At 39.2% G+C, this 72,089-nt stretch overlaps 2 protein-coding genes across 8 annotated transcripts; one reads left to right on the plus strand and one right to left on the minus strand.

The window, feature by feature from the left end:
- Positions 1-1,225: 1,225 nt before the first annotated feature.
- Positions 1,226-44,632, plus strand: RBL2 (RB transcriptional corepressor like 2). Of its 2 annotated transcripts, none has more exons than XM_024747372.1 (22): positions 1,226-1,468; positions 3,779-3,909; positions 6,127-6,327; positions 9,539-9,603; positions 13,114-13,242; positions 14,752-14,912; positions 15,005-15,069; positions 16,027-16,213; positions 22,907-23,073; positions 25,245-25,354; positions 26,069-26,172; positions 27,265-27,402; positions 28,874-29,038; positions 29,557-29,668; positions 32,254-32,523; positions 32,723-33,003; positions 33,104-33,280; positions 37,943-38,014; positions 38,809-38,914; positions 39,882-40,087; positions 40,699-40,863; positions 43,202-44,632. In XM_024747372.1, the coding sequence occupies exons 1-22, from the start codon at positions 1,226-1,228 to the stop codon at positions 43,370-43,372; spliced, it is 3,426 nt and encodes a 1,141-aa protein (XP_024603140.1). In that variant the 3' UTR covers positions 43,373-44,632. The 2 variants fall into 2 exon arrangements, with proteins under 2 accessions (XP_024603140.1, XP_024603141.1); XM_024747373.1 differs by having other exon boundaries at positions 1,331-1,468; positions 6,149-6,327.
- A 60-nt stretch (positions 44,633-44,692) lies between these two features.
- On the minus strand, positions 44,693-53,982 carry AKTIP (AKT interacting protein). 6 transcript variants are annotated; one of them, XM_024747379.1, is made up of 10 exons: positions 53,875-53,982; positions 51,371-51,484; positions 50,002-50,207; positions 47,723-47,787; positions 47,538-47,638; positions 46,933-47,021; positions 46,756-46,854; positions 46,556-46,663; positions 45,695-45,755; positions 44,693-45,524 (listed from the first exon to the last, which is right to left on the minus strand). In XM_024747379.1, the coding sequence occupies exons 2-10, from the start codon at positions 51,410-51,412 to the stop codon at positions 45,417-45,419; spliced, it is 879 nt and encodes a 292-aa protein (XP_024603147.1). In that variant the 5' UTR covers positions 51,413-51,484; positions 53,875-53,982; the 3' UTR covers positions 44,693-45,416. The 6 variants fall into 6 exon arrangements, with proteins under 6 accessions (XP_024603147.1, XP_024603142.1, XP_024603145.1 ...); XM_024747374.1 differs by having other exon boundaries at positions 44,693-45,527; XM_024747377.1 differs by having other exon boundaries at positions 44,693-45,527; positions 53,871-53,975.
- Positions 53,983-72,089: the final 18,107 nt, after the last annotated feature.

Raw genomic sequence — 72,089 nt, forward strand, 5'->3', positions numbered from 1 at the left:
ACCAACTGTATATCCTACAAATCAAGAGTGTCTTTCTCAATGACCTGAAAGCCATTCCTTTGATATGTAATCATCAGGAAGTACAGAGTCTCTGACTCCCAGTCTCTGTGGCAGGATACAATCCTAACTTCAACAAATTGATAACTAGCAGGTCCACTTGGCCTAATCACATATATAGTCACCAACCCTCTGTAACTTGTTGCTTGAGCTCTGCTCCCTCCCCATCTCTACTCTTTCCTTTTCCCTTTAAATCCCCAATTATCTCTGCACAATTCAGAACGGAGTCCAGCACTTTCCCCTACTGTCAGGAATGACTGCATAAAATGTTTTCATCCCTTTCACTGATGTCTAGCTTTGTTTATCTTTGACAACAGGCTTCTCTAAGTGACCTGGGCTTCCTCACAGTATGGTGGCTGGGTTCAAAGGATCAATGAAGACAGAAAATGACCCCATAGCAAACCAGAAATGCCTTAGGGCTCCTCGTGCATGAAAACGTTTTATACCATACCCCTTTAAGAAATCAAAGACGACTGGAAACAAAGTGATTCATACAAATTTGAAAAGAGAAAGCAAAATGAAAATAAAAATAAAGGAAATGTAAATTTAATCCAATTGGGTGACTTAGAGTAGGACAAATATGTCACTTATAGTGAATGTAAATTCACCCTATGGGGAAAAAAAGAATTACTACTTAAAAAAAAAAATCCAATAATTATTTGAAAGTCGCAAATGAAATTAAAACATAGGAAAGAACTAGAATTAGGAATGACGCCGAAATTTGAATTTAGGCAGACGGGCCCTTACTATTATCTTTATTTTTTAGATAAGGACACGCAGGTGATGAGCGTTATTTCTGGGGACACTTTGGACACTAAACCTTCACATGTCAACGTTTCTTGGATGTTTTCCCTTCAGTACAGCCCTGCTGAATGGTCTCCCGATGAGGAGGTACTTGAAACGGAGAGAAGTCGCTTTTATTTCCACCCGAGGGAGACGACGCGAGATGATTTTTCTACATATGAGTTTTGATCCCCGTGGGCCCCCGGCCTGGACTACATTTCCCATCAACCCGTGCTCGGAACTACGGGCACCGATGTGTGGTCCAGCGCCGTTGGCCGCGGCGCAGTCGGCAATCAGTCGGCCGACTGGCGGGCGCTTCGCGGTTTGAATGGCTGGGGGCCCAGGCCCTCGGCTCACCTGAGGCCCCGCCGCCCAGGTGTGCGCTATGCCGTCGGGAGGCAACCAATCGCCGCCGCCGCCCCCCCCTCCCCTTCCGGCGGCGGCGGCCTCAGATGAGGAGGAGGAGGAGGATGCTGAGGCGGAGGACGCAGCGCAGTCGGCCCGGTCGCCGGCCCCTCAGACCCAACAGCGGTTCGACGAGCTGTGCAGCCGCCTGAACATGGACGAGGCGGCTCGGGCCGAGGCCTGGGACAGCTACAGGAGCATGAGCGAGAGCTACACGCTGGAGGTGCGCCCGGGGGGAGGAGACCAGCGGCTTTCCGGGCCTTGTGGTCCCGCCCCGCCTCCGGGAATGGGGCCCCTTGTCTCCCCGGCTCGGGCGCCCCGCGGTTGGGGGGTAGGGGGGACCCCTCCGCCCCTGCCGGCCCCGGCTCTTTGGGCTCCCAGCCTGGAGCGGGGAGGGAATCCTCTTTGCGAACCTTCGTCCTGGAAACCTGGCTTTTGAAAAGCTCTGTAGCGGCCCTGAAAGTGAACTCTGTCTCGCTGCTCTTCCCCCTCCGGTTCCGAAGCGGGAACAGCCCTTGCCCTAAAGTAGCACCGCGAGGCTGAGGTCGTGCTGCGGTCCGATTACAAAAACAAGCACCTTGTTGGCAGGATGAACAGGTGTAGTTGTCAAGACCATACGCAGAAGGGGGTGGGGTGGGGCGGGGGCTTGCCTGCATTAGCTCTGAAATTAACCCGATGTTAGCGCCTGCGTTTCTTCAGTTCTTTTTGAACTGTACCAAATTGCCTTTGTCCAGGCCATTGCCTCCATTTGAGTAAAAGCGTTACGTTTCGAGCTGTGTTTATGTATGTGTGAACAAAGACGAATTTTTCCCCTGCGCAAAATGAAACGGGCTTTCTGCCCGCCTGGATAAAGACACGCATTTGTCTCTAGGAAGTCAGGACTGCGACGACCTTGAGGACCTATTGGTCACTCCAGACATTGCCCAGGACTCTTATAGTCGCTGCGATCTAGGCATGTTTTGTCCCTTTCTTCCGACGGGGCTTGCAGCGGAGAAAATGGCCATTCTAGCCAGTGAGGCTCAACCCTGTAGGCACCTCCCCTTTATGGGCCAATGGGAAGTGACACGGAAGTCTGCATTGTTTATCCGCTGTTTGACTGCCTGTGTGAGTGGTATTTAAACTGCAGGCCGTACGATTTTAAGTTGTTGAATAGTTTGTGGAAAGAGTAGGGCAAATAGGCTCAGAATGGGAAGGCCTAACCGAGGTGTTATTTAGCTATAAGAGGGTGTTTTTGCCTGTGTGGCACTCACTAAGGTTATTATTTTTTTATTCTTGCATTAATAGAATTTTAATTCAGTTCCTTATTCCCATTTTTACATCTGCAGCGGGGCGGGGTTGGGGGGGAAGCTAGTAATATACTGGCTTTGGAACCTGACAGACCTAGGTGACTTTGGGCAATTTACTTACCCATTCCAAACTCAATTTTATGGTATGTTACTTTGAGATATTTGTACCTACCTTACAAAGCTGTTCTGATGGTTAAATAAGGTAACGTGGAGTTTCTGGAGCATGAAGCACTCATATGGATAGCGCTTTGGAGTTTACAAAGCTCTTTCACATGCTTTGGTGATCTGGCTGAATAGGCCATGTTCTTGTTTCTTTCCTAGTGGTTCCTGTAGGCAGGCAAAGAGAAGGACTCTTTTTTGGTGATGGGCATAAGTGCCTCCAAATAAGCTCTTATTTTACCCTCAGGATAACCCTGTAAATTCGATAGAAAAAGCATTATTTCAACTCACAGCGGTTAAGTTGTGTGAAGCCCAGGGTTATATAAGCAAGTGACAAATAATAGATGGTTAGCAAATTATTTTTAAAAATAACTGTTTGATTTCTCAGTTTTTTAAAGACTTCGATCTCAGATTCTTAGCTCAGTTTACCCAATAAGTGAATGATATTCATTCATTTCCCAAATATTTTTTGATCACCTGTTCATGGCCAGACACTGTTACGTAGGTGCTGGGGATAGAGCAAGGCACAAAACATAAAATCCCTGCCCTTGTGGAACTAGTAGTCAGGTATGCTGTAAAATAATGTCGGGTGTCAGTCTCGTGGAAGTGTACCCTGGAAAATAAAGCTTGTATGATATTTAATATAGAACAGTGGTTATAGAATTTTATCTTTTGATTTCTTGTATTTTCTCAATTCTCACGGTCCTCAGGTAAGAAAATTGAGCCTCTACAATTGTTAAGTAATTTGCCCAAGGTGATCTACTCCCATGCTGGGACTTCCACGGTGTATGTCCTGAGAGAGAGCACCAGGTGGAATCTGTATTGCCTTTTATGATCTTGAAAGTTACATAGCATCACTTTCACCTGTGGTACTGGTTGAGACAGTTCAAAGTGAGAGAACACAGACTTCAACCTCTCCGTGGAAGAATGTCAGTGTCACATTATACGAAGAGCATTTGGGACAGGGACATCATTGAAAATGCAATTTCCCACAAACATATAAATAACACTTTGAATTTAAATGAGTTTTTTCATACTGAAATATATATAGTTCATTAGCTAAAAATCAATTTTCTTTTCTTTTTCAGGGAAATGATCTTCATTGGTTAGCATGTGCCTTATATGTGGCTTGCAGAAAATCTGTGCCAACTGTAAGCAAAGGGACAGTTGAAGGAAACTATGTATCTTTAACTAGAATCCTGAGATGTTCAGAGCAGAGGTAACTATGTCAGAGTTTGTAGAGTGTGACTAATATAAAAGCATAGTGACAGTAGGAATTTCTCTTTATCATTTTCCAAGCATTTGTACCTATGGAGTGCTAAATTTAGAAGTTAGGTCATGGTTTTTCTTTACCACATCTAAGTTAGTGTCCATTATATTTTATTTCTTTGGTGAAAAATAATTAAATTTTAATGTATTTGGTACTTGTATGAAGCATTTACTATTAGGTTATCATTACATTTAATTACATTAAGATAATCAATTACATTTTCATTCCTACTAGGTTAATAGTACACAATGACTTATCATTGTGTAATATTGGGAGAACTCTAAGTAAAGATACTCTAAATTGAAAAAGTAAATATTATATGGTATTAAACTGAGAACTACATGTACTGGACTTGTATCTAAAGAGGAGGCAGAAATTGCTTTTTCTATCTGTTGTGTAATGGAATTGATTACATTTGTTATTTGTGCCATTTGGGTTAATTTTCTCTTGGCTTATTAAAGATTGGTGGAAAAAGGATGTTTGGCATTTTGGAGGAAGTGCCACTGTCAAAATTTATGGACCTAGTGGTTTAAAAAAAAATCACTTACTATTAAAATAACAAGAAATGTAATCTTTTAGCTGGAGTCTATTTATTAACCTTGAACTCCATCCTGAGTTATATTTAGACCTAAGAACAAGAGGCAGTGTGTAAAGAGTTGAACACCTGGGCTGTAAACCCGTAGAAGTGGGCTTAAATAAGGTGCAAAATATAACCATTACAAAGAAGAAAAGTGGGGTCAGACTCATCCAGTTAAATGACAGACAAGGGACTTTAGAAGCAAAGGTCAAATTATGGAATCATCATTATAAACTCTAGTAAACTAAGCTTACCTAATATTTTAATGCAAGTAATATCTCAGACTTCAGTTTTATTTCCAATTCGAAAGCTCAATTTTTATTTTAAAATTTTTACCTATGGGTTCAGATTATTTACTTCTCTGCAGCAATGGACTAAATGAATTAAAAAGAAAGAGCAGATTGGGAGAAGATATTTACAGTGTAACAAAAGATCAGTATCCAGAATTACATAAAGGACTACTAACAAATAGTTAAATAATTGACAAATAGCTACTAAAAAATTAGGCCTTCACAAAGGCCTAAACTCACATAGCTAATACATGTAGGCAAAGATGTTCAGTCTCACAAGTAATCAAGGAAGTTCGAAGTAAAAATAAGGTAATATTTCATTCTCATCAGATTGGGGAAATTTGGAGTCTCATGACACCAAGTCTGGTCATTATGTAGGGAAATAGGAACTCTGTATTGCTGGTGTACATTGGAGAGAGTATAAATTGGCACAGTCACTCTAGTGGGAAATTTGGCAGTATCTAGTAAAGTTGAAGATGCATATTCTCTGACTCAGCAGTTCTGCTCCTCAGGGTAGTTCTTAAAGAAACTTCAGCATACAAGTACAGAAATGTGTTCATTACAGCATTTTTGTTATAGTGAGAAATTAGAAACCTCAATTTCCATTGGTTGGGGAATGAACGCAAAACATGGTAGTTCATATGAAGGAATATTTTTAGCAATTAAAAATTAGATCTACACGTAGCAACATTAATCTCATAAACATATTGAATGAAGAAACAAGTTGTAGAATGCTACTTACAGTATGATACCATGTATATAAAATTTTAAAACCACACATACAAAAGATACTACTAAACTGTTCATGGGTACATATATAATCACATAGTAAGTGTAAAAACTCGGATGGGAAGACTCAGACTATACAGTGGAGCTTATCTTTGGGGAAGAAGAGTCCAAAGGGAACTGGCTGTTTCTGTAGAATCTGAAGCAGACATGGCAAAATGTATTTGATATGTTTATATTTGTTAAATCTGGCAATTGTTACATGAATGTTGGTTATGTTCTCTGGTTAACTACTTATTTTCCACTTCTTTTGTATTGATATGTATTTCATACTTTTTTTAAACTTTTAGGTAATCTCAGGAAAAGAGATTAGGGAAATTAGATTTGGAAGATGAGAGAAATAAACCAATCTGTGAGATTAGCCAGAGAGGCATGAGTTGTGATTTTATATCACTGTCTAAAAGTAATATAATTTAATGAGTTAATTTCAATTTACTTTTAATTATCTAATTTGTATATTTTACCCTGTGTTAATTACAAAAAAAAAATCTCATTTTTTATTTTTAATATCAGCTTAATTGAATTTTTTCACAAGATGAAGAAATGGGAAGACATGGCAAACCTACCCGCACAGTTCAGAGAACGGACTGAGAGATTAGAAAGAAACTTCACTGTTTCTGCTGTAATCTTTAAGAAATATGAACCCATTTTTCAGGACATTTTTAAATATCCTCAAGAGGAGCAGCCTCGTCAACAAAGAGGAAGAAAACAGCGGTATGTTTCTGTATTTGTTAAGCAGGAATACACATTTGTCTGTACTACAGTTTTGATCCCTTAGTTTGTGTCCCTCAGTTTATTTTGCTGGTCTTAAGAAACAAATGTGATTTCATAAGTAATCTTTTTTTCCAATAATAATTTCTTGCTTTTCATTGTATGTTAGCTCTGAAGAGTTTGGCTTCTTTCACGTTGCAAAATGTGTGGAATCTCTGTTTCTATAAACTTTCCCTGTTCATTTAAGCAACCGAAAATGCAAAAATCAGACCTTAGATACTCTCACCAGTTAGCAATCTTGGGTATAGTATTTGACTACTTAATTTTCTATTATCGACGATATTGACTATTTCTATTATTTTCTACATATTATAATACATATAGACTATTTCTTTATTTGACTTTTATGTCAAACTGAATAGTAAAGAAATCCCCCTGAAAAGGCTTCTCTATGTATTTTGATGTTTACAACCAGTGAAAAGTAGAGAAACTGGATTGGGGGGAGAATAGTGGAACTGAAAACTGAAATTATTGTGAAATTCTGCTTCTGACTGTGTCTGCAAATCTGTAAACTTATTCTGGCTCGATGTTTTCCATCTTTCCTGGTAGATAAGGGCAATTATGGGATACAAATTCTCTACTTTTATCACGAAAGTTTTTTTCATAAAGTAGAAATGAAAATTTGTTCTTAAAATAGAACTAGAAAAATGTTGACAAGAAAAGTAGGGGAAAAGAAGTTATTGTAATTGAATGAATAATGTTTGCTTCTCTTTCAATATAAAAATGTTCCCAAACTGTGAAGGATGTTTACAGTAAGTGAGCAGCTTAAAAAAATAAAACAATGTTCATTTTTATATACTTGACCCCACTGATACGGAAGCAGCTGGTCTAGTTTGCTTGCAGTTTTAGGGAATTGTCTATTTATAATTAAGTATTCTAAAGTTTGGATAGAAGCTTGTTTCTGAGTCTAAGTGAGGCTGATATGATCATTTATAGAAAGATATAGAATATCTTCTTTCTGTGAAGTGTTGTAAAAATGATTTCAGATTGTATTTGCTTTGATATTTATTAGGGTGTATGGACTACTTAATTCTAATTCAGAAAATTCTAATAAGTTTATCTAAAAATTTTACATCTATATCACCCTGTATACTTTTTATTAGTACTTTTGGCTAATATTAGTAATAGTAATGTATACCATTTACTGAGTATTTATTATGGGGCAGGGACTCTTCTAAGACTTAAGCATGTATTACTTCAGTTAATCATTACGATGGCTTTATGAGGTTGATACTGTTGTTACAGGTGGGGGGAAACAAGCCTTTGAGAGGTTCAGTAATTTGGCCAAGGTCACACAGTAAGTGTGGAGCTCTTATTGAAACTTAAGTAGTCTGCCTGCAGAGCCCGTGTATTTCACCACGACTCAGTACTGCATCTCACACACTGGTCTTTGAAAAATTCTCACTGAGTATTTATTGAGAGCTTACTGTATGTAGGATACAAATGTTAAAAAAAAAAATAAAACCAAAACCCAGAGTCACTGTCTTTTGAGAGCTTACAGTAAGTATAGTCAGGGAGAGGCATGTATAAGTGCAAAAGATAATAGAAATGTAGGACTTTTGAGGCAAAAATAAGCCACTCTGTATAAGACAGTTAGGTAAGGTTCCATGGAGTAAGCAGAAATAGGACTGGAAGGATGGGTAGGATTTTGACAGGTGAATTTGGAGATACAGGTAGCCTTCTATGCAGAGGATGAAGAACGAAGACACCAAAGCAGCAAAGTAGGAGGAAATTTGGCTGAGTAGGTTAAGTTTGTTCTAGAGTTCTAGAGCCAGTTTTTGGAGTGGCTTGAGTGTTGTTTTTTTCTTCCAGTTTTATTGTGGTATAATTAACATGCAGCACTATATATATTTCAGGTGTACAGCATAATGATCTGACTTACATACATCATGAAATGATGACCGCAGTAAGTTTAGTGAACAGCCATCATCTCACTTAGAAATACAAAACTAAATAGAAAAAAAATGTTTCTTTGTGATCACAACTCTTAAGATTTATTCTCTTAACTTTCATATATAACATACAGCAGTGTTAATTATATTTATGTTGTACATTACATCGCTAGGACTTATTTATCTTATAACTGTAAGTTAGCATGGCTTCTAAAATGTTTGACTTTTATCTTGCTAGGTATCAAAACTAGGTAGTTTATCACATGCCTATGGTGGGGAGCCTACTTTTTAAAGCAGGGCAAAGACGTTTAATCCTTGCCATCGACTGGTGAATTAAATACAGTATTATACCCAAGTAGAATGATCTTTTAGCAGATGGAGAGACTAAGGCACATGGAGAGCAAGTGTACTTAGCTAATGACAGTGCGGGAACTAAACCCCAGTCTTCAGATTCTTCTCTTCAAAGCACCTTGGTAGAATAAGGCTATTGGGATATGGAGCCAACAGATGTCTTACCTAAACATTGGCAGAGGATTTGGTAGAAAAGCCAAGTTTAAAACAGGTCTGAAACTCCCTGTAGCAGACATCTTAGCAAATATAACAGGTACACTTTTATTTTCCCCCTTCCTCCTCCCTGCAACAGGTACTCCTAATGATAGAAATATAAGGAATTATGGGGAGCCCCGAATTTACATTAAAAAGTCCTTTTGTGGGACTTCCCTGGCGGTCCATTGGTTAAGACTCCGAGCTCCCACTGCAGGGGGCACGGGTTCGGTCCGTAGTCGGGGTAAGATCCCGCATGCCATGCAGCACAGCCAAAAAAAAAAAATCCATTTGTGACTTGATATATAATCTGGAATGTCTTTAGGGAGGGAGGGTTTACATTTCATCAACTATGGTGGAGGGGAAAAAAAGTTGGAGGAATATCTGCCTGCATACATGGGTCTTAAAGCAGCATTAGCCTTGCTGATGTCATCAGAAGGACTATTGTTACTCGTTTTATTTTCTACCTTACTTATCTTGACCTGCAAAAGCTTTTACACTTCTTCAGAATTTTCTTCTAAGATGAGTGCTTTCCCTCGCTCCCAGATATTCCCTTACCAGTATTTGGTTGGAGCAGAACTTCTTGCACATTTTCCATGTGAAATGAATCTGCTGTCACTCCCTCTGACTGTGGGTTTTGTTTCTCACCTAGTTTACAGTCATTTGTCATGTCTTTTTCTGATTCTTCTGTTATCTCATGACTTTTTTCTCCCCCAAAGGCGACAGCCCTGTACCGTGTCTGAAGTTTTCCATTTTTGTTGGGTGCTTTTTATATATGCAAAAGGTAAGGAAAGAGCGATATTTATTTAAATATTAGTTTATTTAAAAGTTCAGGTACTACTATTGTCAACCTATAATGTGTATCAGGAAAAGATTCTCACTGAAAAATTTCTCAAGGATTTTAGTCCCAGGTTCTTTTTTAAGTATTGCCTTTTCATAAGAGTCTTTTGAAATTCTTTACAGTATCCCAAACTTCCTTCATTAAATGGAAATTCCTTCGTTTTGTTCTTACACAACATTTTTTCCAAAGCACATTATCTCTGAATTATGGACTGAAACACATTAGTGTGTCTGTGCTTATATCTTGGGCTGTATTTTTCACAAGACATGTCTTATTTAATTGAGTGGGACTGATCATTCTCAGAGTAGTTCAGATTACTTTTTACATCTTGTTCAGGTAAATATGCTTGATCAAATACCTTTAGATACAATTTATTTTCTCTACCTCCTCTTCTCACTTAACCTGTCCAAGGTCTGCATTCAGTGAAATACATTTTTATTCTTATTATTGTCCTCTCTGTATTTTTTTTAAATCAGGAATGAATTGACTATCACTAAGTTTATTGAAATGAAATATAAAATATGTGTAAAATTTATGCAGCTTATTCCTAGGCGTAGTGTCTTTTTTTTTTTTTTTAAGTTGAGGTATAGTTGTTTTACAATGTTGTGTTAGTTTCTACTGTACAGCGAAGTGGAGTTCCCTGTGCTATACAGCATGTTCTTACCTCTCTGTATTTCTATGTAGAAATGATTCTTACTAATATATAGAAGAGCAGAAAGTACAGTTACACAGCTTTTTCTATAGATTATATAGAATGCCTTTGCCATTAAGATATCCCAATAAAATGCAAGGTTAAAATCAAAGAATTATTAGAGCTGGCAGGTGTTTCATAAATATAAGAGGTTCTCATTATTAGATCAATTTGTCCAACTTATTTAAAAAGTCAGTAACTGAGGCCCAGAAACTAACTGCTAGAAACAGAGCTAGGATTTGAATCCACATCTCCTAGCTCTTGGTTTCATGCCACATGTGTAGGCCCTCTAGCAGGAATGTGTCACTCCCTTGGTGTCAGTTCAATTTGTCTGACTGTAGCTGGTCCTTTCTAGCTAGTTAGGTTAGAACTTATCCTTCCTTCCCTGAGTTGCATGCTTTATTGAAAAGAAAAATCTTTCTTTTGTCAAAAATAAGGTCTTGGTTATTTTTGCTTTCCATCACACTGGATGTTTCTTTAGCAGAGATGAAGGTGGTGTGATCAGTGGCATGAAATTTAGAAAGACTTAAGAGCATATAAACTGTTTTCATGATGGTTGGAACATTTGCTACCACTTGGCTTACTGTGGCTGGTGTTATGATATTAGTCTTGACAGTAGATTGTGGGCAGGTATATCTGACTTCTAGGATTTATATCTGTTTTATGTCTTATGACATGTATACTTGGAGGTAAGTATTTGGTACTATATAAATTATTGGAAGAGAAGTGTATTGTCTTTATTTAGGTTTTGGTCTCACTTGATCAACTGGGGTGGCATAGCTTTTGTCTCTACAATTAACTCAGTGGTTGAGTTTTACCTTACTGTTATTAATTCCGATATAATTATTTGGTCTAAAGAGCCTTTGTCTACCCACGATCCAGCACTATGATCGTTTATGATTCACTAGGATCTTTTCCAATAGAGTAGTTTAGTTGGTTTCATTCAGTTCTTGATTTAGTTATTTGGGGGACGGTGTACTCTTATAGACACCTTTTTCATCACTTTGTCTGCAACAGTGGGCATCCCAGATTATCTCATTCCTGATAAACAAGATAACTTTTGCCTGTTATCTTTGTTGACTTCCAATGGCAAGTACACACCAGTGACAAGTTTGGGCTTGTTGTCATGAAGGGCTTTGTGGACTGAAGACTGTTAGGTGCCACTTCCTGTTTTACATGTTATCCCAAGTCTTCAGTCAGATTATCTTTGTTGATTGAAAGATAAAATATCTCACGAAGTGAGATTTATTTCTAAAGTCAGGATTTGAAATGTAGAGTATGTCATGATGGGAGAGTCGTGGAGTTTAGGTTCTGATCTTTAGGGGCATTTCAGATTTTTGTTAGAAGTCACTGTGCTGCCAGTTATTTCCTTCCATGGCAGGTACAACACCAGCGACAAGTTTAGGCTTGTCAGTGTGTAGGGCTTTGTAGCTTGAAACTGGTAGGTACCACTTCCTGTTTTACATCTGAGGAATTGAGTATGTTTTAATATTAAGCATCTTTTTTGTGAAACCATGCAAGTTAGTTTGGTTATATCAATGCAAAGTTTAGCCTATTAATTATCATTTGTCTTTTTGGCAGCAGAAAACTATTTTTTCTCTTTAATCCATTTAAATTGATTTGTTGAAATATTTCCATCTATTAAAAAAAAAAAAAAAGAATTGCTTATCCTGCTACGCTGAGGTAAGTGGTAACTTTCTTTAGAGGAAAGGAGAGAAAACAGCCTGAAACAGAGTAGTGTGAGTGTGTGTGTGTATGCATTTGGGTAGTCATTTAGTGTGAAAATGTCAAGGTTTAGAAATAATTCTTCAGATGTATGTTAGCTATTTAAGTTGAATTCATCTGATGTTATAAGAGTGTAAAATCAATATGAAGCATATATATGCAGTGTTTAATGCTTAAAGATACAAAAAAATCTAGAAATATTCCTTAATTTCTAAGAATAATAAAACTGTTTTAACTGCCTATAAAAACTGTTTTCAATGTTAGAGTTAAACCAGAACTACAGAAATGACATGTTTCTTTAGGTTTAGGTTTTGGTTTATTTTTTTGTTACCAAGCATCAACAATTATTCCTGGGATACTAGCTCTAGAACTGAAATATCTTTTATTGTGGTCCTGTTGCGTTAATTTATATGAGCTTGTATTACTACATCAAAAAGTATTTAAAATATTACCGTTAGGAGTCTGATTATAGTTTCTGGTCTTTTTAAAATACATACATGAAAAAATAATTATATTAATCATTTTTTCAGCTTTTCCCATCTAAGCATTTCTACCAGTTTTCTTGACAGATAAATATTTTCATACCAAACAGTTTCTTACAGCTTGAGATAATTTATGAAATTGTTTGTGTTCAGAATTTTCAAAAGAAAAACCAAGTATGATAAAATTTTGATCAGCTATTAGGCATTTAATAAATGCTTATTTAATGAATATTAATGAATGGCATTTATAGTAAAGTTTTGGTTTTTCTTAAACTCTTTTTTAAAAAATACTTATTTTTAAAATTTATTTATTTGGTTGTGCCAGGTCTTAGTTGTGGCCGGCGGGCTTCTTAGTCTTACTCTTATCTATCTAGTTTAATAAATTTCTAAGAGTTTAATATTTCAAACTGTAAATTTGCCAAAACACTTTCTGTAGCTCTTGAGTCAGCTTTGTACAGTGTTGTATAATGTCATTTTAACTAAAGGAAGAAATTATTTTAAAAATATTGTGAAGTTGATGCAAATTTAACTCTATAATTGTTTATAATCCTGTAGGTAATTTCCCCATGATTAGTGATGATCTGGTTAATTCTTATCATCTTCTGCTGTGTGCTTTGGACTTAGTTTATGGAAATGCCCTTCAATGTTCCAATCGTAAAGAACTCGTGAACCCTAATTTTAAAGGTAAGTTTGTAAATCAAAGACTGTCAGACAACTCACATTTCTACATTGTGTTTACTGTTGGGAGTTGTACACATACTACGGCTTTCCTAGCACCAGAGAACATAAATGCTTTTCAAAGCTTCATCACCAGAGTACTTACAACTAGGAGTTGAGCTATCTGTAAAAATATTTATGGAAAAAGAAATTGCAAATATCACAAAGTTTAAAGTCTTAGATGGCAACTTTAGAAGTTTCTGAAATATATATTCAACAAGAAGAAGGAATTTAAAAACCTGGAGTAGCAAAGATGACATTAGAGCTGACGGTGGTTTTCTACATTGGCAAGTTTCATGGCTGACACACAGGAGGAGGTCAAAGCAGATTTATTGAAAGAATCTCCATTTCAGATCTTTTCTATAGAAGAGGAGTAGCTATGGTTCTAAAATAAGTAAGATGAATTTTCAACTCTAAACTAAAAGGTGTTTGGAAATGATAGTTATTTTGGCAATCCATAGGCTTTAAGGTATATAATTTCTATGAATGATATACAATAAGAGACCAATTATGTATAAAGCAAATATTAAAAATTATTTATTGGGCTCCCCTGGTGGCGCAGTGGTTAGGAGTCCGCCTGCCGATGCAGGGAACGCGGGTTCGTGCCCCGGTCCGGGAGGATCCCGCGTGCCACGGAGCGACTGGGCCCGTGACCCATGGCCACTGAGCCTGCGCGTCCGGAGCCTGTATTCCGCAGCGGAAGGGGCCACAGCAGTGAGAGGCCCGCGTACCGCAGGAAAAAAAAAAAAGTATTTATTGAGCTATTATATAATGCTGCTGCTATTTGAATAATACCTTGGTAGGATTCTGAGTGATTGTCAGTTGTGGGGTGGTTACAATTAGAATTTCAGCTTGTCTGAATCTCAAGGTAGATTTTTAAAGTTAGTGGAGTTAATTACTTCAGTTGCTTCTGGTTTGGTAAGTTTAATGTTCTCTGTATTCTGTCCTTTTATTTCCCTCCTAACTCCCTTTTATATTTCTATATAGCTGCTTCCCTTCATTTTATTCCCTCTTTTTTATTTCTCTTGCATTGAGTCTAGAACAAGGGCTGTAAATTAATATGATAAATACATATAATATAATTAAATCAAAGTATATAAAGAGTGTGTACTTTGAACAGTAATTTTTTTCAAGGTGCTATTTTTATTTGAATGTAACGCTTATTGGCAAAATTTTATTTTTCTGGTTTTTAGATCTTATAGCAATATACTAAATTATTTTTTTAGTTTTTCTTTTTTAACCATCTCCAGGTAGATAACTGAATAACCGAAATCTTTTGAGCAGTGATACGCTTTACCTCTATTTGCTGTTTTTGAAGTATATTTAAATAGAGTCAAATTAGGCCCTTACACTATTTCCTGTACACTCATATGCTAACTCAAGTGCTGATTAGACTCTCTATTATTTATATTTTAGTTTATTACAGTTTGGTTTATGGAATGCTACCTGCTATCTCTATGATTTTACCCATCACAGGTCTATCTGAAGATTTTCACGCTAAGGATTCTAAACCTTCTTCCGACCCACCTTGTGTCATTGAGAAACTCTGTTCCTTACATGACGGCCTAGTTTTGGAAGCAAAGGGAATAAAGGAACATTTCTGGAAACCTTATATTAGGAAACTTTATGAAAAAAAGGTTTGTAAGTAGTAAAGAAGTAATTTGCAAATATCTTCTGGGCAAAGACTTGATTTAATACGATGACTTAAGGATCTTTTCTTTCATCATAGCTCCTTAAGGGAAAAGAAGAAAATCTTACTGGTTTTTTAGAACCTGGGAATTTTGGAGAGAGTTTGTGAGTACTTCTGTTATAAACGTACTTTAATGTTTTAAATTATGTACCTAGGAAACCTCAGAGTTTCATGTTTTTGTTTTTTTTTTTTAATTTATTTAATTTATTTATTTTGGCTGCGCTGGGTCTTCATTGCTGCGCGCGGTTGTGCCGAGCAGGGGATGGTCTTCATTGTGGTGTGCAGGCTTCCCATTGTGGTGGCTTCTCTTGTTGCGGAGCATGGGCTCTAGGCGCGCAGGCCTCAGCAGCCGTGGCTCACGGGCTCCAGAGCTCAGGCTCAGCAGCTGCGGCACACGGGCCTACTTGCTCCGTGGCATGTGGGATCCTCCCGGACCAGGGCTCGAACCCGTGTCCCCTGCATTGGCAGGCGGATTCTTAACAACTGTGCCACCAAGGAAGCCCGAGTTTCATGTTTTTATTGTTTGTATCCTGGAAATTTAGAATATGTCTTGTGGCAGAATATAGGGATGCAATAAAAAATTCTGTCAACTGTTACTCGAAGCACATGTTTTAGATTTATTGAAAACTGTATGGCCGTTCTTTAAAGCTTTAATAGTTAAGCTTTTGGATCATGATTTTTGAAATAAAGAAATTCTTTTGGAACTACACAGGGGAAGAATGATGATGTGGAAGTACTTAGGTCTCCAAACTTGCCTGGAGCAGCTAAGAAAGATAATTAGGCTTCTCACCAGAAGCTGTACCTACCAGGCAGCTTGGTACAGGATACCCATCCTGAAATACTGTCACCAAAGTATACTTACTGTACAATGCATGAGCATAATGGAGCAGGCTTGTATTTTATACTCCTCAGTTTTTATAATTAACAGTGATCCCACTAAAACTTAACTTTTACAAAATTATTAGAATTTTTAGTAAATGAAAAAATGAAACAAGTAGCCTAAAACAACTGAAATGGCAGTTCTGTGAGTATACATTTTGCCTATTTTTTTTCCCCTATAGTAAAGCCATCAATAAGGCCTATGAGGAGTATGTTTTATCTGTTGGGAATTTAGATGAGCGGATCTTTCTTGGAGAGGATGCTGAAGAGGAAATTGGGACCCTCTCAAGGTGTTTGAATACTGGTTCAGGAACAGAGACTGCTGAAAGGGTGCAGATGAAAAGCATCTTGCAGCAGCACTTTGACAAGGTGAGTTGAGCCATGCCAGAAGAGTGGAAATACAGGAGCAGGCATGCCAGAGGTTCTATTTTATTTTGGTAATTGTGTGTGTAGATGCGTTTTACTTGCTTCCAGTGTGAAAAAGAAAATTCACATCCTACTTATCTTAATTGAAAAAGTTATCTCCCAGGAGATGGAAACAACCTAAGTGCCCATCATCGGATGAATGGATAAAGAAGATGTGGCACATATATGCAGTGGAATATTACTTAGCCATAAAAAGAAATGAAATTGAGCTATTTGTAATGAGGTGGATGGACCTAGAGTCTGTCATACAGAGTGAAGTAAGTCAGAAAGAGAAAAACAAATACCATATGCTAACACATATATATGGCATTTAAGAAAAAAAAAATGTCATGAAGAGCCTAGGGGTAAGACAGGAATAAAGACACAGACCTACTAGAGAATGGACTTGAGGATATGGGGAGGGGGAAGGGTAAGCTGGGACAAAGTGAGAGAGTGGCATGGACATATAGACACTACCGAACATAAAATAGATAGCTAGTGGGAAGCAGCCGCATAGCACAGGGAGATCAGCTCGGTGCTTTTTGACCGCCTGGAGGGGTGGGATAGGGAGGGTGGGAGGGAGGGCGACGCAAGAGGGAAGAGATATGGAAACATGTGTATATGTATAACTGATTCACTTTGTTATACAGCAGAAACTAACACACCATTGTAAAGCAATTATACTCCAATAAAGATGTAAATCAAAACAAACAAACAAAAAACACTTTTGGGGCTTCCCTGGTGGCGCAGTGGTTGAGAGCCCACCTGCCAATGCAGGGGACACAGGCTCGTGCCCTGGTCCGGGAAGATCCCACATGCTGCGGAGCGGCTGGGCCCGTGAGCCATGGCCGCCAAGCCTGTGCGTCCGGAGCCTGTGCTCCGCAACGGGAGAGGCCCGTGTACTGCAAAAAAAACCAAAACAAACAAACAAAAAAACACTTTTGAGGACCAAAAAAAAAAAGTTATCTCTATGTTTACTGTTTTAAATTTTGTCAACCTTGACTTTCAAAATTTTTGGTTAGATCTGGGAAAAAGAATTTAATATAAATGTAAATGAATGTATCATGCTGATGATTGTTGGTTTTGAGAATACAGCCCATATTGAACATAGTAAGTGTTTAGAAAATGTTGATTGACCCAAATTGGTACCTTCATCTAAGAGACTAGAGAAACTGAGAATCTGTAGTCTTTAAGAAAGTTCTGTTAAACTGAGTTTCAGGATCATATGTATATTTCATGCAGACACTTAGGATGATGGCGACTAGGAGTTTCCCTTCTGTTGTGTGGTGTTCATACAACAGAAAATAAGCACCTTCTGACAGGTGCTTCCAGAGGCAGTGTAGCTAATTCCAAGGGGTAACTCACCTGTAAGACCAGACTTAAGACTGGTTTGCTTTCTCATTCAACAAATATTCTCAAGGTATGCTGTATGTCAGATTGTGTCCTGGACACTGGGGCTATGTCAGTGAACAAAATAGCTATGAATATCCTGGAATTTACTGATGGCTTGGATCTAGGGTGTAAAAGGAAAGAAAACAGTGATGACTCCAGTTGGGTGAATGGTATAAAAGCTAAAGTCCTTACAAATGCCTAAAAAGTCTTCAGTGATCTAGCCGTGCTACCTCTCTGAATTCATCTCCCACCACTTTCCTCCTCACCCTTTCCACTCATGCCACATTAACCTCCTTTTTCTTTCTTCACATATGCCAAGCATACTCCCAACTCAAAGCCTTTGCTCCTGCTGTTTTCTCAGCCTAGAGCAAGTTTCTTCAAGATGCTCATGTGGTTTACTTCCTCGCTTCCTTCAGATCTCTGATAACCTGACTACTATATAAAATAATAACCACTAGCATCCTCCCCTACCTCAGGACTTGCTTTCCCCCTTATTTTGCCATTAGTGTTCCTGATAGTATTTATCAGTGTCTGATGGTTGGTAGGTAGGTAGGTAGAAATAAAGAATTGATTGTCTCAAGATAATAAATACATAGAGAGAGAGAGAGAGAAGGAGAGAAAGAGAGGGAGGAAGAGAGGGAGAGAGGAAGAAAGGAAGGAAGGATAGATGGATTGTTTATTATCTGTCTCCCTGCATTAGAATATAAGCTTTATGAGGTCTATGACCAGTGTTGTATTCAGTGCTTGTAGGCATTCCATAAATATTTACTATTGACATTTATTGAGGGGAAAGAACAAGTCTAGTGGGGAAAAAATCAAGAGTTAGAGTTATGAGCACGTTAAGGGTGAGATGTCTTTTAAATATTCTAGTAGAGGAGTTAAACAGGCCATTTAGAGGTACAAGACTAGAGCTCACAGCAAAAGTAAGGGCTGTATATATATATATATATACCCTTAGGATATATATAGTGTCATTAGGATACAGATGGCTTTTAAAGCCATGGAATTAAGAGAGGTTACCTAGTAGTATGAGTTGATAGACAATAAAAGAGGTCTAAGAAGTTAAAGAGAGACTCTTCTTGATCAGAATGCACAGGAAGCTTTAAACTAAGAACTTAAACAGGGCTACCAAGAAGCCCCATGCTGACCTTGAGGACTACAGGCAGGAAGTTGTTTGTGGTCGTCGTATGTCATTTCCTTTGTGGAAGTGCTGCTACCTGTGGGCCACGTGGTAAGATGCTGCTGGCTGCTGTTGCTTCTCCTCCCAGCAATGCACTGGTTCATAAACAGGGAAGAAGGTGGCTGTAAGAAAAGCTGTTAAATATAGGGAGAAATCTTCTGAATGTAGTTAATCTACGTAGATCATCTTATTGACCTAAAAAAAATTACAGAATTAATTTCTTTGAAACAAAGTGAAAGTCTTGGCTCTACTCTTGTTTAATTCACAGAGAAAACACATATAGATTTATTTCTGTATGGCAAATTACTGTGTTTTTCTGTATCTCATGAAACTTGAATAGTTCTGTTGCCAGGTAAAAATTTTGCTGGGTGTTTTTACAACTATCTCTAGAATAAGCACATTTAATACATAGGGAAATATAGTCTATCTTGAATAGTAAAAAACTCTTTAGCTATCTTAACCTTTCAGAGTTTGTTGGAAAAATTAGAAAAGATATTTTATTAGCCTATGTATGTTTTTAACATCTTTATTGGAGTATAATTGCTTTACAATGGTGTGTTAGTTTCTGCTGTATAACAAAGTGAATCAATTATACATATACATATGTCCCCATATCTCTTCCCTCTTGCATCTCCCTCCCTCCGACCCTCCCTATCCCACCCGTCTAGGTGGTCACAAAGCACCGAGCAGATCTCCGTGTGCAATGCGGCTGCTTCCCACTAGCTATCTATTTTACGTTTGGTAGTGTCTATATGTCCATGCCCCTCTCTCACTTTGTCCCAGCTTACCCTTCCCCCTCCCCATATCCTCAAGTCCATGCTCTAGTAGGTCTGTGTCTTTATTCCTGTCTTGCCCCTAGGTTCTTCATGACCATTTTTTTTTTTTTTTTTTTTTTCAGATTCCATATATATGTGTTAGCATACGGTATTTGTTTTTCTCTTTCTGACTACCACTCTGTATGACAGACTCCAGGTCTATCCACCACACTACAAATAACTCAATTTCGTTTCTTTTTATGGCTGAGTAATATTCCATTGTATATATGTGCCACATCTTCTTTATCCATTCATCTGTTAATGGACACTTAGGTTGCTTCCATGTCCTGGCTATTGTAAATACAGCTGCAAAAATTTTGTTTATTTGTTTTTGGCTGCATTGGGTCTTTGTTGCCACGTGCAGGCTTTCTCTACTTGCAGTGAGCTACTCTTTGTTGCAGTGCATGGGCTTTTCATTGCGGTGGCGTCTCTTATTGTGGAGCACGGTCTTTAGGTGCACCGGCTCAGTAGTTGTGGCTCACGGGCTCAGTAGTTGTGGCGCATGGGCTTAGTTGCTCCGTCATATGTGGGATCTTCCCGGACCAGGGCTCAAACCTGTATCCCCTGCATTGGCAGGTGGACTCTTAACCACTGTGCCACAAGGGAAGCCCTGTTTGCTAGTATTTTGTTGAGGATTTTTGCATCTATGTTCATCAGTGTTAGTGGCCTGTAGTTTTCTTTCTTTGTGACATCTTTGTCTGGTTTTGGTATTAGGGTGATGGTGGCCTCGTAGAATGAGTTTGGGAGTGTTCCTCCCTCTGCTATATTTTGGAAGATTTTGAGAAGGATGGGTGTTAGCTCTTCTCTAAATGATAGAATTTGCCTGTAAAGTCATCTGGTCTTGGGCTTTTGTTTCTTGGAAGATGTTTAATCACAGTTTAAATTTCAGTGCTTGTGATTGGTCTGTTCATATTTTCTATTTTTCCTGGTTCAGTCTTGGAAGGTTGTACATTTCTAAGAATTTGTCCATTTCTCCAGGGTGTCCTTTTTTTTTTTTTTTGCGGTACACAGGCTTCTCCCTGTTGTGGCCTCTCCCATTGCAGAGCACAGGCTCCAGACGCACAGGCTCAGCAGCCATGGCTCACGGGCCCAGCCGCTCCGTGGCATGTGGGATCCTCCTGGACTGGGGCACGAACCTGTGTCCCCTGCATCAGCAGGCGGACTCTCAACCACTACGCCACCAGGGAAGCCCCCGGGTTGTCCATTTTTGGGGCATATAGTTGCTTGTAGTAATCTCTCATGATCCTTTGTATTTCTGCAGTGTCAGTTGTTACTTCTCCTTTTTCACTTCTAATTCTATTGATTTGCGTCTTCTCCCTTTTTTGCTTGATGAGTCTGGCTAATGGTTTATCAATTTTGTTTATCTTCTCAAAGAACCAGCTTTTAGTTTTATTGATCTTTGCTATCGTTTCCTTCATTTCTTTTTCATTTATTTCTGATCTGATCTTTATGATTTCTTTCCTTCTGCTAACTTTGGGTGTTTTTTGTTCTTCTTTCTCTAATTGCTTTAGGTGCAAGGTTAGGTTGTTTATTTGAGATGTTTCTTGTTTCTTAAGGTAGGATTGTATTGCTATAAACTTCCCTCTTAGAACTGCTTTTGCTGCCTCCCATAGGTTTTGGGCCGTCGTGTTTTCATTGTCACTTGTTTCTAGGTATTTTTTGATTTCCTCTTTGATTTCTTCAATGATCTCTTGGATATTAAGTAGTGTATTGTTTAGCCTCCATGTGTTTGTATTTTTTACAGATATTTTCCTGTAATTGATATCTGGTCTTATAGCGTTGTGGTCGGAAAAGATACTTGATACGATTTCAGTTTTCTTAAATTTATAGCCTATGTATTCATGCTTAAACTCTTGACGTTAAGTTATATCTTTTTCATATTTGTGTTCAAGAATTTCACTTAAACTTATTTCTCTGAAGATCTGTCTGCTTTGGGGGGAAAAACTGTGATAGGTTCTAGTAACTAAAGGTAAAGAAGGGCAAGAAGACTGAAGAAGGCTGTTCTGCATCAGGTTGTATTCTGCATCTAAGAATGTTTGTTTTATCCTCTCTGTGAAGCAAATTTGATTATTTTTTATTTTTTTATAAATTTATTTTATTTATTTATTTTTGGCTGTGTTGGGTCTTCGTTGCTGCGCGTGGGCTTTCTCTAGTTGCGGCGAACTGGGGCTACTCTTTGTTGCATTGTGGGGGCTTCTCATTGTGGTGGCTTCTCTTGTTGTGGAGCATGGGCTCTAGGCACATGGGTTTCAGTAGTTGTGGCACATGGGCTCAGCAGTTGTGGCTCACAGGCTCTAGAGCGCAGGCTCAGTAGTTGTGGCGCACGGGCTTAGTTGCTCCACGACATGTGGGATCTTCACGGACCAGGGCTTGAACCCATGTCTCCTGCATTGGCAGGTGGATTCTTAACCACTGCGCCACCAGGACAGTCCAAATTTGATTATTTAGATGAGCTTTTATTAAATCATGGATTTCATTTGGGCCAGATTTATTCTCAGCTTTCCTTTGTCAATCTTTGAGTAATTACAAAAATAGCAGTAGATGGGAACGGTGAAATTCTGTTTGTCAGAGATAGCCTTAATATTTTCATGCTTATGTTTGCCTTCAAGCTCAAGTTTTTGTTTTTTGTGGTATACGGGCCTCTCACTGTTGTGGCCTCTCCCGTTGCAGAGCACAGGCTCCGGACACGCAGGCTCAGCGGCCATGGCTCACGGGCCCAGCTTTTCCGCGGCATGTGGGAACTTCCCGTACCGGGACACGAACCTGTGTCCCCTGCATCGGCACGCGGACTCTCAACCACTGTGCCACCAGGGAAGCTCCAAGCTTAAGTTTTGAAGGAGGAATAATAGGGAACTATGCCTTATCTTAAACATTTAACCTTTTATTTTATTTTTACTTTTTTTTTTGGCTGTGCCACACGGTGTGGTTGGTGGGATCTTAGTTCTCTGACCAGGGATTGAACCTAGGCCCTCAGCAGTGAAAGTGTGGAGTCCTAACCACTGGACTGCCAGGGAATTCCCATAAACATTTAACTTTTAAGAGACAAACTTCTTAGTTGTCTAAAGTGCAGATTGTCCTTTCACACAATTTCACATGGATAGTCGTGGCTCTTGGTGGTGTAACATTTAAATTCCAAGAACAATGACAGAAATCACTAATATTTATTGATAATATAAAGTTCTGATTAGCTTGAAATTCCCATTCATGAAGTAATTGAAAGTAGTTTAGGTCTTTTTGACCTAAAATAATGTTCTTTTTCCTCCTCTTTAGTCTAAAGCACTTAGGATCTCTACCCCACTTACTGGTGTGAGGTACATTAAGGGTAACAGCCCTTGTGTGACTCCAGTTTCTACAGCTACACATAGCTTGAGTCGTCTTCACACCATGCTCACAGGCCTCAGGAATGCACCAAGTGAGAAACTGGAACAGATTCTAAGGTTAGTTTGAGCCATTCTTGTCTTCTAAGATTTGGTTGTTGACTATTTTCCAATTTTCTATTTTAATTTTTCACCCTTTGTGCCTTAATTCACCCATTGATAATTTTATATCAATTGCATGCTCAGTTCTGTTGTTAGTCTTTAGAGGACATAGCAATATAAAACGTATGAATAGAAAATGACCCTTTCTTTCTCAGTATCTTAGTCTTCTTGGGCTGCTATAACAGAATATGGTAGACTGCTTATAAACAACAGAAATAAATTTCTCACAGTTCTAGAGGCTGGAAGTCCAAGATCAGGGTGCTAACGGATTCAGTGTCTGGTGAGGACTGCTTCCTGGTTCATAGATAGCTGTCTTTTGCTGTGTCCTCATGTAGCAGAAGGAGGCAAAGGAGCTCTCTAGGGTCTCCTTTATAAGGGCTCTAATTCCATTCATGAGGACTCCACCCTCATGACCTAATCCCTCCCAAATGCCCCACCTCCATACACCATCACATTGGGGATTAGATTTCAACATATAAATTTGGGGCAGGGGGTAAGGAGGGGGGCAACACAAACATTCAGTCCATAGCTCTCGATTATTTTTTAACATAGTTCAGGAGATAGTAACTAATAACACTAGACACTGTAGAATAAAGCACCAAACTATCTATTACCAGTTGTTCTCTCTTAAGATTTCAGGGAAGCGGGGGATGTGTAAAGATGGGTGTTTGTCAAAGAGCTTCAGGAAGAGGATTGGACCTGAGCAAATTTCTGAAGGGTTGGTCAGATTTGAAAAGATAGCCAGTTAGATTCATAACCAATGTAAAACCACTGTAACTTTCTAAGTTTTATAAAACACCCTTAGCCTGAAAAGGAAGTCAACTACCTTTAGTTCCTTTGATCTGTCTGATACTAGTAGGAATATCAGGAAGCATTAGTGAAAAACACAATAGACTGAATTTCATTACCTGTGCATAATTTTTGGCAAATTTATTTGACAAAGTTACTTCCAAGACTGCTCCTGTTCCTAAAAATTTATGATTTAATGATGTAGACTCTATAGGAGCCAATTTGATTTCTGGTGATATGGTGTAAGAAAGCTCTGTATAAACATAAAATAATTTCCCATTCATAGCTAGACTTATTAAATACCAAGGCTGACTAATTTTCCTGTACATTTTCATGAAGTCTACTTTATTCACAAACTTGATTGTGATTGACACCCAACAGGGTTTGTCTGTATGGCCTCTTCCTAAGTCATATTTCTCAGATGGTCCTTGTTTACCTAGAATTCAGAAGCATTTCATAAATACATTTTAGAAGCCTGTCTTAACTGTTATGTCTTCCAGATCTCTTTACAGTCTCTAACTAGGAGTAGCAGCTTCTTTAATCTTAAATAACCATTAGTGGAGTTAAATATTGCCAGTAGCTACTAGGTAAAACCAAAGGGTCCTGTTTTTGTAACCTCTGTGTATGTTCATAAATAAAATTCTGCTTGCATATGATATTCAGTAGCCATCTCTACCAGGATTATAATTGATTATATTTCCTTTATAATTTTCTAAACTTGCTGCATTTTTATAGAGAATATTTATGTTTATGATCGAGATAAAGACATAGTTGTTACAAAAGCCCACATGGTGATCATCTAATGTATTATGCTTCTGCATCGAACATATATTGCCTTTCTAGTAAAAAAAAAAAAAATCAATGAAATAAACTTCATTTTAGAGGAGAAAATGTAGAATGCCAGTAATGATTTATATAAGTTTGTTGTAGTATAGATCATATACCCCTTCACTCTGTTTTTTTCTAGGAGTTCTTAATAAGAGATGTACTGCCCTCTAGGGAAACAGTTGAGGGCAGTTTTGTTTGTCATCAGTGATTGCAGATGTGTAGGCTAGGTGGGTCATGCACATCAAATAGGCACCAGTCAAAGTTCCTAAACTTAACTGCAGTAAAAGGTACAGCTCCATGAAAGAAATATTTTTTCATTCAAATGGTAATACTAACACCTTTGATAAGGAATTATGGGATCTCCTGGATTAATAGGGAAGTGTATAGTTTCTCTTTGAAGTATTTTATATTTACAGGTTAAAATTACTCTGAAATTACAGAGTTGTAAATAGTTTATCACTTTGTGACTTGACAAAACCTTTAAATCAGATAATTTCTTCTTATTTTTTTAGGACATGTTCCAGAGATCCAACCCAGGCTATAGCCAACAGATTGAAAGAAATGTATGAAATATATTCTCAGCATTCCCAGCCAGATGAGGATATCAGTAATTGTGCTAAAGGTAAGGCTTAATATTATCTATATTGTTCTCATCTTTGAACTTTAACTACATGCATTCCTTTCTTGGAAACCGAGTCAGAAATATGAAGAAAAAATTTGACTTTAGACTGAGGGCCAGAATATGGATGTCCAATTTTTCTGTCAACCAACTGATTTCTGGGCCATTCTCAATAAGAGAGAAATTTTAGACTGATAACCTCTATTATGTTGGACTTCTGGCACTTTAAAAAAATCTTTGGTTTTCATTTGTAGACTGGATTTTCAGTATAGAACTATAGTGATTCTTCAAAATGGTAAGAACAAGGACAGAATATAATAGTTGTTACATGCCCAGACCCATTGGAGTTGTTTGATGTCATGAAGTATGAATACCAAGTAGGAGTGGAATAATAAACCAATTACATATGTCTTAGCATAGAGCTGCTCTATTCAAAATACAAAAAAAAAAAAAAAGTGTGAATCTTGATGGAATGCTATTGCAGTTTTTATGTGCAAACTTCATTTCACAATTTTAGAAAAATTTCAGTGTTACCATGAAGATGAAATTAAGGAATCTTAGGGATGATTGAAATAGCAACTGTAGGAAGTGCATGTATATGAAGTGTTGGGTTGGTTTTTAAATTTTATTCTGCTGTAGGGAATGGGATGGATCCTCATTTTCCCCAGTATTTGTGTTCTTTGCATGTGATTTTTGTGTTTTTTATTATTTATGCAGAAATTGCCAGCAAACATTTTCGTTTTGCAGAGATGCTTTACTATAAAGTGTTAGAATCTGTTATTGAGCAGGAACAAAAAAGACTGGGAGACATGGATTTATCTGTGAGTAAATAGCTAATGTACTGAGCACCACAATAAAATGTAGTTTCCTTTCAGCCCCACCCACCAAAAAAAAAAGCCATTATTGAAAAAATAATACATGGCTTTGAGGGAATAAGATTGGCATCTAAGAAAACTTGTGTTCTGAGTCCTCTTACCTCCAGTCCCCCACTTAGTGTTTCTCATTGCAGCAGTTTCTGTGGGTAGTAAGACTCTGTAGTCAAGGATTAAAACGTTCAGACTTAACCTTAATTGAGGTTTTTAAATAACAGAATTTTAATTCAAGCCATGTATAGAATAAATTGAGTATTGACTATATAGGAATTTAACATAAACATTCAACCATTGATCTTTGGCTAAGATAATTTTTCTAGATTGTACAAGTGATATTACTTTTAATGACATCAATAAAAATAATTTTTTAAAAATTAATTTTTAAATAACATTTTAGAGAAAATTGTAAAATTGACAAATAATTGTTCTAACTCCTTGTAACTATTCACACTTCTCTTATTCTATATAAAAATATGGCTGTGTATACAATGGAATGTTACTGAGCCATAAAATAGAGTGAAATTCTGCCATTTGCAGCAACATGGATGGACCTAGAGATTATTATGCTTAGTGAAATAAATCAGACAGAAAGAAAAATACAGTATTATATCACTTACATATGGAATCTAAAAACTATGCAAAACAGAAACAGACTCACATATATAGAAAACAAACTTGGGTTATCAAAGGGGAGAGGGAAGGGGGAAGGGGCAAATTAGGCATATGGGATTAACAGATACTAACTACTATGTATAAAAATAGGTAAGCAACAAGGATATATTGTATAACACAGTCAATTATAGCCATTATCTTGTAATAACTTTATTTAGAGTATAATCTGCAGAAATACTGAATCACTAGGCTGTATACCTGAAACTAATATAATATTGTAAATCAACTGTACTTCAATAAAAATATTATATGGCTGTATACGGTTGTAGGAATTTAAAAGGCTGTTTTAGGACAGTTTTTTTTATTTTGAAAACATACAGAAGGGTATATAAAGGTTTCTAAATGTTAAAGCTTCGTTTTTTTTAATAGGGCATTCTGGAACAAGATGCATTCCACAGATCGCTCTTGGCCTGCTGCCTTGAGGTCGTCACTTTTTCTTATAAGCCTCCTGGGAATTTTCCATGTATTACTGAAATATTTGATGTACCACTTTATCATTTTTACAAGGTATTTTTAAAAATCTGAAACTGATGAGGAAATTGTGGATGAGATCCACTTCCTGTGGTTAGCCATCTAATTCATTTTAATATATGAGTACATTTCTTCTATTTTTAATTACATATTTAATAATTTCCACTCTAAATGGGGAGCAGAGAAGAAATAGGAGTCTTAAGAACTATATACTTTCAATGTATTGTATAGACTTATTTTGTGTAAAAGTTTCATATAATTCCTCCTTTTGTCTGATAAAGTCTTTTAGAATACTTTCATTTTATGCGCTAAGAAGGTTTTAGAAAAGTAGCAAACATATCACTAGCTAATCGTGATAGCAACCTTCTTTTTTTAAAAAAAATTTTGACTTATTTATTTGGCTGCATCAGGGCTTAGTTGCGACAACACGGGATCTTCGTTGCGCCATACGAGAGCTTTCATTGAGGCGCGCAGGCTCAGTAGTTGTGGTGCACAGGCTTAGTTGCCCTGCGGCACGTGGGATCTTAGTTCCCCGACCAGGGATCGAACCTGCGTCCCCTGCATTGGAAGGCAGATTCTTAACCACTGGACCACCAGGGAAATCCCCACAACCTTCTTTTTTATTTTATGAAAATTAAGTGAAAGTGTCTTTCAAAAAAAAAAAAAAAACTCCTTTTCACATACTATATAGAGGCACAGAATTATAGCATTGATTTGGTTTCCCTCTTAATATTGATTTAGTGTATGGATTTAATTCTCCTACAGTAGTCAAAACTAATTTTTATAATGGCATAAACTGAATGCTCAGAGTTTTTAAATGTGAAATTTTGGGACTTCCCTGGTGGTGCAGTGGTTAAGAATCTGCCTGTGAATACAGGGGACACGGGTTCGAGCCCTGGTCCGGGAAGATCCCACCTGCCGCAGAGCAGCTAAGCCGGCAAGCCACAACTACTGAGCCCGCGTGCCACAACTACTGAAGCCCGTGCGCCTAGAGCCCGTGCTCCATCACAAGAGACGCCACCACGATGAGAAGCCCGTGCGCCACAGTGAAGAGTAACCCCTCCTCACCGCAATTAGAGAAAGCCCATGAGCAGCAACAAAGACCCAATGCAGCCAAAAATAAAATAATAAATAAATAACTATATAAATAAATAAATATGAAATTTTGAGTAATGTTTTTTAATCTCAATAGACAAGGCATGTTTTCTAAAGATTTTTGAAATTTTTAATTTAAAGATCTTTGAAATGTATCACTATACAAAAGATTTTATATAATTCATACATGCAGTTTAAATAATTATTTATAAAGATAGTGAAAGGAAGAGTACCTGTTTCAAAATAGTACTAGTCTTTAAACTTGTAATTTTTGATAAATTGACTTTTTTGTTTCTATAAATATGTAAAAAAACTTAAATAAGTTTACCAATTTTGCTTTTGCACTTGAACAATTTTTTTTGTTAAAAAATTGTTGTTACTAAACAAACCAAGACATTTTTAAAAATTTCAGGTGATAGAAGTATTCATTAGAGCAGAAGATGGCCTTTGTAGAGAGGTGGTAAAACACCTTAATCAGATTGAAGAACAGATCTTGGATCATTTGGCATGGAAACCAGAGTCTCCACTCTGGGACAGAATTAGAGACAATGAAAACAGAGTTCCTACATGTGAAGAGGTTTGTGAAAAGATGTTAACATCTTTCTATGATAAAAGTATATCAATATATAGTCTATTCATAATTCTCTTTCACCGACCACAGTTAAACTTAGCATCTTCCTCATAAGTATGGGAGGGTAATAGCTGGGTTTAATTTGGTACAATCACCCCTATATCTAAGAGGAACCAAGAGTCAGAAATAATTTGTGACTGCCCCAAGGTTTCAGTGACAGAGTAAGAGTTCAGTGTTCTTTCTTGATTTTCTAATCAAGTTTCAATACCTTAAAATGGTTGTCTAATTCTCTAAATCAGTAATGAAGGTTAATTTATATTTAGTGTCCAATTATTAGATTTGAATTTTTTAAGCCTGCCAGAATTTTTTTTAACTTCAGTATGAAAGTGGAAAATACAGGGGATTTTATTTAGGTGGAATAACTGATGAGCCAAGATAGTTTTCTTTTGCCTTAGATTATTATTATATTTCTAATTAAAATACTCTTTTGAATAATGGCATTCTGTGTAAACATTCCCTAATAGGTCATGCCACCTCAGAACCTGGAAAGAGCGGATGAAATTTGTATTGCTGGCTCCCCTTTGACTCCCAGAAGGGTGAGTGAAGTTCGTGCTGATGCTGGAGGACTTGGAAGAAGTAAGTTTAAAATATTAAGGGAAGTATTTTGGGGCCTAGCATCTGGAGATTTAAATTCCATCTAAAACTACAAGTGAAGTTAGTAGGGTGTATATAGAAGAAAATATTCTGTACATTATAGTACCACATGGATCACTTTAACGCTTTTGAAAAATATTAAAGAACACGGGAAAATGCGTGAAAAGTCAAGTGTCTTTTAAAATAGATAGAATGCTGTATAGTAATGTGATTCCTATTTATTAAGTGTATCTTTTTTCTATAAGCATGCAAAAGGGCTGAAATGGAAAAACCAAACTATTAATGATTATTGTTGGGTAATAGAATTCTAGGTGATTTCTGTAAATTTTTAAAGATGAATATGTATTACTTTTAAAATCGGAAGAAACAGAAAAATCTTCTTAAAGGTAAAGTGTATGATCTAATTAGGTACAGATGAGCCATTGAGTTAAGAGGACTGAATGGCCTGAGCATGTTCAGCTTTTTTTTTTTTTTTTTTTTTTGGCTGTGCCTTGCAGCTTATGGGATCATAGTTCCCTGACCAGGGATTGAACCCGGGCCGTGGAAGTGAAAGCAAGTCCTAACCACTGGACTGCCAGGGAATTCCCAAGCATGTTCAGCTTTGACTCTTGTCAGTTGAGCAGTGCTACCCTGGTTAATACAACAGCATTGCTGGCCCTGAGGTACAGAAAAGAGAAATTTTGCTTTTCATCTGGTTACATTTTAGGCAGTTCTTTATAACATCTGCCAGGTGCAACGTTTAAGTTTACATCAGATAAAACTACTTTTTAAAAAAAGCAATTCTGTGAATCCAGAGAGTTCTAAATCCTTGGATTGCATTAGAAGGACATTCTTGTTTCTAGATCAACTTTTTAATGTAATTGATAAGCACTGGCTATAGAAGAAAGATCAGTTTTAAAATGAGGAATCACTCTGTGTCAGTGCATACTCAATGAATATGGATGATCTATATGAAAACTTACTCATTTTTGAAAGAGGAGGCATAAAGGCTTAATGGTTTATTTTTCTGCTTATTATCCACTCAGACCCATAGATCTGATAGCTGGTCTTCCTCAGTCCTATTTCTGTAGAGTTTTTCCTTCCCTAATCAATGGATTAGGACTTGACTTTAAACTTCATTTTTTTGTACTTATCACTTCTCCATTTTCATGAGGGCTTTTAATATTTTACGAGATAACGATCATAATTTGAAACACTTTTTTTTTTTGGCCATGCCCCGTGGTATGTGGGATCCTAGTTCCCCACCCAGGGATCAAACCTGTGTCCCCTGCATTGGAAGCATGGAGTCTTAACCACTGGACCGCTAGGGAAGTCCTTGAAACACTTTTAAAAAAATTTTATTGAAGTATAGTTGATTTACAATGTTGTGTTAATTTCTGCTGTATAGCAGAGTGACTCAGTTATACATATTCTTTTTCATAATGGATTATCAAAGGATATTGAATATAGTTCCCTGTGCTATACAATAGGACCTTGTTGTTTATCCAGAGATAATGATCATAATTAATGTATTCTTCCTAACTCTGCAGCTTTGTTCCAAATATAAATCTAGTACGTTTATTTGCCTTTGTATCACCAGGAAATTATAATGTTAAGCCACAGTCTGTCAGAACTGCTCCTGTCAGTCCTCTTACGAACTCCCTACATAGATTTTAATATTTAAAACCCAGTGATGTGCAGTTTTTACAGCTGGACATGGAAGAGGGAAAGGGATGCCTCTCAAAAATTCAGACAGTGGTGTGAATACTTAAGTATAATGGTTAACAGAGTTTCTGTGTGGGATGTTGAAAAAGCTTTGGAAAAGATGTTATTGGTGTTTGCACAGCACTGTGAATGCAGTGCCGCTGAGCTGTACACTTAACAGCAGGTGAAATGCCAAGTCCTATGCTATACGTATTTTACCACAATTTTAGAAAGCTAGTAATATACCGAGAACCACTGAATTGTACAATTTAAGTGGGTGAAATATGTGTGAATCATATCTCAGTAAAGTTGTTTAAAAAAAAAATAAACTAAGCTTAATTGAATCCAAAACATGTATGTCCATTCTTGCTAAAGAACCGAACTGAATTTTAGTAACTTTCTACATGTAAAAAATGACAAAGATAAAAATGCATAAAACAGGGGGTAAATGCTCCCAGATGATACATAGTAATATCAAATCCATCAAGTCTTATCAAGTAGTATCTTTACAGTGAAATCACATCTTACATGAGTGTTCTGTAGAAATTGGATATGGTAGAAAAATAGAAAATTATTTAAATTGCCCCTCAGTCCTCAGGACCCTGTGGTAGTGGAGGGCAAAGTCTAGTTTGATTTAGCAAAAGGTGGAGTGAAGAAGGGAACACTGTGAGACACATAGAGAAAAATCCTTCCTTTAAGTTTTGCTCTTAATAGTATTCAGTTGAACTTTCATTCACTGAATGTAGCTATGATGTGACTCCTGTAATTTTTGTTTTTTGATTATATAGTATTTCAAGCACTAATTAGTTGTGAACATCACTTCTAGGATGGAAGTCAGATCTGTCTCCTTGAGTTAAATGATTTTTTTTTTTTTTTAACCCTAGGCATAACGTCTCCAACCACATTATACGATAGGTACAGCTCCCCAACAGCCAGCTCTACCAGAAGGCGGCTATTTGTTGAGAATGATAGCCCCACTGATGGAGGGACACCTGGCCGCATCCCCCCACAGCCTCTAGTCAATGCTGTCCCTGTGCAGAATGTATCTGGGGAAGCTGTTTCTGTCACACCAGTTCCTGGACAGACTTTGGTCACCATGGCAACAGCCACTGTCACAGCCAACAATGGACAAACAGTGACTATTCCTGTACAAGGTAAGGAAGGCAGAGTTGAATATTGCGTTCCTTCTCTGTGGCACTTATTAGAAAGTCACTCGAAATTTGGCTGGAATGATGATATGAGAGAAGAGTGGGGGAAAGGGGTTGGGAGGGGAAATAATTGAAAACCTCTGCCTGGAGAATCTTATAGTATCAACATTTTCTTCATGCTTTTTTTCTCTGAAACAAATTTTAGGCATTGCCAATGAAAATGGAGGAATAACATTCTTCCCAGTCCAAGTCAATGTTGGGGGGCAGGCACAAGCTGTGACTGGCTCTATCCAGCCCCTCAGTGCTCAGGCCCTGGCTGGAAGTTTAAGCTCTCAACAGGTGACAGGAACGACCTTGCAAGTCCCTGGTCAGGTGGCCATTCAACACATTTCCCCAGGTGGACAACAGCAGAAACAAGGCCTACCTTTAACCAGCAGCAATATTAGACCCAGGAAGACCAGCTCTTTATCGCTTTTCTTTAGAAAGGTAATTTTTCTAAAGAAAAATGTACCCTTACCAGTTCTAGAGCTTGGGAAATACAAGGGTTAGATAAACAAAGTTTGAGATATTTTTGTTTATCTACTAGGTTTATCACTTAGCAGGTGTCCGTCTTCGGGACCTTTGTGCTAAATTGGATATTTCAGATGAACTGAGGAAAAAAATCTGGACCTGCTTTGAATTCTCCATAATTCAGTGTCCTGAACTTATGATGGACAGACATCTGGACCAGTTGTTAATGTGTGCCATTTATGTGATGGCAAAGGTGAGTACCATTAGGAATTTAAAGGAAAAAGTAAAGATGCTACTTCCTTACTCTCAGAACACTTTTAACAGCTTTATTGAGATAAAATTCACATACCATATAATTCACTCATTTAAAACGCACAGCTCAGTGGATTTTACTACATTCATAGGTATGTGTGACAATCACCACAGTCAATTTTGGAATATGGTATTCCATTGTATGCATATATAATATTTTGTTTACCATTCATCAGTAATGGACATTTAGATTGTTTCTACTTTGGGGCTATTATAAATAACGCTGCTATGAACATTTGTATACAAGTTTCTGCGTGGACATCTTTTCATTTCGCTTCTGTATATACCTTAGGGTGGATTGCTGGGTCATAGGGTAAACTCTATGTTTATTTGAGGAACTGCCAGACTGTCTTCCAAAGTCATTGCACCATTTTACATTTCCACTGATAGTATATGAAGGTCCTTATTTCTCCACATTCTCATCAACACTTTTTATTATCTGACTTTGTTTTTTAAAATAATTTATTGAGGCGAAACTCACATAACATTACCCATTTTAAAACAAACGGTTCAAGTTTTAACATTGGTAACTTTTTTCTTCTTTTTCAAGGTTTGTTTGACTAGTCTAAATCCCTTGAAATTCTTTATGAATTTGTCAGTTCTGACTTCTTGTCACAAAGAAGTCAGGTGGGGTTCAGATAGAGATTATGTTGAGTCTGTAGATCAATTTGGGGAATATTGCTATCTTAACCATATTTCACTTTCTGATCAATGAACGTTTGGGACCTATGCTTTTCTTTATGGGTAGTTTATTGATGGATGATTCTTTTTCTTGTTATGAGTCTATTCAGATTGTCTGTTTCTTCTAGAATCAATTTTGGTAGTGTATGTCCTAGGAATTTGTCTGTTTCCTCTGGGTTTTCTAATTTGTTGGCACACAGTTCATAATATTCCTTTTAGTCCTTTTTATTCTTTGTCAGTAGTAATTTAACAATCTCTCTTTTTATCTTAGTGTAGCTGAAGGTTTATCAATTTTGTTGATTTTGTCAAAGAATGAGATTTTGGTTTCATTTATTATTATATGCTCTAATCTTTATTATTCCCTTCTTTTTGCTTGCTTTAGGCTTAGTTTTTTTTTTTTTTTTCCTGGCTGTGCTGCACGGCTGCTGGGATCTTAGTTCCCTGATCAGGGATCGAACCCAGGCTGTCAGCAGTGAAAGCACGAAGTCCTATCCCCTGGACCGTCAGGGAATTCCCTAGGCTTAGTTTTTGCTCTTCTTTTTTCAGTGTCTTAAGATGAATGGTTAGGTAATTAATCTTTCTTCTTTTTTACTATAGGCATTAAGAGCTATAAATTTCCCTCTAAGCACTGCTTTAGCTGCATCTCATAAGTTATGGTATGTTGTGTCTTCATTTTCATTCATCTCAAAGTGTTTTCTGATTTCTCTTTTGATTTGACTTACTGGTTATCTAGGTGTGTTAATTTCAACATATTTGTGAGTTTCCCAAATTTCTGTTAATGATTTCTAGTTTCAATCCATTGTGGTCAAAAAACATACTTTGTATTAATTACTTCAATCCTTTTAAATTTATTGAAGCTTTGTAGCCTAGCATATGGTCTGTCCTGGAGAATGTTCAGTATGCACTTGAGAAGAATGTGTATTTTATTGTTAGGTGGAGTGTTCTATAGATGTCTGTAAGGTTTTTTAGTGTTTTTTATAGTGTTAAAGTCTTCTGTTTCTTTGTTGATCTTCTATCTAGTACCCATGCATTATTGAAAGTGGGGTATTGAGCTCTCTAAATATTATTGAATTGCCTATTTCTCCCTTCATTTCTGTCAGTTTTTACTTCATATATTTTGGTACTCTGTTATTAGGTGCATGTGTTTTTTGGTTGTTTTTTTGCATGTGTGTTTTTAATTGTTGTACCTTTCTGATGGATTGACCCTTCATCATTATGAAATGTCCCTTTTTATCTCTAGTAACTTTTATTTTTTGTTTTAAAGTCAGTTTTATAGTGTGATATTTGTATAGCCACCCAGCTTTCTTAGGGTTGCTGTTTGCACGATATACCTTCTTTCCATCATTTTCTTTCATATCTGTTTGTTTGTTTTAATGTAAAGTGTGTCTCTTATAGGGAGTATAGTTGGATCTCTTTTTTAATCTAGTCAGACAATTTCTGCCTTTGATTTTGTTGTTTAATCCATTCATATTTTAACATAATTGTTGTAACTAGATTTACATCTATCACTTTACTTTTTGTTTTTTATGTATGTCTCATGTCTTTCAGATACTCTCTTCCTCCTTTACTGCTTTCATTTTCATGTGCATTCATGGCATTTTAATTTCAGTGATGCCTTTTTTTTTTTTTTTTTTTTTTTTGCGGTATGCGGGCCTCTCACTGCCGTGGCCTCTCCTGCCACGGACCACAGGCTCCGGACGTGCAGGCCCAGCAGCCATGGCTCACGGGCCCAGCCGCTCTGCAGCACATGGGATCCTCCCGGACCGGGGCACGAATCCACATCCCCCATATTGGCAAGTGGACTTCCAACCACTGTGCCACCAGGGAAGCCCTCAGTGATGACTTTTAAACTTTATTTTTCTTAGTGGTTTCTTTGAGGCTTACCATATACTTTTCTTTTTCTTTTTGCTCTATTCCCCCCCCCATTTTTTTGCCCCATCTTTATTGATATATAATTGACATATCACATTGTATAAGTATAGAATGTACAGTGTGATAATTTGATACATGTATATATTGTATTATGATTACCACCCAGCTACTTTTTCTTGGTAGTAAGAATACTTAAGATCAACTCTCTTAGCAACTCTCAAGTATACAATTCAGTTTGTTAACTATAGTCATCATGCTGCAAATTAGTTCCCCAAAATTTATTCATCTTATAACTGGAAATCTGTACCCTTCGATCAGCATCTCTCCACTTCCTCCAACCCCCACATATACATCTTTACTTACGAAAACCAGCTTCAAATTTATAGTAACTGAATGCCAGCGAGATATAGAAGTGTTACTTCTATGTAACTGTTTCCTTTTTGTTATACAGTGGTAGTATTGTTATACATATTATATCCATGAATGTTATAAATTCAAAAACATTGTTATTATTTAATATTTTTATGACTTTTAAAGGAGCTGAGACAAGAAAGGAGTGTAAGTATTTATTTATAGCTTTTATCATGTTAACCTTATTCACTATTTACTTATTTACCTTATTTCTCTCTGTTGGTTCCCGGGGATTTGAGTTGTCATCTGGAGTCATTTCCTTAGCCTAGAATAGCTTTCCTCCTAATCTCCTCCTTTGTGCTGTTTTTGGCAAATATATATATCACGTTTCTTCATGTATGTATGCTGTTTTATACAATTTTTAAAAAATCAGTTAAGAGAAGAAATATGCATTTTATACTGCCTTTCCAGTTACATAACAATCTTTACCATTGCTGTTTTTTCACTTGTATTTGAATTTGTGTGGGGTCACTTAACTTTTTTTTTTTTATTTTATTTAATCTATTTATTTGGCTGTGTTGGGTCTTTGTTGCTGCGCACAGGCTTTCTCTAGTTGCGGCAAGTGGGGGCTGCTCTTCATTGCAGTGCACGGGCTTCTCATTGCGGTGGCGTCTCTTGTTGTGGAGCACAGGCTCTAGGCGCGTGGGCTCAGTAGTTGTGGTGCACGGGTTTAGTTGCCCCGCGGCATGTGGAATCTTCCCGGACCGGGGCTTGAACGCGTGTCCCCTGCATTGGCAGGTGGATTCTTAACCAGTGTGCCACCAGGGAAGTCCTGGGGTCACTTTTATTATGAAGAACTTTCCTTAGTATTTTCATGTAAGATGGTTCTGCTAGCAGCATATTTTCTTTCTTTATATTTATGTGAGATTGTATTTATTTCACTTTCATTTATGAAAGATAACCTTGTTGGATACTGGATCCTTAGTTTTTACTTTGTCCATCGTCTCATAGCCTCCATGGTTTCTAATGAGAAGTTTTCTGTTACTTTATCGGAGTTTCCTAGTAAGCAAAAAGTTGCTTTTCTCTTGATGCTTTCAAGATATTCTCCCTTTCTTCGGCATTCAGCTTTTTTACTCTATGTCTTGGTATGGAGCTCTTTGCATTTGTCCTACTTGGAATTTGTTAAAATTCGTGGATATATAGATTGTTTTTAAAATAAATTTGGGAATGTTTCAGCCTTTATTTCTTTGAACATTTCTTTCAGCTCCTCTCCCTCCCCTCCTCCTGGTACTCCCACACTCTCTTGGTGTGCCACATTTCTCTGAAGCTCTGTTAATTTTTCCTCATTCTTTTCTTTTCTCTGTTCTTTGGATTGCACAACTCCATCTTCAGGTTTGCTAAGTGTTTTTTGCCAGTTCAAATCTAGTGTTTCATTCCTCTGATGAATTTTTTGTTACTATACTTTTTTATTCTAGGTCTTGGCTCAAATACCATTTATTCCCTCTGTTGTTACTGAATTTTAGTAGATTTTCTTGAATATATATTTCTTCATTTGTTATATGCCCCTAAAAGGCCATTTCCAGAGGCTTTAAATGATGTTTTTTAATATAATTTTCACTGGGGAGCAGGTTCACGGACCATCTCATAGTATTATGCTGGAAGTCAAATTCTCTCTCAGAGAACTCTTATTCTTTGCCAGGTCACAAAAGAAGACAAGTCCTTCCAGAATATTATGCGTTGCTATAGGACTCAGCCGCAGGCCCGGAGCCAGGTAACTTACTACACTTTCTCTCATGGCTGAAAATAAAGATCAAAGTCTTTGAGGCATACAAAAAAGTTAACTACAGTTGATTCTCTCATGGCTGAAAATAAAGATCAAAGTCTTTGAGGCATACAAAAAAGTTAACTACAGTTTTTTCTCCAGGATAAAAAACTAAGGTTCTACTTTAAGGGAAGTCTTTATTTTAATCTTATTTAATTATTGACAGATAGCAACGCATCTTGATTAACAGACAGCTACACATCTTGACTAGTTTAAGTTCTCTTTTCACCAAAAGGTAATGATGTGAAATAACTGATTCCTTTTTAATTCAGATAATCACAAGATAGATGTAAATTAGGAAGGTGTTTGGATTCTATGTCACCTTGAATTCAGTCTGGTTTAGGAAACCTAATGCTGTACATTTAACCAAAACAGCATTAAGTGAAATTTTAAAACTCATTTTACCTTTAATGCTATTCATTTGTTTCAAGAGGTAGGTAGGTATGTGAGATCTTTGTATTGATATTTGACTTAGAATGACTTGATTTTACAATTGCATATTATTACTGCTCTGTAGTATTGTAGGCAGTACTTGGAAGTTGAAGCCTGACAGGCCCTGATGTAAATCCTGTATCTGTTATTTAATAGATATGTAACCTTGGCTGCATTTATTAACCTCCCCCGAGTAGGAAAACTACTACTATACGGAGTTGTGAGAGTTAAATAACATGTCAAAGTCACATAGTCTAGGATGTGCTCAATAAATAACTCGTTTCTGTTCCCTTCTCATGACCTGTCTAAAGGTGTATAGAAGTGTTCTGATAAAAGGGAAAAGGAAAAGAAGAAATTCTGGCAGCAGTGATAGCAGAAGCCATCAGAATTCTCCAACAGAACTAAACAAAGACAGAAGTGAGTGGGATCTTTATGAACTTATAAAATGAAATTAAAAGCTTCTCTTACTTTTTAGGCCTAGGACTAAGGATTAACAAATTACTGTTGTAGAAACTATGAAAATATTTTATTGGCAAAAGATTTGTTGGACAATAAACCAAATTCTAAATTTAGTCAGCTGTTTGTCCTTTATCCCGTGGCTTTGAGGCACATTGTGCATAACACTTTTCTCTAGAGGGATTAGCAAAGGATGGAGAAGGCAGGCATTTGTTGACTTGAGTTCGAGAAAAATGTGGCATGTTGACAGAAACCATGCTATGGAAACACTATCCTTAATTGTTGGTTTATACCACTTAATGCAGGGCTCAGGTCCTAGAAAGCTTGGTGTAAATTAATGAAAACTACTCAGTAAGCCCTTGCTACATTAATAGCATGGTAGTACAGTTAGTATTTTTTTTTTTATTAATTAATTTCTTTTTGGCTGCATTGGGTCTTCGTTGCTGCGCATGGGCTTTCTCTAGTTGCGGCAAGCTGGGGCTACTCTTCGTTGCGTTGCGTGGCCTTCTCATTGCGGTGGCTTCTCTTGTTGCGGAGCACGGGCTCTAGGCGCGTGGGCTTCAGTAGCTGTGGTGTGTGGGCTCAGTAGTTATGGCTCACAGGCTCTAGAGCGCAGGCTCAGTACTTGTGGCACACGGGCTTGGTTGCTCTGCGGCATGTGGGATCTTCCTGGACCAGGGCTCGAACCCGTGTCCCCTGCTTTGGCAGGCGGATTCTTAACCACTGCGCCGCCAGGGAAGCCCTGAAGTTAGTATTTAATATCTTATCTGTGCTTTGCTCCTTGGTATGAAGAATAAGAGTGCCCATTTGCTGCTGTTCAGTAAGTAGAGCAGGTAGCCATTCACCCTTATCTTACTGAATTTTCTTTTTAAAAGCAATCTGCACTAGCAGTCTTCCTGTTTAACACTTTTTGTTCCACCGGTTATAGCCAGTAGAGACTCCAGTCCTGTCATGAGGTCAAGCAGCACCTTGCCAGTTCCACAGCCTAGCAGTGCCCCTCCTACACCTACTCGTCTCACAGGTGCCAACAGTGATGTGGAAGAGGAGGAGAGGGGAGACCTTATTCAGTTCTACAACAACATCTACATAAAACAAATTAAAACATTTGCCATGAAGTACTCACAGGCAAATGCAGTAAGTTTGATGAGGATCATTTCAGACTTTTTTCACTTGTGAGGAATGAGGAATCACTTATGTTTGAGCTGCTTCTGTGTAAACTAGTTTTACAAATAATTCTTTTTGTTAAGTAAGACTAAGGAAGTCTCTAACAGAAATGATGGGCTTAACCAACAGAATTTGTACTGTTGTGAAGCATTAAACAAGATATTTGGATTCCCTACAAAGTATAGTAATATGAGACAGATTGCATAGGTTCAAATTATCCAAAACTTACCAGTTGTGGTGACCCTGCAAGTTATTTAACTTCCTCTGTATCTTGTTTCCTTATATATAAAATGGGACTAGAAGTAGTCCCTTGCTTATAGGGTTGTTGTGAGGATTAAATTACATAATGTATTTAAAATGCTTAAAACAGTGACTGGCACAAAGAAAGCACTTAGATGTTTGCTATTTGTATGGTTTTCTTTAGGTTAAATTTTTGCCGCTAATACATCACTATCTACCATTCATAAAGCTACTGATTTATTATACCTCTTCACTCTTTCAATAAAAATAACCATTTTCAAAAAAAAGCACCTGGTTAGAAATTTCGTTTACCTTTCTTAGAAATTTTTTTTGTTAAACAGATGGATGCTCCTCCACTCTCTCCCTATCCGTTTGTAAGAACAGGCTCTCCTCGCCGAATACAGTTGTCTCAAAATCATCCTGTGTACATATCCCCGCATAAAAATGAAGCAATGCTTTCTCCTCGAGAAAAGATTTTCTACTACTTCAGCAACAGTCCTTCAAAGGTGAGCCTAATATAAATCTTGGCCTTTATTAACCCCAAAATGCTTAGGATTCTAGAAACAGGGTTTTTGGGAAACCCTCAGTACTCACATGAGTGATGGGATCTGTCAAGGAAGAGTGACCAGTAAGTCCCAAAGCAGCAAAAAACAAGGGTTTGCGGGGAGAACTGTAGAGCTGGAAATAGGGTAAGGGATCTGGATTTTCATTCCTCCCATTTCCTCTTTGTACATTTGAATATTCTGCTATAAATCTGGAATTTTATTTTTTTATTCCATTTGTAAAACTTTTAAAATTCCAAATTTCTGTTAGGGAAGGAAAATTTGGATCCCTTAACTGATTTATTTACTAAGTGCCTCCTTCTGGGACCGGAAGTGTCTCTGTCTCTGGATTCTCAGTCTAAGGGGAGAAAGGGGCATTTTGGACACTTGGACAGTGTCACATTAGCACAGATTTAAGTGGTAGCATCTGCCTCAGTCTGCAATGGGGAGGGAAGCTTGAGTGAAGCCTTGATGGATGAAAAGTTAGCAGATTGCTGAGGGGTAGAAGGAAGGGCATCCAGGATGAAGCAGATAAGGGAAGGGAAACAAAGTTCTTGAGGCAGTAAGGCTAGATCCCTAGGAATCATATGCTATGTTAAGGAGTGCACCTGCATCTTAAAGGTCCTTAAGTGATATTTGTATTTATAAAGATTGCTTAGGAAAAACACATATATAACACATTGCCTAGACTCTCAAAAAAATGCCAGTATCATGAAGAGATAGATGATAGATAGATGGTAGGGAGAGTACTGATCTAGAGTAAAGGAGACTAAACAGACATGACAGCCAAATGCAAGGCATGATGATTGGATCCTGCATAGAAAAGCACAGCTATAAAGGATATTTGGGGGACAAGTGGGAAAACTGAATATTGACTTTAACATTAATGTTTATCTTTAAATTTCTGTTAAATGTCTTTGGTATTGATGATGGTACTAGATTATATAGACTGTACTGTATATAAATTTATACATATTAATGTACGATGTATAAATGTATGTTCTACATTAATGTATATTAATGTGTTGTGTATAGTAAGGTACACAATTATACAGTATATTCATAATATGATGTATACACATTATATACAAATAACATTTATACAATTAGTGTATACAGTTAACAATTTAAGGAATATTCAAGTAAATGGGAGACTAGAGATAGGAAGTGCAGAGCAGACTTAGGGGGGCAAAGAGTAGAAGAGTCAGTCAGAGGAAAGCTTTCTTAAGACGGTTGAAATTTGAGAAGGTGCATATTACTGATAATGAAAAACTGGTGGTTTTATTTAAAACCTCAGAAAAGCCTATTATTTCAAAATAAAAGTAAAATAAATATCTAGGATTTGGTTTAAAACAATCTGGGGGGTGAGAAATGAATGAGGGGTATAGATCAAATAAGACTGGCCAAAATTGTTGAAGTAGGGTGATGGTCATGTGAGGGTTCACTATACACTTCTACTTTCCCTTATATATTTGAAATTTCCTATAATAAATGCCTATGAAATGTGCTCAGTATGCTTTCCACTAGGAAACATGGACAATGACATTAGCAGCACATGAAAAAAAATTTTTTAACTACCAGAAAATAATGCAATAGCTAACTTTTGGGGCTTTGGAGAAACTTAGTGCTGAAGGCACCTATAAATAAATCCAGTCTCTCTAGCCCTCTGGCGAAGTTTTTCTCAATCCGAGTTCTTCATGTGAACCAGAGAATGCAGAAAATAATTGGCCTGAATTTTTCTCAGTTCTCCCAAGGATGACATGTAACTAATATCAATACATTCTAGAATTCTAGATCATACTAATAAATTACCTACAATGGATGCCTTAGGGAATTAAGACTTCTCTTGTGAAATTCCATGGCTGTTAAAAAATGAGTAACACTAGACTGGGGGAAAAATGGCCTAATACGGTGTAAAGTCGTGCTATTTTTTAAAAAAAGGAAAATGGAAATGTATGAAACTGATTAAATGTGGCATAACAATGTGATGCTCTATAACTTTTGTAAAAAAAAAATCATAAATTTGTGAACTCTTACATTGTGGAAAAGCTTACATCAAAATCACCTCTGGAGCTTGTTAAAAAATAGAAATACTCTGCTTCTATCCCAGATAGTCATCAATGTCAGGCAGCTGAGAAGTGAAAATTGGAAGGACATAAGATTTGGTAGTACGTTTCTTTATAAAGATGTTCAAACTCTTCAAGATAAACTGCTTAACTTATTTGAGGTTCTTTGACTTAACACTGAACTATATTAGAATTTTAAAGTTTTTATATTTATTTTTAACCCCCCGCCCCCCCAGAGACTGAGAGAAATTAACAGTATGATACGGACAGGAGAAACGCCAACCAAAAAGAGAGGGATTCTTCTGGAAGATGGAAGTGAATCACCTGCAAAAAGAATTTGCCCAGAAAATCATTCTGCCTTATTACGCCGTCTCCAAGATGTAGCTAATGACCGAGGTTCCCACTGAGGTTAGTCTGTTGTACTGAAACTGTCTTTTCACAAACTCTGTTTAGCAGCATCATGTAATGCATGCTGGATTATGGGGCTCTTTTCCTTAATCCTTCCAGTATCCTTAGGATATTTTTACTTATCCCAACTGCCTTTTTCCCTACCTTTCAGTGCTTGCCATCAAGGCTGCTTAGAATCCAAACTTGGATTTTTTTTTTGACTCTTTGGCAAAGCTACTACAAGAATTGCAGAGAACAAAGCGCACTCAAACGTGTGTATAAGAGGTCTCTGTTAGCGTGTTCCAGCAGAGGAACTGTATTTCAATTCATTCCTACCTGGCCCTCATGAAAAGCAAAAGTAGGTAATTTTTGTCCTAAAACACTTGGTAGGAGTGTAAGAGTTTTGCATTCCTAAAAGGTAACAAGGTAGAGCGCCTAGATTTGAAGGTCCTAGGTTATTAGTCCAGTCTCCCATTCCCTTTGTGTAATTCTTCCCTCTCCCCATTAGGTGTGGTGCAGTGTGAGTGAACCTGTATAAGAAGTGGCACTTTAGGGCTGTAAAAAGCATGATTTTGTAACCCAGATTTTGCTGTATATTTGCAATGGCACTTTCTACAATGTGAACTTCATTAAGTACAAAACTTCTAGGCTGAACTTAATTCAGTATCTTCTTTGATGCTTTTGTACTTTTTAAAAATTGTTAAAGCCCCAGTAGCTACCTTTTGGGCATGTGTTTTAAATTCTCCATTTTTTTGTTGATTGATAGGGATCAGCTGGCTAGTAAAGATTTTAAATCAAGTTGAATTAAGAGATTATGAAAAATTATGACCTCTTCCTTTAGGAGGCAGTTATCCAAAAGACGTGTGTCTTTATTAAGGTGATATATTTTAAATATCTTTGGGTGTGTTCCTGGAAGTTTAAAAAATAGATTGGAGAATTTAGGTTTTTATTAGTACATAGTACCATTTATACAAATTAGAAAATGTTAATTTAACAGCTACTGAATTATCTATATATACCTTTATTAATCACTATTGTTCCAGCAGTTTTAAAGTTGAATGAATAATCTTATTAGGGAGAAAATTCAATTGTAAATTGAATCAGTATAAACAAAGTTACTAGGTAACTTCATATTGCTCTGAAAGAAATATGGAACTTACTTACACTGTTCAATTAGAATAGTGTTCTGCAAAAATATTTATAAAACCTCTCAAGATACTTACTGCTACTGTAATTTTATATGAAAATAAGTATTTTTCAATAAAGCACTTATAAATTAATCTTTGTTTAGTTATATTGAGAAAAGGGTATTTAACGTCCTGCATAAATGACAAAAAACAATCATTTATTGGTTTATTGTCTCTACGAAACACATTAGTCATTCATCATTTAAATATCTGACTTCATTAGAAACCGTTTTAACACTTTTTCTCTGTCCTGCCATAAAAATACAATAAGTAATTTGCTTAAAAAAAAAAACTATGAACAAGTGTTCTGGTTTCTTCTCACTCACCTAATATGTACCTCAGTGACAGCAGTTTGTATATCAGTAAGACAGTAGGCTGAAGACTGAGGTTCAAATGCTCTTCCACTTAAAAGTGCTAATAAGCTATGGAAACTGCTCTCTCTATACATCTCCTCTCCATATCCTAACATATGTACACCTGAAACCACTGATTTAAAAATCATTAGATAGTGCTGAACTCCGCCTACTTCATTAGTTTAAATGAATGCAACTTACCTTTAGCATTATATTCAGAAAAATGCATAAGCCTCCAGGTCCCCAAGAATTTGGAGTACTGAACTAGATAACCACCCTGAAGACACTTCTGACAGAAGTAATGCATTACGTAAAAACCACCCTGAAGACACTTCTGACAGAAGTAATGCATTACGTAAAGAGAGGTTTCCAGAACTTGCTGTTAGAACCTAAGCATACACGGACAACACTGACACCAGTCACTGCGCACACCGTTTTACTCTGCAGGCAGTCCTTTGCCATTGGTCAGCTCCACTAGCCCAAGTCCAGCAGGAAAGTGCACGGTGCACCAGGTTCGCCAGCTCTTAAGTTGCTACCGTTTTCTCTTCTTTACTGAAAGGTTGTACTGAGCCAGGCTTTACCCATGACAGGCCAGCAACGTGAACACTTTTATTGTGCTGTTCTTCAGGCTTCTTCTAGGCACAATGAAAAACAGACATTAAAAAATGACTGATGAGGGGATTTCAGCACTGTGCAAATTTGTTTCCTCAAAAGTTATTTGTATATACTGAGTAGTCTCCAGTGAAGATATTTTAGAAAGGAAACAGTGAGTTAACGATTTCCAAACTGGTAATCTACTTACTTTCTGAGTTAGCATCTTCTCTCTGGCTTCATCATGTACAGAAGGATTCCACGGAGAAAAGCTTCAGGAAGAGAAAAATATTAAAAAATAGCTTACTAAATTTGTTTAACATCCATTTTTTTTTACATTTTTAACCCAGTTCCCCTAACAAAAGTTAACAAGGAACAATCTTTAATCAGTTGTCAATATGTAAGTTTTAGACATTATCTAAATGATTTTCTCACAGTAACTATCCCTTAGCACTTTACATGGGTTAGCTCATTTAAGCCTCACAACCACCCCTGAAGTCCTATTACTTGAAGAAAGTGAGGCACAGTAAAATTACATAATTGCTCTGGGTCACCAAAGCCAGTAAGTGCAAAAGTCACTCAGTCTAACCGTAGAGCCCAAGCCCTTGACCACTACCACTATGCACAGCTACACCAGTGCTGCCCAAGAGCTCCATCGCTTCCGTTTTCCATACTCCTGCAGACACCCTTCCTCAACATAAACTAACGCCATGCTCAGGGAACCCGGCATTCACACTATTCACTCTCACGCTGTTCAGTTGCCCTCCTTTCACCAAACCCGTAAGTCGGTTGGGGTATGGGAGTTTAAGAGGGGCTCCAACTGGAGAGAGAAGTCCTTACATTTGAACGAGCACATTACAAGGGTCCTTAGGAAACCGAAGTCATTAAATAGCTTGCTACTGGCACAATGTGTCAGTCCACGTTGAAAGCAGAAATCAAGCTGATACCAAGTTAGAAAGGTGGTAGGCTAACAGATTATACACTTTCCTTTTACATCCCCATTCTAAGGCCACCTGGAAAACAGCAGCGCAGTACTGCAAAGTGTACTTTATCTCGATAATGTACCACTCACCTAATTGCATAGGGGTCTTCTATTTTAGGCTGGTCAAACAAATGAGCAGCGCACACCTTAACACTGTCAACCACTTTACTTTTAAAAAGCTGAATATCTTTTTCGTACCTGTGTTAAAAGTTTAAATCAAAAGGTTACCAACATAATCTACTTTGCTATCTTTTCAAGTTTATCTTACATAACAAAGCAAAGTAACATACAGTACTGCAGCCTCCGGGTTTAGGGGGCTTGCTGTATCAATCTTGTAGAAAACTCTCCTTGCATACATCAATACTTGCCAAATATGATTATGGTTCCGCCTAAAGGGAAACATGGCAGGATTACTGAGGCTTCCTCTTGCTGGCTTATGTCACCACGCGAAACATTTATTTACTAACCTCCATTTTGCAAATGCTCTCTTCACATCCAGTTCACCTGAGGTGGGATCAACTAGCGGGTGAAAGACGGGAATATCAAACACCAAACGCTACATTGAAAAAGAGACACATCCTTTAATGGAAGCAATGGAGCATATTAAACCCACGCGGATAAGTTGTAAAAGAAGCTTCAGAACAAGGCAGTTTTGTTGCTTAAAGTCAAAGAGCTGCCTCAAGAGGGACACCTAACTACTTTCACCATTTTCCTGTAAGACTAAGTTTTGCAGTGAAGCAGGGGAAAAGTCGCCCTTCTCTACCACAGCATAACAATCGCAATTCACGTAGGGAGAGCTGTACTACGGCTTCCAGCCTCACCTGCACACCCTGAGCAGAGAAACAAGTAAAGCTGAAGGCAGAGGCTAGCATGGCAAAAGATGCAACACAGCAAAAAATCCCCCTGAAAGACTACCGAGTAGGCAAAACATTTCGGGAAACTGAAATCATAAAAGTATTAGGCCAGGAAAAGAACCAAGAAATCTTTAAAGTCCCTTAAACCCTCTTCCTGCAGTAAGGAGGGTGAGGAGGGTCCAAGAAAGAAAAGAAGCCAGACCGTATCCCCAACTTACTGGACAGTCACCATCTGGGTAGTTATCGGGGATGTAAACTGTAAACTTAAATACACCATCTTGATAAAGTCCATGCCGTATGAATATTACTCCAAACCACACTGTAGGAAAAAATAAAAACAGTTACGGGCTAAGTTTGTGTCAGAGGAACCAAATATGCTATAGAAAGAGCGAATCCTTCTTACTTAATGCAGATCGATAAGATGGCTGCACATAGACACCAGGTAACTTCTGCTTCACAACCAAGGTACTAAAACAGAAGCAGCAGAATAGTGAGATTGCACGGATGGAAACGACATACAGACCAAACCACCCACGTTCATTTTCTGAAAGAAGGAATAGTCCCTCGAAGGGCAGCTGACACTCTAACCATACAGACAGAGTCATCACAATCTCTCACCTGGCCCTGACTGCTGCCTGTTTACTGGTTTCATAACACATGCTGACAGAGAAACACAGCCAAATAAGGGCCCCAGATTAAGAAATTAAAGCCGAACAGGGATACACAATCAGGTTTTCCACCCAGAAATCAGCTTCCCCAAAACACCATCTTGGAAACCAACCTGTAGGTAATTCTGGACATCACATTTTAGGTCAGTGCGAGTATCTGTACGATTATTGCTTTTGTGACCACGAACAACACATCTTACCCACACACATTTAAAAGACTTTTTAAAATACAACTTTAGGTAATTAAGACATTAAAATCCCATGGAATTACCCTCATTTGGGGGTCATTTTAAGTTTGAACACCAGTCGGTGTGGCAGTGTTCCTGGTAGAAGGCAGGCAGCCTGAGGCGCTCACACTGTACTCTGCTCCTGAATTTACCCCCAACTCAGACACTTGAACTCTGTGGGCCGTGGCGTGGGAAACGGTGGGTGCTGAAACAAGGGAAGACAGAGGCTGCACTGGCTCTTCTGGGACCTGGTCACCTGACAGCCATTCTGCTCTGTTCCTTTTTTAGCTGAGCTATGAGCCTAAACAAGTAACACTGTGACCAGACCTTGAAAAGAACAATGTTGACTGAGGGTCTTAAGACACATTAACCTGCCAATCCTGAATGTTACTGCAAAGCAGCTTGTTGGACCTCAGCTGACTGTTTTTATTTATGACCTGTGTGCTACCACACTTATATTTCAATCATTTTAAAGTAGTTATTCCATTTTTAACTCATATAATTCAGCATGTCAACAGCAGCATGGTTGACAGATGGATCTACTACAGTGAGGTTTGCCAAAAAGGCAATTTTGTGTCCTAATACAGACAGCAGATTTAATGCCACAATAGAAGCCTGTCCAACTCACTGCCTCGCCTCAAACACAGGCTTCCATTATAAAGCTAAAGGGACCTGTGCTACCAAATCACACTCGCCGTTTACACTGCGGCCTCAGACCCTCTGACCATTACAACGTTAGCACAGTGAGGGACGGCTGGAGGATGCTTTTAAAATTAAACTTCATGTACAAAGGAAGTTTTACATGACTGAAATTCAGAATTAATTCTCCAGACGTTCTGCCCATATAACAAATGAGCAAATCAAATGCCATCTGCACTCAATCACTATTTGAGCCCCTCTGATGGGCCAAGCACTGTGGCACCACTACTAGACGCTGCAGAAGTGCCCATCTCCTCACACTCTACTGATACGTGCAACTTCAGTCCAGTTTCTGACTTCTGTGACTAGTCAAGTTCTTACTTACATGGAGCCCAAATCTTTAAAACTTCCCCATAATGGCCTAGTTCTGCCCCTGGGGGTCATACAGAATAAGTCAAATCCCCTTTCTAATGACGGACCTTCAGGTGAAGACAGCTTTAATAAGTACTTTCCAGGTTTTCTCCAAGTCAGTGGTTCCCGTTCCTTCAACTGCTGACTGCCATGGTCAGGCTTCCTGACCTCCGCCTACTGGGACCATCTCCTCCTGGGACCATCTCTTTTGGGGACCCTCTCCTCAGTCTGTCAGGATAGATGCCTCTTACAGGGTGATCACCAGAATGGAGCACAAACCTCCAGCTGGGTTTGACCCAAGAAAGAATAGATCGCCACCCTCCCACTGTCCCACCCTCTACAACAACCTCTTCAGAGGTGAATTCCTCACCTCATATAAAGGTAGACCAAAATTAAGTTCCTGGATGCTTAATAAATCTGTTTCCCCCTCCTCTTGCTCTCCAAAACAGACATGGAAATTAAAGCACACATTTGCCTTTAAATCTTACTTAGCCAAGCTCTCAATAAGAATCATTACTTTTAGAAGAGGATATTTATATAACACCACTTAGGCCTTGGTGAAGAAAGGTTATATTGCTAGCAAGAGTCCATCCTATATACATTAAGGCTAATACTGGAGGGGGATGGGTTTGAGCTTTAAGATTAAATGGCTGCTATTTACTGAGTCCTTCAGAATAAGTTTCATTCTTCACCTTCAAGGGTCATTCAAAAGTTAACCAGTTAGTTTCAGAACTTACAATTCCGCAAGAAGGGAGTATTCCAGGTAGAAAGGTCCGTAAGAAGCATGCGTGCCATTTGCTGACTGTGTTGCCGGGGCAGGAGATGAAGGCTTGGTTATGGGCAAAGCATTTTTGGGAATAGAAGGCAGCTGTTTCTTTGGAGCAGTGCGTGGAGGACTGGTTTTCACATCTCCTGTTAATGTCTTTTCTTCACCATCAGATCGCTATTCAAGATGAAGCGGTGAGAACATTTGTTAGGATGATTCTTAAATCACAAGACTACATGTGATGTCCTTTAGTCTTTGACTGAAAAGCTGGAATTACTCTTTTACAAGGACATCCTAGCAACATGATCAAGATGACCTGAAAGTCTGTTGAGCAGGCAGGCTATTACAGAGAGCAGAGCAAAGCTGAAGCAAGGCTAAATCATAAGACAATTCATTCATCAGCTGCATCCTATAAAGACAATAAGGCCAATATTTACAGGATTTACTTGAAACGGAGAAAGAAATGGTTTCTCCCGGTGACCCCAGAAAGAGGACAAGGGGTTACTACACAATTAGACAAGACTAGAAAGGTCCCCTAGCATTTAGCTGTAGAAAGTCGGGTGCTAAGCATCTCAAAATAAATAGTATAGAGGACTGAAAGCAGTCACTACCTGATGTCACCACTTCGGTTAGAAACTAAGAATGAAGCTATTCTCTCACTTGCATGGGTCTGATTTTGATCTTGTCCCTAATGGACACATTTGCACATTTGGACTATCATCAGTATAAACTGTCATTCTTAGTCAAAGACAGAGGGGTAAATGAGTCAGAGACTAAACTATCGTCTCATAGGCATCTCCTCGGCTCAAGTGCAGTCAAAGCCTGAATTAGCTGTATTAAAAGCGTACACAGCATCGTGTACAGGAAAAAAGATTAATAGTGGTGTTCTCTTACACGTGGAATTATGGGTGACATTCATTTTCTTTTTGTTTGTGTATTTTAAGCTTCCCTAAAATGTATTTTATTTAGAAAACTTAAACCAGTGCTCTCAAGCCTGACTTGACCATATTGGACTGGTCTTGCCCAACACTTCTCTAACCATGAAATCTTGCAGTTTGTCAAAAGACTGCTACAATAAAGTGTCACAAATTTCATCATGTGTAAATATAACCTAAGTCAAAATAACAGCATTTTGATTACTAGAATGATTTCTATTTGAGATGTGATCTTGGTCTCAGAAACTGACTTTAATCAACCAAATAATTGTTTCCCAAAAGTAAAACCTAAACTAGAAAAACAAGGTCATTTTGTTAAGATTGTAGGCAACCTTGGTATGAATTATTTTGGCCTCTGTTCTGACACAAATGGGTTTCCTCAGTAAATTTATCAACTATACCTACTTTGCGTACGGAGCTTGTAGACATGCTCCAGAAAGGGTTCATAACGTGTACTCCAAACAAAGAAATTCAGTGGTCTGTGTCATCAAACTCTTCCGTCCGCAGAATTCACTTTACCTTAAAATGAGATGGGAAAACAGAGAAACAGACCAACACCAACAGTTAAGACTTCTGAAATAGTTAAGAACTAAATCTGTATCTCTAAGCAGAAATACAGTATAATGTTATATAACATGTAGTTATAAAAACCTAGGGGGAAAAATCTTTAGAAATAGTTTCCTTCTATACCCCCTCCCTCTCCTGACTCCAATTTCTTTCCCATCTTTAAATGCCGACAGGAATCTGTGTACCAAGTCCTTGGCCAGGATTCAGAATATTCAGTGACACAGTTCAGCTCTGGTGCCAGAAGTGCAAAAGATATGGACTACAGCAGCTGCTACTAGCATAATGTCTAGGCATTTAACTACTGGGAAAGCCAGGTTCAGAATGCACTGTACCCACTGACACAAAAGGTCTATCACAGTTCTCAGGGTTATGGCAATTAAAGATCCAAGGGAGCTGATTTGAGAGTGTCTTAAGTACAGAATGATTCTCTCCAACAAAACTAGCAACCAAAGGCAGAGCATACGAGACAGAGGGGGAGGGAGACCTGGGTCCTGTCTGGACCATCCACAAAACAAACAAAAAACGACCTTTTCCAACTGCTTCAAGTGTGGAAACAGCAGGATTATGCGAAGTGGATAAGAAAGCATGTTTCAAAAGTCACAAAGTCAGTGGGTCATTTACTAAAAATATAAAGGAAGAGGCAAAGGACAAGCAGCAAGCGGAGCGTAAGAACAGTAATTTGTCTGCTCTGGTGACTTCCCCCAGGCTTGGTCATGTTTAAAACAGAGCTCTGCTAAATTCCTACTTGCACCAGTCAACCAGCTGAAGGTGAAAAGGGTAAAAAGTTAAAGCAACATTTTACAAAATTTGTAAGAAGCAAATCATTAGAGAAGCACGTACCAGGTGTCCCTAATCAGCAAAAATTTGTTTTCTGCCGAGCCTATGACATCCACAGGTGGGTCCCATACCCTACCAGTGCCCATTACTGCTGCTTTGCTTTCCAAGATACAATGCCACCCAATAATTGAATCCAAGTAATGAGGATTCTGGTTCTCCCACCTACCTGATGACTTACATCCAGTAAGCAGCAACTTATTGCTGAGAGCTCCCTGCAAATCTGCCTTTAAAGGTAACTATGATACAAGCCCAAATGGCTGGGACATCAAAACTATGTGGGTGTGTATGTTCCTGTTTGGTGCAAATAAGAGCAACACTGGTTTTCAGATCCAGAGTATCGTGCAGCACCCAACCATCATCTCGAACAGACCTGATTTGACAGGGAATCCTGTCCCCCTGGGATACAGCGCTCACCACCATGTAAATTTACTGGGGTGGATCAGTCACCTGTAAGGTCCCTTCCAAGTCTAACACGTAAAGATTCTATGACCTTGCCCTTAAGAATCAAATAAAACTTAGCCCCAGTTCCTCCTGTCTTTAAGAAGGAGGTATTGTCTACTGCTGCCTTTGTTTCCAGCGACGACATAATCGAGAAATTGTAGCACGCTTTTCATGAGCAACTACACTCTTTAATAGCTATCTACTTTACCCAGGCACAGTACAGCATTTTTCCAACAGGAGTGACATAGATGGAAGAAAACACAAGGCACGTCCTACTCATTCCGAAACAACTTTAGAATTTCTGCTGGTCTGGTCGTACAAACAACACATGATTGTCTCTCTTTATATCATACAGCTGAGAAGTCGTAGCTCGGCCCTATAAGAATGATCCGCACCTGTCCTGAGCCAAAACTTAAGAGACGGGCGGTGCTTACCTCCTATGTACCAGAGTTCCTAAATAGGCACATCACCCCGAACAGCCTTAAATTCCATGTTAAGAGGCGACGGAGCAGGGCCCAGGGAAAAGATGAAAACAGCCTCGGCCCCGTCTCTCCGGGGACAGCCAGGACGTGCACCCGCGCCCGGGGCGGAAACCCATCTCCGCACACGCAGGGAATCTGGACAAACCTGTCTCGGGATGATGCAAGGCAGGAGCCAAATCCCGACCTCGCAGATAGCTCGCGGCCGGCCAGGCCCGCGAGACCCTCTGGTGGGGGGCTGCGAGCCTCGGACGCCCCCGTCAACCTGGGAGCGGGGACAGAGCCGGGAGTGGGGAGGGGGCCGAGGAGTGTGGGCCCCGGACAGGGCAAACAGGTCCGGCCCACCTCCCCTCCTCGGGCCGGCCCGGCCACGCTCCCGGGCAGCCCCCAGCGCCAGGCCCCGGGCCCCGCGGCGGCCGGTGCAGCAGGTGCCTACGAACGCGGACAGGTGCCCAGCCCCGCCCCCGTGTCCCAGTGCGGCCGCCGTCGCTACCGAGTCGAGGGCCCCTGGTAGGGTATACAAATGCCGGCCCCGAGGACGCTGGCGGTCCGCGTTTGAGGACTCGACAGCCCTCGCGTACCTACCACCGGCCTGGCAGCGCACCCCACTTCGGTGTTTTTAATGCAGTGCTCCCAGCTGCAGAGCGCCGTCGCGGCCCCTCAGCATCTCTGGCCGCAGAGCCAGCCCAGCCCCTACCTACTCCCCGCCCCGCCCAGCCCGGCTCCCAGCCTCCGGCTCCGCCCCCTGCCCCCCTCCCTTGGGCCCGGACGCTTCCGCCCAGCCTCGCGGCGCCGAGTGGCTCCTATACCTGTCCGTCAAGGACGTTCTTCCGGGGGCGTTGGGGCGGTGGCACTAGGTCCTGCCAATCAAATCTGCTCGGTTCGGGTGGGGCCGCACTTGACCCTCCCCTTACGTAACAGCGTCCAGAGGGAACTGTCAGTCACGGAAGTATCGGCCCCGGGGGAGCGATGGGGCGGAAACAAACGCCGGTACATAATTGGTCACAGCGTCCGCCAGTCACCATGGAGACCCGCCCACAGGTTTGTGCGTGGCCACCGCTGTTGTTCAGGCAGGCTAGGGCTGCGGGTTTTCCAAACCCGAGGCAGGGCGGGGCCGGGCTTGGGGCAGGAATCCGAGAGAGGGGCCGGGTCGCCGCCCGACCGCCTGGTGCCCGCCCCTGCTCGGTCCTCAGTCCCTGGCGTCGCTGCGGGGCCCGAGACCGCCACGTCGGGTCCGCCCGACGTGGGAGGGGCTGGGGCCGCTGTCAGGTTGATAGACCCTGTAAGAACTTCTGGTGTAACATTGAGAAACGCCCATTTTCTGTGTCAAAGAATGGAGGAGCGAAGGGATGCAGAGGATGGGAGCTAAACTCCCAACTCATCCCTTGGCAGTAGCGCTGCCAGAAGGCTTTTTAAAAAGTGTACGTATCGGACCCAACCTATAGAATCCCAATCCGGGGGGTGGTGAGTACCAGGAATTTACATTTTTCACAAATTCCTCTGGTAACTTTGGTACGGACTGAAGTTTGAGAACCTCTCATGGTAACGTAGCGCCTGGTCCTCTGATTTTTTTTTTTTTTAACCTATCAAAGGTGATCCGGAACACCTTTACCACATCTAACTCCTCACTGTTCAAAAACCTTCCACGGGAACCGTTTCAGACTGAATAAAATGTAAACTTAGCCTGATTTACAAGGCACACCCTATGCTGACCATATTCCCGTCTCATTTCCCACGTTTTTCTCCAGCCTCATTCTGTGACGGATGCTCTTGGCTTACACCCTCCGAGCCTTTTATTACGATGGTGCCTCCTCTCGGGATGCCCTTCCAATCTCCACCTAACTCAGTATCTTACACTCAGAAGAGGAGGAGTATACCCTGATCAGGTTGTTTGTTCAATTTTTGGTTGCCTTTGAAATTCTGGTAAAATGACCTCCTTGTAAAATGGCAGACAGCCAAACTCCCCTAATCCCAAGGGTTGGTTCTGAAATCCAACTTCCTCCTCTAGCGAAAACATTCCTGAGCCACTTCCTTTTGTCCAGTTTGAATACACTTAGGAATGTTATAATGCCCTTCCTTAATATTAGTCTCAATCAATATAAAGAGGAAGATAAACAGGAAATCCTTTCTCCTGGCCACAGGTGGTCTCCCTTGGCACCTCTCTCTGACCCAATCCCTCCTAAACTTCTTGGCAGTCTCATCCTCTCCTAAACTTTTTTCTGATCTCACCTTCTACCCTCCTCCTTGGAAATCTATCCCTTCCCTCAGCTTCACCAAGGACTCACATATATTTCTCCAGCTCGGACCTCTCCACTGAGCTTCAGCTGCACGTATCCAACTGCCCATTTGGCACCAGACGCTTCAGACACATATCAGAATCCTTACAGCCGCACATGCCAGAAAACCCAACTCAAATCGGCTTGCATAGCCAGGGGGTTTGCCTCACATGTAGGGCAGGTTCCAGGGGTGGCACTCTGGGCTTTAGGCACTGCTTTCAGGCTGGTCGCAAGATGGCTGCTGCCATTCCAGACACACCTAGATGTGACAATGTCTAGCAAAATAAAAAGCATCCGTTTCTCCCAAAGGTCTTTTTCGAAGAACAAGAAACCCTTTCCCAGAAGCTCCCCCCAAGCGGTGCTTACCAGAAATGAGTCACTGGGTCTCTGCCCTCAATGAAACCAGTCAAGGGCAGGTGGAATGAGTCTGCCATGATTGGCTAGGACTCAGCAAGATATACCCCAGATCCCTGGCCTTCAGACAGAGAAGTGATATGATTGGATTTGTAGTTTGAAAAGGCCACTTTGTATGGAGAACAGATTGTGCAAATACAAGAGCGTGTGGGAAACCACTGCGGTGGCTCAGCAAGACACCATTGCATGAATTTGACGGTGGAGATGGAGAAGCGAATGAGTTCAGATATTTAAGAGGTAGAATGGACAGGACTTGGCCATGGATTAGATATGGAGGGTAAGGGGTTGAAGACAAGGGGGAGTATCATGGATGGAGCCTAGATTTTGACTTGAGCTACTGGGTGAATAGTGAGGCCACTCACTGAGATGAGAAACAGTAAGCCATACTGTTTACGAGGGTGGGGGAGATGGGGAAATAGTTCTTTTTGGGATAGGCAACATTTGGGGTGTTTCTGTAAGTACTGTTGCTTGCGTACCTGGTAACCATTTCCCCCTTCTTCATTGCTAACAGAGCCTTGATTTTTGTTGAGGAGCCCCACCCTTCAGTGGTTTCCTGTTGCTCTTGGGACAAAGACCAAACTCCTTACCATCACCGAGGGCCCAGCATGGCAGGGCCAACACCTGTCCAGCCCCACAGGCCCCAGGTTCCAACCACTTACATCCTTTTAATTCCTTGGAGGTGTGATGCTCTCCCTCTCTGCCCCACCGCAAGAGGGGGCCTTTGCACTGGATGTTCCCTTTTCCTGGACCTTTCTTTTCTCTCCTCCTACACAGACCTCTGCTCAAACACCACTTCCTCATGGCAATTTTCTGTCTATTTGAGAGATGACTTATTAGTAGCTATCTCCATACTATATAGTAAGCTCCACCAGGCAGGAACCATGTCTGTTTCATTCTTTCTGGTCTCCGCAGCATCCAGTCCAATGCCTGGATATAGTAGATATGCAACAAATACTTGACAAATGAAGGACAGAAGCAACTAAAGTATATTTAAAACACCTGCCTACCTGCGTGCCCCCAGCTCTGCACCAAGAAAGGACCTCATTATGAAAATAAGGATGATTTATTTAAACGGAAATGAGGAGGCAGCCTTGAGGTACCATTTCTTTAAGACTAAAATATAAAGTACTAAGAAAAAGAAAACTACTGGCCCTAAACATTACCTGTAAAACATTTTTAATCACTTCATATTACATTCATTATTGTAAGTTTTGGAAGCATATCTGATATTTCTGTCAAAAGATGAATTCTGCATAGAGGGAACTTTCCTTGACATAATAAAGGCCATATATGACAAACCCACAGCCAACATCATCCTCAATGGTGAAAAACTGAAAGCATTTCCACTAAGATCAGGAACAAGACAAGGCTGCACACTCTCACCACTCTTATTCAATATAGTTTTGGAAGTTTTAGCCACAGAAATCAGAGAAGAAAAGGAAATAAAAGGAATCCAAATCGGAAAAGAAGTAAAACTGTCACTGTTTGCAGATGACATGATGCTATACATAGAGAATCCTAAAGATGCTACCAAGAGATGTTAAAAAAAAAAAAAAAAAGATGAATTCTTGGGACTTCCCTGGCAGTCCAGTGGTTAGGACTCTGCGCTCCCAATGCAGGGGGCGCAGGTTCAATCCCTGGTTGGGGAACTAGGATCCCACGTGCCGTGCAGCAAAAAAAAAAAAAAATAGAAAATAAATTTTTAAAAAAAGATGAATTCTTCTTGCATCAGGACTTAGTAGACGTGTGATCTGTATGAGTATTCAGGACTCGTGCTCATTTTCTAATCAGCAAAATATTCATTGAATCCATTCTTCTTTTGGTCTTTGGGAAATTAACTGTACAAAGCAGTTTAGATCACTGATTTACTACTAAAGGAAGGCCTGAACAGAAGGAAGGGACCAAATGATGGTTAGTTGGAATGTATATGTGTTTCATACATGTGGACACATATGAGCCAGTACGTTAAGCTCAATTCATTTGCCTCCTAAATCCTTTTCTGAAAGGTAGATTCCTATATAGTATGGTATGTGTATCACTGATTACACCCATTGTTAAAGATACATGTGATGATTGTATAGCTATGCATTTATTTTAATACATCAGAGAAAAATTCAACAACACATCACAACCATGACTTTATGGATAGTAATGTCTAGGATGAGACCACAGTAGGCATTTAAGTTGTTTTTTTTTTTAAGTGAATGAATTTAAGAGAGGATATTAAGTATTACAGTTAATGATCCTCAGATATGGCAGAAATCATGAATTTTTGTCAATGATTGAAGTTTGAGAAACACTGCTATAGAGGATGATGTGGCTTTTATCCTTTCTACATCCTCACTGATCGTTATAATTCTTGCTTATAACATCACGAATGGGCTTCCAGTTTTGGGGTGTGTCACATTTTCTTCCCCGACCTAGTTCCTGTAACTCTTGGTTCTTGAATAAATTAGTGAGTGGATGGTTGGATGATTGGATAGACAGATGAAAGGATGAATTTTACAGAATACAGTATTTTAAGTCTAAATCAGAGTAGCCGATGGACCACTGTATTTATGCCTTAAGGAAAGGCAACCAGTATACAACATTGCAGCTCATAGAGGGCCAGAATAGAATTGATTTTCTTTTATAAACAAACAGCGCTTTGGGGACTCTCCTGGTGGTCTGGTGGGTAAGACCCCATGCTCCCAATGCAGGTGACCCACGTTTGATCCCTGGTCGGGGAACTAGATCCCGCATTCCTGCCGCAGCTAAGAGTTTAAATGCCACAACTAAGAAGCCCGCGTGCCACAACTAAAAGATCCCGCGTGCTGCAACGAACATCCTGGGTGCCACAACTGAGACCCAGCACAGCCAAAATAAATAGAATACTTAAAAAAACCAAAACAGAACACAATCAAACAGTACTTTGAACATGGCATGACACTACAAATAACCACCCACTCTCGGCATGCTGCTAACTATTCCACCAGCCACAAGAGCTATCTTCTCTTTAATTGGCATTCTTTGCAAAATCACCTCACTCTGCAGTTTTAAAGCATTTGGAAAGATGATAAAGGCTTAAGGTTAGCTTTAACTAGAGTGGCAGATTTAGAAAGGGAAAACCAAAAAGAGAGAAAGAAATATTCATTCATTGATAAATAATTCAGGGTCTGCTGCGGGTAGGACACTGTTCCTGACATAGACACCTTCCTTTCTTACACAGGTAAATAGTGATTTGTGGAAGACAAGAAGTCCCAATGATTTTGAGAGTCTGCTACCCAAAGCAAATGACATTGTCACCATCATTTATTCCAACTTTTTAATGTAAAAATTTTCAGTCATACAGAAAAGTAGAGTACAATGACCATCTTATACTCATCACCCAGTTTCAACAACGTTTAATGGTATAATCGTTTTGATATATTTCCTTTCCCTGTCTACTTTTCTATTCCTGAATCATTTCAAAAGAAGTTGCAGAGAGAGACAAGATGGCAGAGAAGGAGGATGGGGAACTCACTTCCCCCCACGAACACATCAAATACATCTACATGTGGAGAAATTCTCACTGAAGACCAACTGGAGACTGGCAGAAAGACTCTTGTATAACCAAGGCTGAAAGAAAGTTCCACACGGAATTGGGTAGGAAGGGAAGGGAAGCCATCAGGTCGGGGCCTGTGCCCCTGGGAGGGGACTCAGAGGAATTCCCTCGGACTCCTTTAACACAGGCGGAGTTCCTCCCTGGGGAGTAAGCACTTTGAGCCACATACTGGCCACACCAGCCCCGGGGGATCTGACTCCAGGAAAGGCGTCCACTTGGCTGGCTGGAAGGCTGGTAGGACTAACAGGAGGACTGTAGGAAGCCTGGACTCCACCTGTGAGGCATGCATAAATGCTTGCTTACTCCCCAGACAGCGGGGAAAGGGCAGACTGAAACTGCCTGGGATGCTGGGTTCTTGCAACCACCCTGGCACTCAACCCAGCCTGAGGTGAGTGCCTACACCAGCCCTGCCTGCTCTGCAGAACAGCTCCACACTACAGTGAGGGCTTCAGGGGCCAAGGGGAGAGCTCCGTTGTGAGGAACAAAGGTGGCTCTGACTCAGAGTGGCCTCTGAGTGGGGTGGGGGCAGCCACTATGGGTGCTCATGGAGACAGTACATCAGAAGCGATCAGGGACCCTGACTGCAACCAGGACCACCACAGCTGTACCCAGACCCAGGCCAAGCACCAGCACCAGCCCCTCTGGCTCCAACACTGCTCGCCTCTGGGACAGGGGAGCCAGTGCTGGGGTGGGAGGAGAGCACACCCTTAAAGGGAACAGAGCCAGGTCAGACCTGACTGTCAGGGCTTCTGCTCCAGCAACTTGGAACTTGCCTCCACCCTCAAAATAGTGGTGTTGGCCACTGAACAGAGGAGAAGCCCTGGCTCACACTTGGTGCTGGCTCTAGCCCCTTCATCTCCAGCCCCACCTCCTACCAAGGTGATAGCTGCCAGAACACCCTGGAGAAAGGGGTCAAAAATGTATTTGATGAAATTATGGCTGAAAACTTTCTAAACCTGAAGAAGGAAACAGATATGCAAGTACAGGAAGCACAGAGGTTCCCAAACAAGATGAAGCCAAACACACCCACACCAAGACATATCATAATTAAAATAGCAAAAGTTAAATACAGAGAATTCTAAAGGCAGCAAGAGGACAAAGAGTCATATATAAGGGAACCTCCACATAAAGCTATAAATGATTTTCTCTGCAGAAACTTTGCAGGCTGGAAGGGAGTGACATATATTCAAAGGGCTAGAAGGGAAAATCCTGCAACCTAGCCTAGCAATAATATCATTTAGAATTGAAGGAGAGATAAAGAGCTTCTCAGACAAGTGAAAACTAAAAGAGCTCATCAATACTAAATCTACCTTAAAAGAAATAATAAGGCTCTTCTTTAAGTATAAAAGAAAGGGCTATAACAAGAAGTAAGTATAGGAAAGGAAAAATCCCACTAGTAAAGGCAAATATATAGTAAAGGATCAACCTCTTAAATAAGCTAGTACAAAGATTGAAAGACAAAATATTGTAAAATCAATTATAACTACAATAATCAGTAAAGGGATAAACATAAAGATGTAAAATATGACATCAAAAACACAAAATGTTTGGGAGGGGAGCAAAAAGTGTAGATCTTTTGGAATGTGCTTGAACTTAAATGAATGTGCTTAAACAAGTAGATATAGTTTTAGGTCAACATATATGAAACACACGGTAAACCACAAATCAAAAACATACAATAGAAAAACAAAAGTAAACAAATGGGACTTAATTAAACTCAAAAGCTCCTGCACAGCAAAGGAAACCATAAACAACATGAAAAGACAACCCACATAGTGGGAGAAAATGCTTTCAAATGAAGAGACTGACAAGGCATTAATCTCCAAAATATACAAACAGCTCATGCAGCTCGATATCAAAAAAACAAACAACCCAATCAAAAAATGGTCCTAAGATCTAAGTAGAGATTTCTCCAAAGAAGACATACAGATGACCAAAAAGCACATGAAAAGATGCTCAACATCACTAATTATTAGAGAAATGCAAATCAAAAGTATAATGAGGTATCACCTCACACCAGTCAGAATGGCCATCATGAAAATAATCTACCAAAAAAAAATCTACAAACAATAAATGCTGGAGAGGGTGTGGAGAAAAGGGAACCCTTGTACACTGTTGGCGGGAATGTATATTGGTACAGCCACTATGGAGAACAGTATGGAGGTTCCTAAAAAACTAAAAATAGAGCTACCATATGATCCAGCAATCCCACTCCTGGGCATATATCCAGAGAAAACCATAATTCGAAAAGATACATGCACCCCAGTGTTCGTTGCAGCACTATTTACAATAGCCAAGACATGGAAGCCACCTAAATGTCCATCGATGGACATAAAGAAGATGTGGTACATACATACAGTGGAATATTACACAGCCATAAAAGAGGATGAAATAATGCCATTTGCAGCGACATGGATGGACCTAGAGATTGTCATACTGAGTAAAGTAAGATAGACAAAGACAAATATCATATATCACTTATATGTGGAATCTAAAACAAAAATGGTACAAATGAACTTATTTACAAAGCAGAAATAGAGTCACTGATGTAGAAAATAAACATGGTTATCAAGGGGGGGGGAGGGATAAGCTGGGAGATTGGGATTAACATATACACACTACTATATATAAAATAGATAACTAATTAGAACCCACTGTATACCACAGGGAACTCTACTCAATACTCTGTAATGACCTGTATGGGAAAATAATCTGAAAAAGAGTGTATATATGTATTTGTATAAATGAGTCACTTTGCTGTATGGCAGAAACTAACACAAAATTGTAAATTAACTATACTCCAATAAAAATTAACTTTAAAAAAGCCCTACAATAGATACACAAAAACTAGAAAGAAAGTAACACAAGCATACCACTAAAGAAAATCATCAGACCACAAGGGAAGAAACTAAAAGTAGAAAAGAATAGAGAGGAACTACAAAAACAACCAGAAAACAAGTAACAAAAAGGGCAATAAGTACATGACTATCAATAATCACTGTGTCAATGGACTGAAATGCTCCAGTCAAAAGACATAGGATGGCTTAATGGATAAAAAACCTAGACAAATCTATACGTTGCTTACAAAGAGACTCATTTTGGAGCTAAAGACACACACAGACTGAAAGTGAGGGGATGGGAAAATATATTTCATGCAAACGGAAACAATAAGACAGTGGGGGTAGCAATACACATATCAGACAAAATAGACTTTAAAACAAATTCTATAACAAAAGACAAAGAAGGTCATTATGGAATGATGAAGGGATCAATACAAGAAAAGGATATAATACTTATTAACATATGTACATCTAATACAGGAGCACCTAAATGTGTAAAGCAAATATTAACATATATCAAGGGAGAAATTGACAATAATACAAAAATAGTAGAGGTCTTTAACATCCCAATGGACAGATGATCCAGACATAAAATCAATAAGGAAACAGTGGTCTTAAATGAAACATTAGACCAGTTGGACTTGATAGATATCTACAGGACATTCCATCCCCAAACAGCAGAATACACATTCTTTTAAAGTGCACATGGAAAGTTCTCCAGGATAGATCACATGCTAGGCCACAAAACAAGTTTCAACAAATTTAAGAGGATAGAAATTATATCAAGCATTTTTTTAATACCACAATGGTATGAAGCTAGAAATAAATTACAGGAAGACAAATGGGAAAAACACAAACATGTGGAGACTAAACAACATGCAACTAAAACAAACAAACAAAGAAAAAATGGATGGAGTTCCCATTTAAAATCACATCAAAAAGGATAAAGTACATAGGAATAAACTTGACGAAGAAGGTGAAAGACCTATACTCTGAAAACTATAAAACATTGATGAAGGGAATTGAAGATGATACAAAGAAATGGAAAGCTATTCCACACTCATGGATTGGAGGAATTAATATTGTTAAAATGTCTATACTATCCAAAGCAATCGACAGATTTAATGCAATCTCTATCAAAATACCCATGACGTTTTCCACAGAACTGGACAAATAATCCTAAAATTTATATGGAACCACAAAAGACTCCAAATTGCCAAAACAATTGTTAGAAAAAAGAAGATAGCTGGAGGTATCATGCTCCCTGACTTCAGACTATACAACAAAGCTACAGTAATCAAAACAGCATGTTACTGGCACAAAAACAGACACATAGATCAATGGGACAGAATAGAGAGCCCATAAATAAACCCACACACTTACAGTCAATTAATCTATGACAAAGGGGGCAAGAATACACACTGGAGAAAAGACAATCTCTTCAATATGTGGTGCTGGGAAAACTGGGCAGCTACATGTAAAAGACTGATATTAGAACACTTTCTCACACCATATACAAAAATAAACTCAAAATGGATTAAAGACCTAAATGTAAGACGTGAAACCATAAAACTCCTAGAAGAGAACATAGGCAGAACACTCTTTGACGTAAATTGTAGCAATAATTTTTTGGATCTGTCTCTTAAGGCAAAAGAAACAAAAGCAAAACTAAATGAATGGGTCCTGAATTTGTTATATTTGAAAGCTTTTGCTCATCAAAGGAAACCATCAAGAAAACAAAAGGCAACATACTCAATGGGAGAAAATATTTGTAGATGAGATGGACAAGGGGTTAATATCCAAAATATATAAACAACTCATACAACTCAATATCAGAAAAACAAACAACCTGATTAAAAGATGGGCAGAAGACCTGAATAGACATTTTTCCAAAGAAGATCTACAGATGGCCAACAGGCACATGAAAATATGCTTACCATCGCTAATCATCAGAGAAATGCAAATCAAAACCACCATAAGGTATTACCTCACACCTGTTAGAATGGCTATCATCAAAAAATAACAAATGTTGGCAAAGATGTGGAGAAAAGGAAACCATAGGGCACTGTTGGTGGGAATGTAAATTGGTGCAGCCACTGTGGAGAACAGTATGGAGGTTCCTCAAACAACTGAAAATATAAAACTACCATATGATCCAGCAACTCCACTCCTGGGTATATATCTGAAGAAAATGAAAACACCTATTTGAAAAGATACATGCACCCCAATGTTCATGGCAGCATTATTTACAATAGCCGAGACATGGAAGCAGTCCAAGTGCCCATCAACAGATGAATGGATAAAGAAGATGTGGTGTATATATATACAATGGAATATTACTCAGCCATAAAAAAGAATGAAATTCTGCCATTTGCAACAACATGGATGGACCTAGAGGGTATTATGCTTAGTGAACTACATCAGACAGAGAAAGAAAAATACTGTATGATATCACTTACATGTGGAATTAAAAAAAATAAAACAAATGAATGAATATAACAAAACAGAAGCAGATTCACAGATATAGAGACCAAACTGTGGTTACCAGTGGGGAGAGGAAAGGGGGAGGCAAGATAGGGGTAGGGGATTAAGAGGTACAAACTACTATGTATAAATTAAATAAACAACAAGGATGTATTATGCAGCACAGGGAAATATAGCCACTATTTTGTAACCACTTTAAGTGGAATATAATCTATAAAAATGTTGAATATGTTGTACACCTGAAACTTTTATAGTGAAAATCAACTATAATTCAATTTAAAAAAGTAAGTTGGGGACATCATGAACTTCACTCCTAGATACTTCAGCATGTATCTCCTAAGGTCTAGGACATTACACTACCTACAGGGCCACTGACACACCTGAGAAAATGGTCTAAATTCCTAGCCTCATTGCATGCCTACACCAATTTAAATTGCCCTTATTTTCACACAGCATAAAAAAAGCTTTTATTGTTACTATTTTTCAAAACCACCATCCAATCAAGATCCATTCATTGCATTTGGTTGTGATGTCGCTTTAGTCTCTGTTATAGAACAATCCTTCCCTCCGCCCCCATAACATGGACCACTTGAACAGACCAGGATGGATTTCCTGTGATGTTGTTTAGCTTGATCATCTATCCCTGTATTTCTTGTATACAGTAAGGGCTGAACACTTGATTAGATTTAGCATTTCCGGCAGGAGTACTTCGTGGGGGAGGAGCTTATTTTGACTCCTTGAACTATTGATGTAATAGAATTGCATCCTAATGATGATGGATGAACAATTAAAAACAGAAACATTGTGTGTGCTGACACAAGTTACTTGACTATCTGACACTGTAAACAGTAGTAAATTTTGAAGTTTCCAGTTGGATAATTTGGCCTTTGCTACTTCCCACTTTTAAGGCTGACTTACTGTAAATGACTTTGTTCTCACAGGAATCAATGAGACCATAAATTGGACTTGCTATTCATGGCCACTTGCTGAGCACTTAATGCCAGCCACGTTGAATCCAGTTGAAAAATTAACTGAATGCGGCTCGGAAGACACTAGGCGGAGAAGGGTGGTTGCTGTGTTAGCGAATGTGAGCGAGGAGAAGTGGGGCCGGCGGGCGTCTGAAGGACGATGGTCATGCATTTTGCACTTGAACGTTTGTTACATCCCACCTGCAGCCAAGCCTGGGCCTCAGGTCCCCACTAAGGGGTACCCTGTAAACCTGAACGACGCTCACTTTTTTCCTCTCTCTGGATATGACAAGGTACCAAACATTCCTTAACGTGTAGAGCAGAGAAAATAAAGACTGCTTGAAGGAATATTAAAGCCTGGTGCACTGTTGCTTCCTTTGGCAATGTGACTCTAAACAAAGGTGACGGCAGAGACCGTTACTGTATATCCTAACGCGCTCATGTGAATGTATTTGTATTTCCCCAGTAACAGGCAGCAGTTTTTCCTGACACCATTTATATGGCCCTTCCCTTTCAATTGACACTAACTGGCAAACCTTGCCCTGCTGCGTCTAATATGGCTCCACGCCCGGGAAAGCGCAGGGCGAGTAAATTACCCAAGGGGACGTCGACCTTAACGCCTCCTGGTGGAGGGTCGAGTGCCCTCTGGTGGGCAATGGGAAGAATGCGTGCAGCAAAGCAGGAATTAATTTACCTAAGGATGTTTCTCATAGAGAATATTATATGTACATTTTAAATAGACTCCTGCTCTTAAAATCCTGCACCTACACTTGCATTCCTGAAAAAAATCCACAGCTAAAAGAATTATATTTCCCTTACACAAAATGCTTAATAGTCTCAAGCACGGCAGCATCTCCACCAGGGGTTTAAGTACCCAGAGATGAGGGACGGGTTCAAGAGAGAGGTTTTTACTGAATCTTTCACTGAAGACGCCTTAAACACGCTGTAAGTATTATCCCAGAAGCCATTCCCCAGGGCTGCCCCACCTAAGAAAGTTCATGCCTTTAACCCCCAGCGTCTCCCCGTTGGTTCTCGCACTTGACTTTATCCCTCTACAACTACCCTCCTCCTACCCCTATCAAAACCAGAACTCGGAATCTTCATTCCCTAAAACATGAATGACTAAGGGAAGCTGAACCCTCCCGCACACTCTAGGACCCAAAGTCCGAAGTTAAAGAGATGAAATGCGAACGGGGCGTTTCCAGCACTGACCCAGAGCACGGTTGACCAATTCTGTCCACCGCTGGAGGTGGTCTGGGGAGTGAGGGGACGGGGGAAGGGATTAGGAGAAACGGGGCTGGGATGAGCAGGCGACTGCTGCACCCCCCTCCCCAAGGCTCCACACTCAAGCTGTTAGATGGCTGCAACACAGTCGAGGAAAAGGCCAGCCTCGAATATGCCCACGTGACTAAGGATGAGGGCAGTCAACTGGGCGTCTCTGACCAGGTTTGCGTTTAGGTAGAAACGCGGGGACAGAGGTGTTCCCCGGGAATACGAGTCACTTAAAAGTTAGGCCATCGCCTGAGGGTCATGTGATCCAGCTTCTAAGGACAAATATTTACATTAATCATTGATGACTGGAAGCTGCACTGTTCTGCTGGTATGGGCAGATTAACCCAGATGATGAGTCCTCTGGGGTCAGCTGGGGAAATCCCAACTTCCAGGAGGGTTTGAGAGAAAGCCCGCAGCCCCAAACCGCCATCCAGCCACATCTTCACAACCAGTAACTGGGTTTATTGGGGTCTTTCTATCTTAAATCCCAGCATGGGGTACAGTAGGAGGCCCTGCCTACTGTATAGGAGGCCCTCCCACTCCCCGCTGTGGGAGTCCTCCCCTTTCTCTTCCCTTCTGGAAGAGCCACAGTGACTCAACCCAGCCACTGTCCCAAATGCAGCTCTTTGGCTGATTAGAGTGTGTGTCGCTACTGCTTCCTGACCAGAAATATCACTCAGCAGTACATGCAAGGTCACACACACGGAGAGGAAGGGGAGCAAAGAATTATGCCACAGTACAGACAATCCCTAAGTCATTCATATGCCTCCACTGCTACCACCCTGGTCCAAGCCACCATGACCTCTGACCTCTCACCTGGATGACAGCACCAGCCTCCTTGCTGGGCTCTGGCTTCCCCCGCCTCCTCTTAGTCTGTCCTCAACATGGCGGGTAGAGTGAGCATGTTAAGTCTCAAGTCAGGCCATGTCACTCTCTGCTCAAACCTTCCAATGGTTTCCCATCTCATACCAACTAAAGGCCTAAGAGATCCTAGGTAATCTAACCACCGCGACCCACTCACCTGTCCCCAACTCCTTCTCTGACTTAATCCCCTACCACATTTCTCCTCCTCACCCTACTCCAGCCTTGATGGACTCAGCTGTTCCTGGAAATTTCCAGGCATGTGCCTGCCTCAGGGCCTTTGCACTTCCTGGTTTCCCTCTACCTGGAATGCTCTTCCCCCAAATATCCACACAGTTCATTCTCTTACCACTTCAATTTTTTTTCCTATCCATACCCTAACCCTAACCCTAACCCTATTACATTGTGGGCTTTCAATGAAGATACAAGGAGAATGGTATGGCTAGTTATTTTGTTCTTAAATATTACAAAGAATTGTGCTAAAATCTGCCTAATCTCTGCTGATACCAGAGTACAACAGTTACCAAAATACAATTGTTCAGAACACTACAATTATTTTTGCAATACTGTATTTCATTTTAAAATGGTAAAATGTTTAGTCATCCAAGACATAATTGTGAGTAACTGGATTTTTTTCAGTGTAGGATTTCATTATATCAGGGAACTAGAAATTGGTATATTAAAATTTCCATGAACACATATGCAGGAAAAGTAGTTCTGTGATTTCTTTTTCCTTTAAGTTACATGGTTTCCTTTCTTACTTTATTAAGGTACGACACACAAAAAGTTGTACTTATTTATTTATTTATTTTTGGCTGCGTCGGGTCTTTGTTACTTGCGTGGCTTTCTCTAGTTGCAGAGAGCAGGGGCTACTCTTCATTGCGGTGTGTGGGCTTCTCATTATGGTGGCTTCTCTTGTTGCGGAGCATGGGCTCTAGGCACGTGGGCTTCAGTAGTTGTGGCTCGTGAGCTCTAGAGCACATGCTCAGTAGCTGTGGCACACGGGCTTAATTGCTCCAAAGCATGTGGGATCTTCCCGAACCAGGGCTTGAACCCGTGTCCCCTGCATTGGCAGGCAGATTCTTAACCACTGCACCACCAGGGAAGTCCCAAGCTGTACATATTTAAATTAAACAACTTGATGAGTTTGGAGGTAAGTATACATCTGTGAAACCATCACCACAATCTATGCCATAAATATATCCTCCCATCCTCTCTCTTACCTGTCATAATCAACACTTAATATCTACCCTCTTAACAAAAAAAAATTTTTTTTTAATATTTTGTCCACACTGCACAGCTTGTGGGATCTCAGTTACCCGACCAGGGATTGAATCCGGGCCACACCAGTGGCAGCGCCGTATCCCAACCACTAGGCCACCAGGGAACTCCCTTAGCAAAAATTTTAAGTGTACAAATTTTATACTTACAACTCTAGCGCTAACTACACGCACTATGTGTACAGTAGATGTCTACGACTTATTCATTGTGAATAACTGAAACTCTGTACCCTTTATCAACACTTCATTATTCTCCCTCCTCCAGCCCCTGGTAACCACCATTCTACTCTCAGATTCTATGAATTTGACTATTTTAGATTTGTAATATAAATGGTATTGTGTAGTATTTGTTCTTCAGTGTCTGGCTTATTTCACTTAGCATAATGTCTTCTAGGTTCATCCATGTTGTTGAAAATGGCAAGATCTCTTCCTTTTTTATGGCTGAATAACACCCCTTTGTATTTAAATACCACATTTTCTTTATCCACTCATCTATCAACGGACATTTAAGTTTCTTCTATGTCTTGGCTGTTGTGAGTAATGCTGCAGTGAACGTGGGACTGCAGATATCTCTTCAAGATCCTGATTTCAATTCCTTTGGACATATACCCAGAAGTGGAATTGTTGGATCATATGGTGGTTCTATTTTTAATCTTTTGAGGAACCTCCATACTGTTTTCCATAATGGCTGCACCAATTTACATTCACATCAACAGTGTAAAAGGGTTCCCTTTTCTACACATCCTTGGCCACACTTATTTATTTTTTTGATAATAGCCCTCCCAACAGTTGTGAGTCTACCTCACTGTCATTTTGATTTGCATTTCCCTGATAATTTTTCATATATCTGTTGGCCAGATACATATTTATATGTCTTCTTTGGAGAAATGTCTACTCAGGTCTTTTGTCCATTTTGTAATTGGGTTATTTGGGGGGTTTTTTGCTATTGAATTGTAGGAGTTCCTTATATGTTTTGTATATTAACATTTTATCGTGTATCGTATATGGTTTGCAAATATTTTCTCCCATAGAGTACATTGTCTTTTCATTTTGTTGGTGGTTTCCTTTGTTGTGCAGAAGCTTTTAAATTTGATGTAATCCACGTTTATTTTTGCTTTTGTTGCCTGTGCTTTTGGTGTCATATTTAAAAAAATCATTGCCAAAACCAATGTCAACGACCTTTCTTTTTCCTTGTTTTCTTCTAAGAGTTTTATGGTTTCAGGTCTTACTTTTTAAGTCTTTACTTTGAATTGATTTTTGTGTATCATGTTTTTAAGGTCCAATTTTGTTCTTTTGCATATGAATATCCCATTTTCCCGACACCAGTTATTGAAGAAATTGTCCTTTTCCCACTGTGTTTTCTTGGCCCCCTTATCAGATATCAGTTGACTGTATAAGTGTCCATTTATTTCTGACCTCTCTATTCTGTTCCACTGGTCTGTATGTCTGTTTTTATGCCAGGGCCATGCTGTTTCGAATACTGTAGTTTTGTCATATATTTTGAAATCAGGAAGTGTGATGCCTCCAGTTTTGTTCTTTTTTTCTCAGGATTGTTTTGTCTATTTGGGTTTTTTGTGGTTCCATATGAATTTTAGGATTGTTTCTTCTATTTTATAAAAATTGTCTTTGAGATTTTGATATGGATTGAATTGAATCTGTAGGTCACTTTGGGTAGTATGGATATTTTAACAGTATTAATTCATCGCATGAGCACAGGACGTCTTTCCATTTATTTGTGTTTTGTTAAATTTCTTTCATCAACATTTTATAGTTTTCAGTCTTTCACCTCTTTGTTAAGTTTATTCCTAAGTATTTTATTCTTTTTGATGCTATTGTAAATGGGATTGATTTCTTGATTTCCTTTTAAGATTGTTTGTTGTTACTGTATAGAAACACAACTAATTTTTATATGTTGGCTTTATATTCTACAACTTTACTGAATTCATTTATTTCTAACAGTTTTTTTTTTTTATGGAGTCTTCAGCATTTTCTACACATAAGATCATGTCATCTCAAACAGAGATAATTTTACTTCTTCCTTTCCAGTTTGGTTGCCCTTTATTTATTTTTGCCTAATTACTCTGGCTAGGACTTCTAGTACTATGTTGAGTAGAAGTGGCAAATGGACATCCCTGCCTTGTTCCCCATCTAACAGGAAAACCTTTTAGTTTTTCACCATTGAGTATGAGATTAGCTATAGGCTTTTCACATACGGCCTTGATCTTGTTCAGGTAAATTCCTTTTATACCTAATCTGTTGAGAGTTTATATCATAAAAGGGTGTTGAATTTTCTTAAATGCTTCTCTGTATCTGTTGAGATGATCATATGACTTTTATTCTTCATTTTGTTAATGTGGTGTATCATATTGATTAATTCACATATGTGGAACCCTCCTTGCATCCCAGGGATAAATTCCACTTAGTCATGGTGTATGATCCTTTTATTGTGCTGTTGAATTCAATTTGCTCATATTTTGTTGAGAATTTTTGCATCTATCTTCATCAATCTTTTCAGTTTTCTTCTCAAACACCCCTTATCAGTGAGCTCTTTCCTGGCCACCATATTTAAAATAGCAACTCCTCTTCACCCTCTAGCACCTGCTCTATTTTGTCCCTTAACGTTTATCACCAAACATACTTCATGTGTTTATTTATGGTCTGTCTCCCCCACCTCCTTCTCTGACCCCTGTAAAGCCAGTAAAGGCAGGGATTTTTATTTTTTGTCTGTTTGGTCACTTCTATAGTTCTTTTGCCTATAAAAAAAAAAGTGTGGCACACAGCAGACAAATAATATGGGTTGAATTGTGTCCTTCCCCAAATTT

The sequence above is a fragment of the Neophocaena asiaeorientalis genome, unplaced genomic scaffold (genome assembly GCF_003031525.2).
Source record: "Neophocaena asiaeorientalis asiaeorientalis breed wild unplaced genomic scaffold, Neophocaena_asiaeorientalis_V1.1 scaffold438, whole genome shotgun sequence".
Classification (NCBI taxonomy): Eukaryota; Metazoa; Chordata; class Mammalia; order Artiodactyla; family Phocoenidae; genus Neophocaena; species Neophocaena asiaeorientalis.

What these genes read in the sequence shown, in the direction of transcription:
- RBL2 (XM_024747372.1), top strand. Translation starts at nt 1,226, where the DNA reads ATGCCGTCGGGAGGCAACCAATCGCCGCCGCCGCCCCCCCCTCCCCTT. An exon ending in GCGAGAGCTACACGCTGGAG is followed by an intron (nt 1,469 to 3,778) that starts GTGCGCCCGGGG and finishes TTTCTTTTTCAG; the next exon opens with GGAAATGATCTTCATTGGTT. An exon ending in AAACTGGAACAGATTCTAAG is followed by an intron (nt 23,074 to 25,244) that starts GTTAGTTTGAGC and finishes TTATTTTTTTAG; the next exon opens with GACATGTTCCAGAGATCCAA.
- AKTIP (XM_024747374.1), bottom strand. Translation starts at nt 51,412, where the DNA reads ATGAACCCTTTCTGGAGCATGTCTACAAGCTCCGTACGCAAA. An exon ending in CTACAAGCTCCGTACGCAAA is followed by an intron (nt 50,208 to 51,370) that starts GTAGGTATAGTT and finishes CATCTTGAATAG; the next exon opens with CGATCTGATGGTGAAGAAAA. An exon ending in GAAGACCCCTATGCAATTAG is followed by an intron (nt 45,756 to 46,555) that starts GTGAGTGGTACA and finishes CTCTTCCTGAAG; the next exon opens with CTTTTCTCCGTGGAATCCTT.